The sequence below is a fragment of the Ascidiella aspersa genome, chromosome 5 (assembly GCF_963924565.1).
Source record: "Ascidiella aspersa chromosome 5, kaAscAspe10.2, whole genome shotgun sequence".
Classification (NCBI taxonomy): Eukaryota; Metazoa; Chordata; class Ascidiacea; order Phlebobranchia; family Ascidiidae; genus Ascidiella; species Ascidiella aspersa.
The window spans coordinates 31,156,708-31,228,796 of NC_139451.1; the positions used below are offsets into that span (position 1 = coordinate 31,156,708).

General features: G+C 35.2%; 4 protein-coding genes across 4 annotated transcripts; all 4 read left to right on the plus strand.

Annotated features, from left to right (window-relative positions):
* Positions 1–988: 988 nt before the first annotated feature.
* On the plus strand, positions 989–2,778 carry LOC146146330 (myosin light chain 3, skeletal muscle isoform-like). Its single transcript, XM_083390722.1, has 5 exons — positions 989–1,022; positions 1,405–1,548; positions 1,822–1,995; positions 2,507–2,584; positions 2,735–2,778. The coding sequence occupies exons 1-5, from the start codon at positions 989–991 to the stop codon at positions 2,776–2,778; spliced, it is 474 nt and encodes a 157-aa protein (XP_083246848.1).
* Positions 2,779–4,644: 1,866 nt separating this feature from the next.
* LOC146146331 (uncharacterized) lies at positions 4,645–7,981 on the plus strand. Its single transcript, XM_083390292.1, has 2 exons — positions 4,645–5,090; positions 7,181–7,981. The coding sequence occupies exons 1-2, from the start codon at positions 4,667–4,669 to the stop codon at positions 7,366–7,368; spliced, it is 612 nt and encodes a 203-aa protein (XP_083246418.1). The 5' UTR covers positions 4,645–4,666; the 3' UTR covers positions 7,369–7,981.
* A 16,646-nt stretch (positions 7,982–24,627) lies between these two features.
* Positions 24,628–44,631, plus strand: LOC146146332 (cathepsin L-like). The gene is made up of 11 exons (XM_083390414.1): positions 24,628–24,871; positions 25,953–26,006; positions 27,098–27,170; positions 28,556–28,724; positions 29,347–29,477; positions 30,269–30,417; positions 36,293–36,470; positions 39,157–39,341; positions 40,493–40,583; positions 42,133–42,191; positions 43,735–44,631. Exons 1-11 carry the CDS (start codon positions 24,635–24,637, stop codon positions 43,807–43,809), a joined length of 1,401 nt encoding a protein of 466 aa, XP_083246540.1. The 5' UTR covers positions 24,628–24,634; the 3' UTR covers positions 43,810–44,631.
* Positions 44,632–46,385: 1,754 nt separating this feature from the next.
* On the plus strand, positions 46,386–68,845 carry LOC146146333 (kelch-like protein 24). The gene is made up of 15 exons (XM_083390723.1): positions 46,386–46,514; positions 48,724–48,847; positions 51,179–51,329; positions 51,547–51,764; positions 51,972–52,118; positions 52,607–52,709; positions 53,230–53,324; positions 54,143–54,323; positions 56,080–56,217; positions 57,221–57,385; positions 59,176–59,305; positions 60,141–60,192; positions 67,168–67,258; positions 68,008–68,098; positions 68,764–68,845. Exons 1-15 carry the CDS (start codon positions 46,438–46,440, stop codon positions 68,843–68,845), a joined length of 1,845 nt encoding a protein of 614 aa, XP_083246849.1. The 5' UTR covers positions 46,386–46,437.
* Positions 68,846–72,089: the final 3,244 nt, after the last annotated feature.

Here is a 72,089-nt window from a genome sequence, read left to right on the forward strand (position 1 = left end):
GATCCGATATTATAGGACAACTGTATGAACGATACGGATGTACGTGCGGGGTTTACCAACGTGCGTATAATGCAAACAATCGCGTTAACACGACTGATACATTATTTTTTTAACAAACTCTTTAAAATCAGGCCAAAGGTGGACTCAGGCAGACACTGCTCAACATTCTGTTTGCGTTCATTTTATTACTTTTCATTAGACGAGTTTTTTTTATTTGAAAAATCTGTATCGAACAGCAATCTTTGCAGTTAAGTGAAAATATTAACCCCTCTTATTTTCGTAAAACAAAAAACAAAGAGGACAATAAAATAGAGCGGTAGTTAACGCAATACAAGTTTTCGAAACAACGGACCACCAGCTGTCCAGATGTCCAGTTCAGTTGTCAGCACTTCACAGCTGGCCACAGTAATATCACACCTCTACCTGAAGCGTTGACATGTGACCTTCGAGGGATACTATAAAAGCTGCTTTGCCTTCCCACCAAACCATCATTCACCAGTCAATCGTCTTCCTAACAACCAATAGTTTCAGCTTTGCTATCGCCAGCTCCATCACCAACAAGAAAAATGGTAAGTTCTTGATTTACTTCAGTAATAGAATTATTTGATGAAAAATATATATACATATATTACTAAAAATTTTTTGATTTTTTTACGCACTGAAAAGTATTTTTAAAGTTTGCGGAAAGATATCGAAAAGGCAATTTTTAACTCTTAAAGAATACACACTTTCGATTTTTAACTATATAGAAGGTAAATCGTGGAAAGAAAAAAATAACTTTATTCTTATCAATTGTTTTAAGATACAGAACTAGGAACAAATACCTCAGACTGAAATTTAAACAGACGATTAAGCTTTTTTGTGAAAAAATACCGTGATCAAATGGATTTTAATGCTTTGGCTGAGCAAGAATAGGTTAATATACAAACGCCACGATTACTATTGTAGATGAAATATATTCCCACTAACGATTTTCGTGTTTATTTTAATGCAGACTGAACTCAACGACCAACAAATTGAAGGTGAGAATAACTGCTTTTATTTTGTTAAATGTGACTCCCATTGACACCCATCCATGTGTACTGATATTTGTTTTACTTGGTTACGTGTATTTTCTGTGACTAGTTAGTCGAGTCTAAACTATTTTGATTGTGCATAAACAGTTAAAACTTTTGCTAACTTTCATTGCTTTTTAATGTGTTGGACCCGCTACAACAACGAATGCATCCATTGCTGTTAAACCAACAGCAAAAATTAAAATCAGCTGGTAAAATGACCACTTATAAAATACCCCGGAATCCTAAATATAATTTTCTAAAAATTTATTCTGAAAGCAATCTTCACACCTAAACTCCTTATTGGGCATTTCTAACACATTATCTTACAAACTGCTCAATTCTTCAGACGTGAAGGAAGCTTTCGAGGTTTTCAGCCAGACCCCGGAACTTGAGATATCTTATGACCAAGTGGGAGATATGCTCCGAGCTTTGAAGCTCAACCCAACCATGAGTGACGTGGCCACTTTGCTCGGTGAACCAACCAAGGAAGGTAAGTTTCAAGAATTTTATTAATCTGCTGTTCTAATGATAATTGTAGAAAGTATATTGTACAAAGTAAAGGAACAGTTTAAAAACCTGTACTGAAAGATATATTTTCCTGCATCTAAGGCTACTTAAAGCAATTTAACAATTCACTTTATCTAAACTAAAGTGTACTGTAGGTTTACAGCAATAATAATCTTTAAAAAAAACTGTTTAAGGCCGTAAACGTCACAATGCTTTTTGCGTACACGTCACAATGACTACCTTTCGCGTCTTGCAGAAATGCCGAGCAAGAAATTCAAGATGGACGAGTTTCTTGTCTTCTACGCGAAAGTGCTCAAGGAACTGGTCGAGGGAACTTACGACGACTTGCTGGAAGGGCTCAGGGTTTTCGACAAGGAGGGAAACGGAACCGTGATGGGAGCCGAGGTCAGGCACGTGCTCAGGACACTCGGTGAGAAAAAAAAATACAAGTTTCCATGTTTTCTATGGTCTGTAATAATTGAAAAATGGCGGGTAATTTGAAACACAAAAGGAAAATTAAGAAATTGCATTTTAAGAAATTGCATTTAAAAATCGTCATTTATAATAATCATTTGGGTTAGGGTCGACTTTATTTAATTATCAGTAAAAGAGAAATGCGTTAGTCAATCCATGTTTTCAATTCCTTGCTTTGCAACTGTGTTTGTGCAACAAACAAATTCGAAACCAAGCCACAGAATTGAACAAAACAAATAGAGCCTCAGAGTAGGTGCTGCAGAGTCGGATCCGGGTAGGGTTTATTTTGATGGAGACTGACTCCGGGACTCGAGTAAATTTACCAACATTATTGAGTTCAGCGTATGCACACACAGTAACCCAGGTGTAAAAACAAAAGAGAAATGTGGTTTAGACTAGTTACACAATTTTACACACCTTAAGATGCGATTCTTAACAATTAATTTCAACAAACTTTGGTTGATTAGGTGAAAAAATGCTGGCCACTAATATCAGCTTAGTTATGGACGGAACTGAAGATCTGAACGGTATCATCAACATCGAGAGTAAGTATTGTTTTCCTCCTTTCTTACAATTTGAATTTAAAAATTCGAACAATAAGCATATGATTTTTAGACTTCTTTATGAAACCGAATTTTTGCCTAGAAATGTTAAAAAAATCTTAGCGAAATATCAAAGTAAAGATTACTTTTCAGCCTTCTGCAAATACCTCGTCGACGAAAAGAAAGAAGAGAAGTAGAAAAGATGGAAACGATATACTTGTTCTTTTCATTGCAATCTTTTCATCTTGATTGTATTTTCGAATTTAGTAAATAAAACTAACTATCCCAGCTACCAGTTTGTTTTGTATTAGTTCAGTAAATTAATGACAAACTAGATTTTAATAGATTTTTTTCATATTTTAGGAACATGATTAATTGGTTGGAAGAACATTTTTATTAGGCGAATAGTTTTTACCCCTTCAACATAGATTGACAATGACACTGAATAGTCTAGTATCATATTTCGGAGTTACCCAATTTTATTCAAATTGTTAAAAAAACGTCAGGTGTTTATAAATTAATCGTTAACAAATTAAAGTTACAAAACTAATAATTTAAAATAAATTATTATTTAGTCAGCGAAAAGTCATATACATCTGAAACTTTCTAATATTGTCAAATCATAAAACTGTATCAATTGTAAGAAATCCATAATTTTAAATGTCCTCGGTGCTGCGCGTAATATTCTGTAGCTGCAAAACCGGCTTTGCAGTTTTTCAAAGTCGAATGAAAAAACTAAAAAAACTGTGATTCTAAAAAAAGAACAAGCTATAAAAAAGAATTTAGAGACGGCATAAGTTAAAGGAAGAGGCTATTTAGCCGGATCGAAAAGTAATTCAAATCGACAAATAATCACGCATTGGTGCAAGCGTAAAAGATCGATACGGTCAAATAGCCACCTCGAAAGTAAGAATTGTGGGCGCTCTTTCACTTATGTACGTGAAATTTAATAAAAAAAAAAAAAACTTTCTTTAAATGCCGCATACCACAACGCATATTGTTTGGGTTAGGGTGCGGGTTAGCGTTTGGTTGAGGGTGGGTCAAGTTATTATTAATAATAAACATAATATTACTTGACCCACCCTCACCCAAACGCTAACCCTAACCCAAACAATATGCGTTGTGGTATGCGGTTTTGTTTTGTTTTTTGCATAACTTTTCTCGTACATAAGTGAAAGAGCGCCGAATTGTTATTCAGGTTGTTCTATAATTTTAACGTTTTTTAGTTGTTAATGCGCACTGATTTCTCCGTGATCATAAGTCGCAAATCAGTGTATGCCTTGGTGTCACTTTTTTATGTTATTTTCAACCCTGTAGCGACTCCCAAAACTTGCAATTTACTGTAAACGGTTCTGAAAAGTTACAATACAATTTTTTGCACTGAACTAGAATCCTACCACATTTTTGTCTGGAAATTTGTATAGCTAACATTATTTGGGTTAGGATGCTAGTTTGGTTTTGGATGGGTCATGTACTGATATTATATTTATTCTCCCATATATTTCTTGCCGGCAATTTCACTGAATTGACAAATTGTTTTGTTACTGTAAAAAAGTGGCAGGATTTTAGACAAGCGCCAAGCACACACTTTTTTGCATAGCAAATTTCAAAGAGAAATTACATCAAATCAAAACTATGAGAAGCTTGTAGAAGCACATGAAACACGTCCTTTCAGCAGCACGCAGGTTCTTTGAGTGGCCTTATATCCCTACACAACGAGACACAGGGAGGCACAAGAGACGCATGTCGCGTGTCGCGAATGCAATAATAAAAAGACTCGCTACAAGCTCTAACAAAAAGAGATTCACAACATTAAATAAAGTGAGAGGGATTCAGATAATTTGAATTAAAATCTTTGTACATAATATAATTCAATAATTTTGAACTCCGATACATTGGCAAGCCATTAAAATATCCTCTTGTTAACTGAACAGATCTAGACAGGCCAATAGGCATATCTTGAGGCTGTTTAAAATTTGAAAGTTATGTGTGTATTTGTTAAAATAATAAAAATATAATTTCTATTTTATTAATCTCGATTAAAAATTATATTAATCAGGAGACAGAAAACCTATGGTTTGATTAATGTCGGGCAAAAAGATTTACCAAATAATCAAAAATAGGGTCGCAGAAAGTGGTGAACTTGCATTGAGAGAAAGGCAAATTTTAGAAAGGCGCAATGTATCTGCTCCAGAAAGCGGTTACTTTTGGCGAAAAAAAATTGGGCCGCTTGCAACTACGATAGCAATTTGGTGTTGCTGTATTCCGGTTACCTATTACATCTGGAAAAGAGAAAAAGCAAAGAGGGACTTAATTGGGCCCACTACGGAGGAATTAAGTGTTGAAACTGAAACTGAGGAAAAGCAGTCTGATGGTTTTGAGTTAAGCAAAGCGAAGAAAGGCTTTTTCGGGTCAAGGGTCGCACAAGAAGAATACAAGTATTTTAAAGATGGCAAGCCGGACTTAGAAGAAAATCCTGGAAGACATTGCACGATAAACTATGAAAAAGGTGAGTAAATTAAAACACTAAAGAAGGGCGTATCTTTATGGAATACAATCGAGTGTCACGTCATGTTGCCTTGTCTGTTCGGTGCTGCTTTGCATTAGTTTTCAAATTAGTCAAGATCGAAACTATTGCATGTTAAATGCTACTGTATATGTATTTTACTTTACTATAGGAACTGACGATGCCAGTACAGGCGGAATAAATATTCCTTTCAAAAAAATTCTGATCCTGATTTTACTTAAAAAAATTCTGATCCTGATTTTTAAACTTTGAGTTTTATTCTAAATTTAAACACAGTACAAATGCAAGTATATAATGTCAATATTTCATAACGCCACTTAGTTTTAAGCCACTTTAATTATGCCTTTCTTTATGTAAGCCTCATGCGCTCACTCCTAATATTTATTAGATATATATCATTTTTCAAAAATTTAGGCTTACAAGACAAGATCTTTAAACGTTTATCCTGTCTCAGACTTTTCAGGCCCAAATTAGACAAATCTGTCATTAAAAGCAGTGCTGGGTAGCTCAAGCTAAGCACCAAGCATTTTGCTGGTGCTCGACGTTTTTATTCGGTTTGAGCCAGAGCCCGTTTTTTAAACTGGTAGAGTTGAAGCTATGAAATTTTTATCTGCTCTTACTGACAAGAATTTTAAATTGCTCAAATTAATCATCAATAGGTGGCAATGTAATAACCCTAGTATATAATCCAGTGGTTCCCAAACTTTTTTGGCTCGTGGCACACTAAAAATATCTTAAATATTTCGCGGCACATTTTAAAAGAACAACAATAGGGTAATTTACAATCGGTCTTAACACACGACAAACTATATGTAAATGTCTCAATATGATTACTTTATAATGTATAGTGCGTATTTAAGTCTAAAATGCTTACGTGTATGCCTATTGGTAATACAAATATATTATTTTCCAAAACTACAAAAAGTTTCGCGGCACACTTGAGAATCACTTGAGGCACACTAGTGTGCCGCGGCACACAGTTTGGGAATCACTGATTTAATCAGTGGACAATATTTTACAATGTGGTATCGTTTTGTCACTATGCTATTTTAATATGTGGCCCAACTTAGTTACAGGATATGCAATTAAAGGTATCCTCCTATGCAATTGTTTTTTTATTAACTTTGCAGTATCCCAATATAATTAGTTACCTTAAAGTTAGAATTCAGCCTCCAAAAGCCCTTTGCCATTTTGGTTTGTGGTGCAGGGGGGTTTTCCTAAAAAAATGGATGTTTTTCCCAGGGCTGGGGAGCCGGAGCTGGAGCCCGGAGCCCGGAGCTAAGCATTTTCTCTGGAGCCGGAGCCATTGTTATTTTTTTTTGTGGAGCCGGAGCCGGAGCCATTTTTATTATTTTTGTGGAGCTGGAGCCGGAGCCATTTTTATTATTTTTGTGGAGCTGAAGCCATTTTACAATTTGTGGTGCTAAAGCTAAGAAATTATATTTTGTTCCATCTCCAACGTTATTTAGCCAAAAGCAATTTTTAAAACTTGCCATTGAATAAGTGGCTGGTGGCACCGGAGCTGGAGCCGGAGTCATTGGGTGTGTGTTTGATGGCTCCGGAGCTGGAGCCGGAGCCAAAGGATTGAGTTTTACGACTCAGGAACTGGAGCCGGAGCCATTTAATAATTGCCTGATGGCTCCGGAGCTGGAGCCGGAGCTAATGCTATTTTACGGTGGCTCCCCAGCCCTGGTTTTTCCCTAACACAAACTTTGACCACACAGTATTTTTTTCATACAGTAGAAAATATATCAATAATTTGTAATTGTATTTCTTATTATGTCTGTTTTTTCTTGACTCGCTCCTCTCTGAGCTCAGTTGGTAGAGCGATGGTCCCGACTTGACCGGAGGTCGTGAGTTCGAACCTCACTGCAGGCCAGTTGTTTTTCTAGTCTGCTCTGCTTGCGTCATAGATCAGCAGATTCAGTGAGTCTGCAATGGCTTTCGGTGTACGAATCATATGTAAGCCATAGTCATTGGTCAAAAAGCAGCTTCAGAAGGGCTAGATCTCAGTTGTTAACACACATATGCGTATGCATGTTTCATATGTCTTTTTTTACTTTTTTGCGCAGAGCGAGTTGAGATTCTTCAATGCAACTCCTTGACTTGGTACATACGAGTTGTTCCCTTCTCGCAAATCCAGCGAGACTGCAATGGCGAACTAAAATTCGACGAAGAAGGAAATCCTGTCAGAATACCTTGGTCCTTTAGAAACTTTTTCTCTGAACTTCACGAGGCCCTTAAAGTTAAGCGAGTTTGATTTTGTGATTTTTTGTATTTTTTGGATGTTCTGGTTTGTGAGTGACTGTTTTAAAATACAAACATCTGACAAAAATCGTTATATATCAACTAACTTTTTTGGTTTCCGCGTTAATGGAGGGCTGGTATTTTAGACTAAGTCAGTTTTTGTTTGCTTCTATACATCAGGCTGACAGAATCTTGCCAGCTTTCTGGTGCCAAGCGTTTGTGGCCTAAATTCTTCTTTTTTTGGTCACGCTTTTTTAAGTTATGTGTTCGCATAAGAAATGTCCCAACCTTTCCATGTTTAGGCTATGAACAAGGCTATTACGAATTAAATTAGTTAACAAAGAGTAAAATTTTTTGTGACATAAACAAATACATAAATATGGGGCATGCTAAAGTAGAACTTCAAAATTAAAAAAAGAATTTACCAATTTCTTAGGTTTTTTGTCTGATTCTTAAGTCGCCAGCATTCAGCCATGCTGCTATAAATATGCTGTTGCTACCAGGCGTAGTATAATAAAAAAAAACTATTCCGATAGGCGATACTTATTTATTTTCTTCAACTCTTGGCTACCTATGTAGGAAGCCTTCATTAGGGAATTCTTTTTTTGTGTCCTTTTACTTAGCGTGATGTTGTTGTATTCCTTGATAAAAAAATAAGTATGTACCAGAAGAAATAGTATTTTGATTGAGCCACGGTAAACACCATAAGCTAGGACAAATTTTGTTAGTTTCTTAGAATGTTAAACCAACTGCTCATTAAAGCACATAGATGGGAAAGAAATGCTATTTTTTATCCAATCTGATAACTGTGTATAGCAAGTAAACCTTTCATTTGAAGTCAATTTAGTTAATTAGTTGAAAAAAATTATGACAGTTTTAAATGTTCTTCTGGGACCTTTAAGTACCCACCAAAATCAGCTGATTATTAAAGGTTAAAATAAATTTCTCCCTGTGGCGAGGTTCGTATTAATGCCTTTTCTTGTCTATTTTGCTTTAAACGAACTCTTTAACCGAAAGCTGTAAAATTGCAAGAATAGTTTGAGTAATTCCTTGTACCATTTTGTTGTGGACGAAAAAAAATGTCTCACGCCACCCGATCCGTTAGAAATCAGTGCATTTCTAAGCAAAAAGGTCTACGACAATCAGGGCATCCAATGGCAAAAAAGTCTAGACTTTTAGACCTTGAGGTCCTGGCAATGCACTGATTTGGACCTTTAGGTAAACTCCCGGCGAAGATAAATTAAAAATATTCATTAGAAGTTCAGAAAAGATAACAAAAAATATGAGATAGGATTAATAACACTTGACCCACCTAAACCCTAACGCTAACCCGAATCCTAACCCAAATAATGTGCGTTATTTTAATAATTCTTTAAATGCTGGGGAAAAATCCCAAACTCGGATGGTTTCTCGTCCATTGTATTTAGGATTATTACGTCACAAATTGAGGTATTGGGGCCTGAAGCGTAATAATTATTAAATTATCGCACATTAGTTGGGTTAGGGCGCTGGTTAGCGTTTGGGTTTAGGTTGGGTCAAGTATTATTAAACTTAATCTTTTGAAGCACATTGTTCAAGACCTCAAAGTCTAAAAGTCGGACTTTTTGATCCTTTGAATGCACTGATTGTCGTAGACCGTTTTGCTTAGAACTGCACTGATTTCTGACGGATGGGGTGCTCACGCAGACGAGAACGTTAATTTGCTAAAACCCTTCGGTCGTTTTTCCGTTGTTTGATTGAAGTCTTATACCTCTTATTTCTTTTCGTAGACAAGGTATTTGCAAAAGGCTAAAGACAAATAAGGTGTATTTAGGCCACTAATGCGGCCGGTATACTTAAATCATGATAGAAATATAAGCTACAAAAAATGAATTAAGGAAACTGACGATGCCATTAGGCGAAATATATTTTTCTTCTAGACAAAACATTTGATCCTGTTTTTCTTATGTTTTTAACTATGAGTTTTACTTGTTAATATACGCGTCAGCGGAGCAGTGATCGACTGGCTAAAACCTGCCGCCGATGGTTTTCGATTCTATAAAGATACACCCTAAAAGTGATAGCAGGGTAGTTTGGTTTTATTTACTAAGTTCGAAAATACAATCAAGGTGAAAAGATTACGAAAGACCAAGTAGATTGTTTCCATCTGTTCTACTTCTCTTCTTTCTTTTCGTCGACGAGGTATTTGCAGAAGGCTGAAAAGTAATCTTCAGTTTAATAATTCGCTGAGATTTTTTTAACACTTTTAGGCAAAAATTCGGTTTCATAAAGTAGTCTTAAAATCCTATGCTTTGTTGTGTGAATTTTTAAATTCAAATTGTAAGAAAGAAAAACAACACTTACTCTCGATGTTGATGATACCGTTCAAATCTTCAGTCCCGTCCATAACTAAGCTGATATTAGTGGCCAGCATTTTTTCACCTGAATGAAAATGTTAAAAGAACAGTTAACTACAAAGGAAGATAACATTTGATTGCTCATAGTTATCAACATACAGGTTGCAACGGTACTATATAAATTGTTTTTGCACTGCACCTAGATATGTTCTATAGTTCAAAACTGAGTTTTGTGCCATAGTGCAGTGTTTTTCAACCTTTACTAGCGGCGGCCCAAATACTAAGCGTCAATATAACAACTTACTCGACTTTTATAAGTAAGCAATACATAAGACTCCAAGCATAAATATAACCGAATTTAATTAATATGAGTCATGTGTATGGGAGCCTACTTCTTCCACATTTTTTTTCGAATTTTAAAGAAGACTTGCTGGGCTGATCTCATTAAATCCAACCGCGTGAAGAGTCGGCGACCAAACAAAATTAAACTTCCCCCAATTTTGTGCCGCGACCCATGCGCCGAGAAACGCTGATAAATTGCAATTTATTGTACTTAACACCTAAAACCTTTTGGTTTCAGTATTTATGTTTTAAAAGAACTAAAGGTGGTGTCACCCCGTTTCGGTCCACCAAAACACCTTAAAAAAACACTGTTGTCACCTATTTGAAACAATCTAACTCTTGAATAGTTTTTAGAGGGTTTTGTTAATATTTGAGAATTCCCGTAATTTATTTATTCAGTTTTAATTTGTTCTTAATGTACAGTAGCTAAACCAATGTTTCCCACCAAAATGCCGTTTTCGAGGTTAGAGATTGCAAGGCTAAAAATACTACAAGTTATCTTCGAAAACAACCTTAACTCTTTAAAAAGATGACTGACCCCATCCAAATTAAAAAAAACTACTTGGACTTCTATGAATTTTCAATTTGTTTTTCAAATTACCCGCCATTTAAAAAAATCATAAATACAGATCATAGAAAATATAAAAACTTGTTTTTTTGTTTCTCACCGAGTGTCCTGAGCACGTGCCTGACCTCGGCTCCCATCACGGTTCCGTTTCCCTCCTTGTCGAAAACCCTGAGCCCTTCCAGCAAGTCGTCGTAAGTTCCCTCGACCAGTTCCTTGAGCACTTTCGCGTAGAAGTCAAGAAACTCGTCCATCTTGAATTTCTTGCTCGACATTTCTGCAAGACGCGAAAGGTAGTCATTGTGACGTGTGCGCAAAAGGCATTGTGACGTTCAGGGACAAAAATATCGTTTTTTTAGTGAAGTCGTCATGTTTGCTGACCCGGTATCTTCTTTTTGGTAATGCAACATAGGATTAAAACTTTTGAGGATCGTTACCGTCAAAAATATCTCGCCAAAAGCGGTAAGGGAAGTTTGGAATGTTTTCTGATATTTCAGTTATGCCAAAATAACATGTGTATAAAGGCTTGTTTAAAACTGCGAGGTTTTTCATATATTTTGGAAAGTATTTTTACCTAACTTCAAACAGAACAAAATAATAGAATTTTCTCCACAAAGCAAAATATCAATAGACAGAAATCGCTCTTCTGGTGCCACCTCGTTAATACCAGGAGAGCGTTTTCTATTTATTGACCAAAATAATGTTTAAACGCACATGTCGCCTTTGAACGTTTAGGCCGAGAACCTTCATTTTCGTATTAAGAATTACGATGGTCGGCATACCTACTATTATAGTCAATTCTATTTGAGAACACTGTAGATAAAGCGAATTGTTAAATTGCTTTAAGTACGGTAGCCTTAGATGCAGGAAAAGATATCTGCCAGCACAGGTTAACCCATTAGCCCTTTCTATTGTGGCCATAGTTTAACAGATTAATAAAATTCTTTAAACTTACCTTCTTTGGTTGGTTCACCGAGCAAAGTGGCCACGTCACTCATGGTTGGGTTGAGCTTCAAAGCCCGGAGCATATCTCCCACTTGCTCATAAGAGATCTCAAGTTCCGGGGTCTGGCTGAAAACCTCGAAAGCTTCCTTCACGTCTGAAGAATTAAGGAGTTTGTAAGATAATGTGTTAGAAATGCGGTATTAGGTAGGCTAATTATGTGAGTGCTATTTTTTATTCAATTTCATTTCATAAACGTACCTTCGATTTGTTGTTCATTCAAATCCTCCTGAAAAAGGTATATAAAGATTTAATATAAATCATTACGCATCGCTTGCATAATAACAACTTCTCCCATTAGCAATTGTGTTTTAATCGAATAGCACAAAAATGGCGCCGCGGTAATTTGAATTTAAATATCCACAAGAAGGTTAAACAAAATAAAAAAAGCTTTTTTGTTATCAAACAGCCAAAATATACACACAAATTCTACTGTAACGAACTTTAATTGGTGAAATACAAATAGCAAATTTGTTTTCGAGTTATTTGCTTTTACGAATAAAAGTAAACATTCCTACTTCGGACCCAAAACATGGTTGAAATGACGGTGCTGGTCTAGAATCCTACCTTTTTTATGGTAACGAAACGAGTTGTCAAAACCGAAATTGCAAGAAAGAAACAAATACAGGAGAATAAATATAATAATAATAATACTTGACCCACCCGAACTCAAACTCTCACCTTAACCCAAACGATGTTAGCAATATAATGGCCCTAGCGAGATGTGGCTGGATTCTAGACCAGCGCCAAAATAACCACATCAATTTAGTATCAATCGGCAGCAATACTGTGCTAAAGTATCAGACTACGCTAAACAATATAACTAAACTGCCCTTTTAAACACCACTTACACTGGACGAGCAGTGCAATCAAAAAGTTAAAAATAATTTCAGTAAAGCCTCTTAATCGAATCCTTAACAGGGAATAAAGCAAACAGAGATATCAAACTCACTTACCATTGTTTTGTCTTTCGATCGGGCTTGGTTTAGGAACAGTTGAAGGTACTTAGTTGTCAATCTTGACTGCTGTATTGACTCTGCTGCGTGCTTGCGTTATATACCCCTAGCAGGGCCCATTTAGGTGTCACAATGCCACATGTCGTCACTTTCGCGCGACGACAGGCGACAAACCGCTGTTATGACTTCACAGTTGCCAAGCGAGCCAAGAGCTGTAAAGGCTACTGTTCACAGCAGTACGTTATTGTAAGAGGTAAATGTGTTTAAAAAATACAACCAAAATGGGGAACTCGGTTTTGTCAACTGTCATTATTTTCTCATTAGATTTCTAGATTAAATTAGGACAAGTTGTGCCTCTAAAACGTATTCTTGGCCCAATGATTCAAGTTGGCGCTGTTCAGTTTTCTTAAAATTGATTTGCCTATATTAGTCAAATACAGACCTGGACAAAGCCCGGCAAACTGTCACTGTTATAATTACTTGGCTTGGCTTAAGTCTTTTGGATAAAGCCAGGGCCCGCCAAACAATTTTATCCGGTCCGCGGATCATTTTTAATAAACTTTTAAAGGTAAAAAAAAGACTTGTTTTGTTGCTTAATTTCAGGATATTTTATTGAATAATTCATTTTGTAAGACTTCCTTACATTTTCGTAGTCAAATGTGATTTGGCAACCAACGTGTGTCCCTAGGGTTGCAGCCCCATCGACTCCCCGCCATAACCCCTTCAACCCCCGTCCGTTACTTAGCTTACTGCGATAATGACTGGCCAGGTGTGTAATGTTTTTGGCGCAACTCACTAAAAATCCCCGACTTCTCGCAATCCTTATGAGGAAACTCAACAATCATAATTATGATGTTACAAAATTAAACCAAAATGTGACATCTTAGTTAACACAAGAATGTTAAAGAACCCTGCTTTGTTTAGCCCAGGGATGGCGAACCTTTTCATCGCGCGGGTCACAAACACGACCTTGATGCTAACAAAATTCTCAAGTGGGTCATATATCTAACAGTACGCTAATTTCATGCGAAACTTTGCTGTTGCATCGTTTTATGTGTTATTGTCTGGGTTGGTAATTTTGGTATGTTTTCCAAATTCAGATACCCACAAATATTAAGAAGCTAAATAGTTAACAAATACTGCAGCATTTTTTATGGAATTACAGGAGTTTAGCAGAAAGCTTTCCAACATGGTTAATGGCCTGCGCACTCTTAATTTTCCAGGATCCCCACTCTTTACGTTTTACATCGATAAACAAAAGGCTTTTAGTTGTCTGCTTTTCTGCACGCATTTGTGGACGTGTAGTTAACGTGGGCCTAATCATCAACCCCTAAAACACTTTTGCACGACCCACAGATGGGCAGCCCTGATTTGAACAGATAACGAAGCTAACGAAGAACTTTTTTTACATTTATTATTTTATGAAAATGATGGATAACATTTTCGGTATCATTGATGCAAGCAGGGCAGACTAGAAAAACAACTAGCCTGCAGTGAGGTTCGAACTCACGACCTCCGGTCAAGCCGGGATCGTCGCTCTACCAACTGAGCAATGCAGGCTAGTTGTTACGAGCTGACCTTTTCCACAAAACGAATAAAGTTCCAGATATATCTTTCGGTCACAACAACAACAACAAAGACCGTGTATTTCTAAACTTACTTAACACAAATAGGTATAAAAATATTTACAAAAATGCAGGAAACAACGCAAAAAGAAGCAAAAACAAGACAGAAACTAAACAGCGCGGTCATAAATGTGTTGTAGCAATAAAAGTGAATAAAGATGCACCAAAACAATGTGTCTCATGGTAAAAAAAAATATTGAAGAAAAAATTAAAGATTCATCAAACTGGTTTCTGAGGCATTTGTGAACATACAATACACGGTATGGTGTTTGATGCCTACGCTTATTAATTAAATATAATGGATGTCCGATAACATCGGATCGGTTCCGATACTCAATATCGTAGTAGTATCGGCACACCTTCGATACTTAAGTAATTGTCTCTGTGACGATTCATTTTTAGGGATTTTAGTTAGATTGTTTAGGGTTTTTAGTTAGATTTGCAATCAAGCACTTTCATATAAGTAAGCTCGTATCGAAACGTCTTAATCAAGACGCTGTCGATCTACTCGACCTTTTTGGCTTTGCAATTTATCATCAAGCTACATTATAGATCCGTGCATAGTGTGCCCAGGAAAAAAAAAAGTGGTTCTGAATTTTACTTACACCTCCCTTACCAGGAAATTCCTTAGAATCAAGTTTTTTTTTGTTTTTTTTTAGTGTACCCAAGCACTGTAATAGTTATCTTAAAAGGCAAATTGAGTAAAAATAGTAGATTAATAACTTAAAGTAATTACATTTGTTAATACTTACTATAATAACCTTGAACAAATGACTTAAATTTTATCTATTTTTGCTCGGCTGACCATGGTAATGACGTCATATGATGTCAGATCGGATCACGCTAATTTTTGTCTAAAATATCGGGTTTAGAAATCGGACCAAAATGTCGAGTATTGGACATTCCTATTACATTATTTGGATCAAGCAACGAATCACTGATACATTTTCGTTTGAAATAATAACTCGATTTTAGAGATAGGCTCTATAGTAGGGGTTCTTAAACTGGGGTACATGGACGCCTTAGGGGTCAGTGAACTAATTTTAAGGGGTCCATGAAGGCCAAATTGAAATATTAGTGTATATTTAAGAAGTAGACTAATCAATTTTTCAAAGAAAAAAGTTTAATTAAAAATAAAACGTTTTACCACTGAATGTATTTAGACTCCATTTCACCATATTTCTGAAAGTGTATTTGTATTGTGACGTAAATTTATGGAAAAAGTCATCATTTTCCCGAAGTTTATTTGATTGTGACGTCATTTTTTTTAATTTCTTGCCTACCGTGGTCCATGCAATGTAAAAAAAATAGAGTTCCGTGGTGAAAAAAGTTTAGGAACCCCTGCAAGTTTTCACATTACGTTTTTCATGTTTACATTTTTGTCAAATTTTGCCTATTTGACTGCAGGAAAGACACCATTTAGCGTTTGATCAAACTGGTCTAGTTTTTGATCAAACGGTAGGTTTCTGCAACGGAATAAAATACACCAAATGGACATCTAATCGAATCGCTGTAATTTCCAACATCGTTTATACAGCAGAGTCCGGTCAATTACATCAATTCCGTTCATTTACAATTACAAATACTCTCTTTAATGTTTTAATTACATTACAATTATAATTACACTAAAAACTGTAATTAAGTACATCAATTACCATTTTCGGCATTGAAACTTCAATTCTTAATATTAATGTTTTGAGCCAAAATTTAAGCAAATTACAATTACAATTAGGATTACACAGAAAGAAAATGCCTCAATTACATTAAAAACTGCAATGAATTACATCAATTACAATTACAAATACGATTGATCCAACTCTGTTATACAGGTCAGTGATTTGGGAATCCTGGTTTGTCTGCCGCTCATTTAAGTCTCATTACTCGTCGATCAAACCTTACAACTGCAGACTGGACAACTAGATTATTTTAGCTTTTAAAGATAGATTAGAATTAAAATTAGAGCATTTTATTTTTTGGAATTATATTACAATTAGAATTAGATCATTTTGTTTTGTTTTATTAAATAAGAATATAATTAGAATTGTCGAGTTCTTGAAAAATCAAATTTTAACAAGAAATTGAACTACAATTACATTTAATTATTCACAATCAAATGAATTGAAAATTATTCTAATAAGAAAATGAATGGTCAAAATGCGTGAGCTAATTTTTATGTCTTTTTTGCTTTTTAGACTGCAAAAATCACATGCAAGTCGATACAACCAAAGAGTTTTAATTAAAATTATTTGTTTTAACTGGGAGACTAAAAATGCCGTTGGACATGGAAGCTGAATTAGATTACAACTATAATTAGAGCCCACAAGCAATTTACAAATTAGATTAGAATTAGAATTAGCCGCATTTTGCTCCAATTCATTGAATTAGAAAACTAGAGAATTATCTAGTTGTCCAAGGGTGAACTGGCCTGGAGAACTCCGTCTCTTTGCAGTTGGTTGGCATTTTTAATGCAAGACAGAGTTAGAAGCTGTTTCTCATCTTTCCCAGCATCCCAGTCAGCATTTCTGGCCTCCCAAAGCAAAGAGCGACCTACATTCGCTCTAGGGGGTAGCGGGGTGTCGTTCCTAAGGTGGAACCGGGCCTTTTCCGGCGCCGCATTGACGCTGCTATCTTTGATGCCATCCGAATCCCCTGAAATCGGGGTCACCAGCCAATCCCGACCATTCGCGCCGTTTTCGCCGGGATTTTGGGAACCATTTCCCCGCGGAAGAACTATCTCCGCTTGGGGTTCGTTGTGCTCATCACGTTCCGCCGGAAAACTAACCTCGTTTTCCCTCAGACCCTTCACGATATGATTGGCGCCCGCCTTTGGTCTGTGGTCGACGGCTTGGTTTTCAACATTGGTAGCGCCGCCTGCTAAAGTCGATTTGGCGAGACATTTCGCCGAGTTGTTCATGCTCACTTTGGTCTGAAGAACGTGTTAAATTGATAGGTTAGGCTTTTTCTGGCTCGCGGCACACTAAAAAAATCTTAAGTATTTTGCGGCACTCTTTAATTAAAGATTTATTCGAAACGTTTAAAATGATACCTACTTCTTTATGATCTTTGATATTCTTATTACACCAGTCATTTGAGCAAGGTTTGGAGCACTTAGGAACCGGGTGCAAAACCTCGACCCACCTGTTCAGGGTTGTTTCGGTTCCATCGGGTCACCGGGGGCGTGACGACTCTTCCATACATGCTGCGTCGCGTGACGTAGTTTGATGACGTGCCGGTCGTGGACGCGACGTTGTTTATTTCGCTCACAAGCATCGAACCGCTTCGTTTAGTACCTAGAGACGTGCTGCTTCCGTCGAATCTGTGTTTGTTCTGGCGAGCCACCAGCCAGCCCGTTAACGCAGTGACCAGGCAGCCAGCGATAAAGCCAGCGAGAACCAAGGTAACGTTGTAAGGCACCTGGTTGATAATTGTTTCGCACATGAGGGCGCAATCTGCTTCCATTTCTATGCTTGTTTTGTTCAGTTTTCTTTACGGTTCGAGTGTTTTTATTAGCCTGTTAAAACTTTAGAATTTTTCACGTGAGTGGGTAATATTTCTTAACTAATATATGGTGGAATAAGCCAGTGCTTCTTAAACTTTTTTAGTTTTATTTACCCCTAGCATCTATCTCCAGATGTAATTCACCCTTGTCTCATGATATGACAAAACTATCTCTTTTATATATAACAGCTCAAAATGACTTGGTTGTTTCGCAAGCTTTCATCCATTTCTCACGGTTCACCCTTATTCACCCCTTTTGGTTGGTTTACCCCTGCAAAAATTTTATTCACCCTGGGGTGAACCATTCACCTGTTTAAGAAACACTGGAATAAGATATTGCTGCCAGGAATAATGTGTAACGGAGTGTTGCACATCTAGCAGTTTTATTAAAAGATAACATGTTTATTTACTTTTTAATAATAAAAATGGAAAATTCCAGGTTATTAAAATAGACCTTGACATAGACTTCAACCAAAACGACCGCCTGAAAAAAAAAAGCCGGTCGCTTTTTACAAAGGGTTGAGTTTTGGGATGACCGATACTTGGCGATTAATTTCGATACCCGATATTTTGGACACAAAGTATCGCGATCTGATACCTTATGACGTCATTACCACGATCAGCAGATCAGGGGCTGACCAACACTTAATTTTGGGTTTCCTAGCTTTAGATCCGACACTAAATTACGTTTGGTTTTTAAAATAGGTTCGTCTGGCATATATTTCTTCAACCAACGTTTCGGCTTACTATACGGCAAGCCTTCGTCAGGGACTGACACAAGCAGCCAACAGGACGCAAAATAAAATGACACAAAGAAAAATAAAATATTTGTGTGATTTTATTTTGCGTCCTGTTGGCTGCTTGTGTCAGTCCCTGACGAAGGCTTGCCGTATAGTAAGCCGAAACGTTGGTTGAAGAAATATATGCCAGACGCCCCTTTTTTAAATATACTATGCCTGGTAGCAACCGCATATTTATTTACAAACTACGTTTGGTTTTTTCATTGCCATGCTCGAACAAACAGAATAATTCGATTAAAACTACAAGTATTAAATACTTTTTTTTCCGAAAACTAAGATAACTCACATTATGAACAAGAATTACATTATCTCAAGTGTTTTTTAATTATGTTCACCTGAAACACTTAACACTTTGCTACAACAAGGAGACTAAAATACGCCGTTAAATAGCATCTTCGGATAACCCCAAAACTACATTAAAACCAAAGTTTGAAATCGTCTAAACGCCTCCTAGAAATTGCAGCCTGAACAAAAAAGCCAAAATGTGGCACGTTCAGAAATTAAAAAAATCGTCTGGGCGACTTTAAACTTTGCAACAACATAGAAACTAAAATACGCCGTTCGCCAAACAGTATTATGCTTGCTAAAGTCAAAAACCACCTTAAAACGTAAGTCTGAAATTATTTAAATGCCTTCTTAGAAATTCAACCCTGAAATGCATAAGCGAGACGCTTTAGAAGTGAACCTCGCCCTGGAAAAACCGTCATCGAATAAAAAAACAAAAAAATAAAGCTATTTATTCCAGCCGAACAACACCCACCTGCCCACCTGCCCACCTGCCCACCTGCCCACCTACCGTGGGCTAATAACAAGCATTCTAATAACAACCAAAGCAATTATTATTCACCTGCCGGGTTTAGCCTTCAATCACGTTCAAAAATGCTCCTGTCAATGTGCTGAATACATTTTTAGGCCGCGCGATAAGATTTCTTAAGTTTGCCAGCTATCGGTTTCGCTTTTCCATTATCGATTTGCACCTGCAGATTATGTTTTGTACGCAATTTACCAGGCACCTTTGCATGCAGGCGAAATTTCTATCGATTCTGCATAAACCAATTGGACTGTTTTCGTATTTATTGCGATTCCCGTCAACAAATGTGTTTTTCCTGTTGCAAATCATGTTTTCTCCGTTCTTATTTGTGTGCTATGTTTGCGGGAGGTTTTTTTTTCATTGTGTTGATCAATACATTTAAACTGTTATTTTTTCCAATTATATTTAAAACATGTATACTAGGTTTTAAAAATTCTTGTGCATTCTTAAAATGTGTGTCATGTATGACGTAGGTTCGTACCACTGCTCGTGCGTAAACGGCTGGACGGGGTCTGACTGCAGCAGCAGTACGTTAACGATTGTGCGTCAACGAGTTGTTTCCATGGAGCTACTTGTGTGCATCTTGTTGGAGATTTTCAAGCGGATATAGCGCAGGGGTTCTTAAACTGGGGTCCATGGACCCCTTGGGGGTACGTGAACTAGTTTCAGGGGGCTTATGAAGGCCTATTAAACATTAGTGATTAGTGTATATTTATAAAGTAATCAATTTAAAAACAAATGTTAAATTTAGTACCGTATAAAACGTTTTTGCACTTGAATGTATTTAGACGCCATTTCACCTTCACATTTTTTGGACCGAAATCAGTAGAGTTCTGGAGTCTATTTGGATTGTGACGTAAACTTATGACATGATCTCTCAAAATATCTTGCCTAGCCTGATCCATGCGGAGCAACAAGAAAAACGGGATCAGTGGTAAAAAAGGGTAAAGAACCTCTGCCTTAGCGGTATTGGGCCTGGCATCTAACAATCCTAAGATCCTATGACACCCCTAACAAAACCTCGTAAAAAATCGAAATTTTTAGACTTTAAAATAATACTACGACTGAGATTAAACTAGCACTTTTTGTTTGCGAGAAAGACTTGACTTTAAATTGACTTACACTAATTATGACTTGACTGAGACTTGGCTGGTCATTTTTCAAAATGGCTTGACTTGGACTTAAGTTTTTTTGCAAATGACTTGTTTATAATACTGCAAACTAGCACTTCAATTCAGTGGGTGTGGTTGGGCGTATTTTGTGCGTTTTATGGTTGCATCTTTATAGAATACCAAATACTTGACAGCAGACACGATAGCTGCTTCTCCAACGCGTAACAAGTAAAAGTTTATAAACTCAAATTAATTGCGAGTGGATTTCTATAAAAAGAATAATATTTTAATCCCGCACACCACAAATAATAAATTATTTGATTACGTGTTTCATCAGATGCAGTCCACTACAATTCAATAGGGCATCCATACCCAGCGCCTCCCCTTCCATTATGGATTCCGTTCCTCTCCTGCACAGGAGATACGGTTGTCCGGGGGTGGAAGCTTTCCCATAATCACTTTAGCAAATAAACGGTAGCTTAGCCTTAAAGCATTCACATGGGTATAAACTTTGGTTATTTAAAAAATTAAGAAAAAAAAATGCTATAGGTGGTACAATCCGAGTTCGGAACACTGAACTCTGTAGAAACCACAAAATCTCATAATTCATTTAATAATTAGGCGAATGACAGTTCTACCCTGTTCAAGAAAACGAAAAAAGATTCTCTGGCAGCTGTAATTAACCCTATGCAACGCAGCTGGTTGCATATTGGAATTTTAACAAATGCGGACTGTTTTTTTGAATATGATTTGATCTTGGTGTTTGTAAGTAAAATAATTTTCTTGTCGGAACGATGAAAAATTACCCTACCGAAATGCATGACGATTTTGAGAGATGACGTCACAAAGTTGAAAATGGAGCGTTTAAAATAAGTATTTTTGAAAATAACGTTATCGTTCGAAGTAGTGCACAAATATGCAATAAAATGGCTGACTACCCAGGTTAAAAAGGGACATGTTTAGCAAAAAAAAAATACATTTTTTTCTCGGAATATTTATACACATCGTTATACCAATGGTTAGTTCTATCCTACAGTATTGCTTTTAGAAAAAGACAGTAGCAACGTCCCCCTTAACTAAAAGAAACATCGGCGACCAATTGCTGTCGAACCGCCACACAATGACCTATTGATCATTGACTAGTAAACAGGATTGCGGAGTCGAAGTCCGCTCCGGGCTCAGAACTCGACGGGGTCGGTTTATTTGGCTGAAGTCCGACATTTGCTTGCGACATAGCAGGTTCGGGACCGACATGGCCTCTCACTGTGAATCTTCAAGGTGTAATGGAATTGTGTGAAACATTTTCCACCTATATACGGTATGTTGGTAGTGGGTGAGCTAACCCATTTTCTAGAACGTATACTAAACATGTTTTAATAGACGTTTATTGCCGTTTGGTTTTAGACGAGTTTAAAAGTAAGCCATCAAAAAGACATCTTATCTAAACCGTTTTCTAAACGCGTTTTACCTTAACGATTTTCTAAAGACGTAAACAAGAACAAGGCGAAAATAAGTTTTAAACAATTAAAATGTGTTTAAAAGACGTTTATGTCGCTGCTTAAATGCGTTTTTTCAAATACGTTTATAAAACGTCTTTCAGCGCACGTTTATTACCGTTACGATTTTAGACCTTCTTGAGACCAAAATAAGACCAAGACGAGTGCGAGTTTACGACGATTTGAAGATATATTGAAAACGTTTTGTGTTCAATGGGAAATGCCAGCCTTATGAGTTTATTGATGTATATCTATACCCTAACCTATTTAGTTAAGTGGGTAGGAGAACACATAGAGTGAGAGTCATCGCGGAACTCGACTGGTTTAGTTAACTTTACTGGTTTCCAACTCGGTACTCGGGATTCGTGCTCGCCTTTTTCGGTCGGTGTTGGACTCAATAGGTTTAATATAACGACTATAAGCAGTCTGTAAGTATACAAAGTATACAATCCGACATAGCAACGATTTCAGCAGATTTCGTCATTTAGGCAAACAAAAAACAAATTAAGGCATTTCCTTTTTGAATTTTAAAGTCAAAATGTCTTTTTGAAAGCGCGTAAATGTGAGACGTGTTGTCATACGGTCAGAAACTATGGTGACCAATACAAAGCTACGATTATGCCTTTAAAATTCACAGAGTTAATAAGCGAAAGAAATAGTATTGGGAATGTCTATGTCAAATTTTAAACAAAGTGCAATTAGGGAATGGTCAACAATATCAACAACCACAGACACAGATGTTTGCACTCGGGATTTAAATTTCTTATTATAAAGAGTTTAAAAACTACTTTTCGGCAACTAAAATCAATCGTCTCCTCAAAGGCCATTGAAGTATTTTCTCGAATTGTAATTAAAAAAACGATTTTATTAAAAGCAGTCCAAAAAAATTGCATCTAACATAGAATACTTACGCCGCTTAATCAATCAACCTTGTCGTTTCTAGTTTTTTTCTCTTCGTTTTGTTTTTGTGGTGAAATCTCGTGATGTTGTTGTTCTGCTTTCAGTTCAGCCCAGGGTTGGCTTTCATAAAGATAAAATTATTACTTTTAAAAAAAAAAGTTTGATTCCTGGCTAAGTTATGTTGCTTTGAGTGATGTGTAAAAATTGTGACTAAAAATCTTGTTTATTTCTCGAGTTATGGGACTTTTGCTTTTTTGTCCGATTTGAAATTATCACGTTTATGAATTTTTGAAGGAATATTAATAACTTATCCCCGAATAATTGGCGGTCGAGTCATATCTCATTTTGAAAAGTAGACTCGTAGCTGTCACCCCATGTAAGTCACTTAGGGCACATTTTAATTTAAGGGCCGAATATTACTGAATATGAATATTAATATTTTTATGTTTTTAAAAAAAAAAGTCTGATTGTTGGCTAGCTTAGGTTGCTTTGAGTAATGTGTAAAAATTCTAATCGATATCTTGTTTACTTCCGGAGATATTACGCAAAGAATTTCGAGCTGCCAACTTCCCTTTGGTCTTTAAACACACGTCAGAAATGATATTGCCCAAAACCTATTCCAGCGCGCCAAGTTCGCGCAGGTAGTTTTAGGGGCTAATGCTGGTTTAAGCTAAAATTGATTCCAACTTGATTTATTTTTTTGCATAAATTTCTACGTGCAGAAATTAAAGAGCGCCCAATGTTTTCAACACTCTGTGTTTATTAAAATACAACTGTGTTTATTGAATAACAATAGAACGGTAATCAACTTGGAACAGCGAAAAGGTCAATGGTTGCGTACTAACTGTCCAGCATAGCATCTGTCTGTTAATGTTAGTTGTGTGGGTTGAACCATTTGTCCAGTTTAGTAAAATTACTTTAACTTTTGCCAACCATTTGTTAACCATAGAATCGCTTACAAGAGGAGATATTAGGCGACGAAATTTCGAGCTGCATGCTTTCCTTTGGTTTCCCGGAGAGGTCTAGAATCCTACCACTTTTTTGATGTTTTCTACAATCTTCCAATTTTTTTTTTTAAGTAACAAAACGAGTTGTCAAGATTGAAATTGTAAGAAATAAATAGATATGAAATAATTAATATACTTATATTAATAATACTTGACCCACCTGAACCCAAACCTTAACTCTCAACCAAAGCCAAATAATATCCAAACCCATGGATGAAAATGTTGTAGTATTCTAGACCAGCGCCCAGCATTGTAATGATTAACGTCCATGAAGTGCACTTAACTGTTTCATATAACTTGACTTGGACTTATGTCATAATTGTGTAGAATGACTCGAAACAAAAAAGATTTGTATATCTCAATTTTTGCACAGAAAACACTATATGTTGCGTTGTTGTTATTTTTCAGTTTTCATCAGAAGAGGTTAACAATTTTCATGGTTTACTGTTTTATTTTGATGTCAATAACTTTACTTGAAGTTGACTTTGTTTAAAAATGACTTGACTAGGGCAATTGGTTACTTGACTGTATTTTTCGCAAAACTTTACTTGGACTTAGGTTATTCCGCAAATTAATTAAACTTAAGTCATTTTCAAAATAATTTTAAGAGTTTAGTTACCACAAGTTGGTATCCTAATATATTTATATTTTGATAAATTTACATTTCAAAAACGAATCATTATTTTGGATTGCAAAACATTAACAAAATTTTTTTTTTAATTTGATACCGGATTAGCACAAATACACCCATGGTGTCAAAAGATTATCGATACCATCACTTGGTATCCAAATCAAAGTTATCTGACATTGCTACATCTACACACCATAAATGGATTTATGCTTGATTTTCTTGTTAGACATTTCCAAGATGTTAGGTATAAAACTTGTGCTTTTGTTGGAATGTTCTCTCCAAGCTTTTGGCCTTATAGTCGGTGGTTACAGTTTTATCTTACCATCAGGCCAAGGAGTGCCTGAAACAGTTATTAACGCCATTATTGAGAAAGATAATGTGGTTAACTCCCGCAACGAAAACAATGAGATAGAAATTGTTTGTGCAGAACAACAGGTAGGTTTATGTTTGATAAGTTTTGTAAGTGTTATTTGTTACTTGTATATACTTAGCTATCCATGTCATTTTTAAACTGCATGGGTCATTTTTTAATTTACAATGTCTTAAAATAAAGTGTTGTTTGAATGTATTCTTAACTAATTGGGTGCCACCCAAAAAATTGTTAGGTTAGATTTTCCTACAAATCATTTGAACACCCCTGCTTCAGAGTGTGAGAAAACTGGGGTTGAAGTCCAAATGCATCTAGCATATTATTTCAATTAAAATCATCTTTTTTTGTCTGATGTTTTGTTCAATAAAATTCCAGTAATTATAATTGGTCGCCAAGTTCGCTGTTACATATACTTAGTAAGTTAATTGTTGTTAAAAAAGTTCATAAACGCTGAATTTTAGCCAAGGTTCAAATGTTAGTTCATACTAAAATAGTGCTAAAAGATTTTTTAAAACAAACGATCCTGTTTATATCAAAATTATGCCAAATCTGGTAATTGTTTTCAATGCAGCTCGCCGATAATAAAAAAAATGATAAATATCTTAAACTTTTAAAACCTGTTTAGTTTTTTTTTATTGGGGAAAAGGACTTCTGTAATCTTTAAGGCGACTATAATTGTTAATCTGAATATAAGAATAATAACAGGAATTTTACTCTGAAGGCATTACTTTTTTAGGGGTGTGCAGTGTGCACTGTGCAGTCTTGATTACTAAACATGAAGTTTTGTAGAATTTTGACTGTTTGGCGTATAACATCTTTTTTTATTTAAAACTTCAGGTTTTGTAAAGTTATAACCATTACACATTCTTAACAACTACAGGGTTGCAACAAATTATTTTTTCTTTTTAAAGATTAAAAAAAAGGTTTTTGTTGAATTTATTCTGTGTTTCTTCAATCTTTGTTATTGTGATTGTTTTGACCATCGCATTTATACAATTTCAGTTTCAACTTTGGCAAATTCTGTCTAAAGATCTGATTTAAGGTTTTTAAAACCTATAAATTTTCATTAAAAACTTTTTTATGTGCTTTGAGATCGCACTACGCTGCAGTCGTATTTTATTAATGTTCGTTTTAATGTTTTTCAAGTTGGTCGAAGGCATGAATTATAAGGTGTACTTCAAACCAAATGAACAAGATCTTGTGAGTATATTTTGTGTCCAATGCTTTTTATTTTGTTCCTATGCTAACACCAGATATATTGGGTAAACAGTTTGTCTAACCCACAGGTTCTTTAAACTGTGCATTGGAATAGGGGCGTATCCAGAAAAACAAAAAAAGGGGAAGGTAAATTTTCACGTTGGGGATTCCGCTATTTTTCACCTGATGTTAATCAATAATGACGGCATCAATCAAAAAACTATTTAAAAACTGCGATAAAATGCGCAAACAAATTTAAATTAAAAGCAATCGCTATAAATATTGCCATGTTGTGATAAGCCCTTAATTAAACTTGCCACTGGTCTATGTTACAATTAGGCGCAATATTTTAGGTAAAAATAAAATAAGTTATAACGGTTTGAACTACCCTAAATAAACAGCAGAAACTAGTAAAGATATATTTCAGTATGAAATAAATAGGATTTATTCAAAAAACCTATAAGTTACCTTTTTCATTTTTAGAATTTGTCAGTATTATAATATCTTATTATCATGACAGACTAATTTAGCATAGAGCTTGATTTCAGATTAGGGCCATTTTTATCTTAACCTAAAAATAAATTTTTAACTTTATTTTAACTTAATGAAATTGCTTATTTGTAGAGGCCTTAAATTGATGCCAGTTACTCAAAACATAATATTTTGTCGATTTTAGACCCAAATGTAATATTTTGTCGAAAAGTCAAGGTGTTTTATCGATTCAAAAAGTGCGTCGTGTTTTCTGGCGATAAATTTAGCTTGCTTAGGCATTTTTGTAATACAGAATGTCAGTAGGCTATTCCTAAGATCCAAACTGTTAATCTTCGAAAAGACTACGATTATGAAGAAGAAGTGTATTTTAAGACTTATTTTAATGTGTAACTATTAATAAAAAATGATTATAAATATTAGGTCGGTTGGCAAAAACATAAAAAATCAGTTAGGTAGATCCAAAAAGTGATATTGGTCGATCTCTAGTTTGAATGCTAATATAAAATTTGATATTAGATTGGCAGAATCAAATTTATAATTTAAAGGTTATTTTGTGCAATTCTAGCAGCAGCCTTAAAAATACTGTTTTTGGTTTGTTGCAGTGCTACACCAAAGTATATTATATATCCTGGCTAAACTATCTGGATGTTCAAGAGTTGTCGTGTAATGCTGAACGTAAGTCATTCTTAATTTGTTATCATTAGGGTGGTCATTTATCTAAAACATCTAATTTTGAAGCAGAACAGCTAAATTTTTGACATGGTATAACAAAATTTTTGCATGTTAAGAATACATTAGGTTAAATAATTCGTTGTTGTGTAAAGGTGTGTATTTGAGTGTCATAGGTTTGTCATTCTTTGTTCTTTAGATTTAAAGCATCGTTTGATGTTTGCTGAACATGACTCTGACGGTGTGATGTTATGCTTGGTTAATATTTTGTCGTACAAAACGGTACCATAATAACATTGTATTGTACCTTTTTAAGATTTGAAACTTCACGTTTTGTAAAGTGATAACTAGGGCGAATAAAAAAAAAATTTTGACCTACAAAAAATTATTTTGAAAAAATTTTGACCAGTTAGAAATACATTGATTTAAACAAAATATTGTTGTTTGAAGTACTGCATTAGTGTCTTGGAGTCCTCTATTACATGTTTTTAATGTATTACTGACTACAGGTCAAACACAATAATCAGTTTTTTTTTTTTTTCGGGTTAATGCGAAACAATTTTGTAAACAAAGTGCATTTTTATTCGATTCGGACTTAAAATAATTTTGACAATTTTTGACCAAACCTGAAAATTTTGACAAATTTTTTTCTTTTTTTGAAAACTCAAAAAATAATTGCCCTATTACACATTCTTTCCAAAAATCTAAATTTTATTTCAATTTTTTTCCTACAGGGTTGCAACAAATTATTCCTTCTGTCTTTGAAAAAAAAGTTTTTTGTTGAATTTATCTTTGTTATTGTTTTGAGTTTTGACCATCGCATTTATACAATATTGTACCTTTAGACCAGTGGTTCTTAACCTGTGGTACGTAAAGTCGTTTTGGGTGGTACGCTGTACGCAGTATGTTTTTAAGTAAAATTACAGTTTTACCAAAAGATTAAGCATGTTTTTATTGTAACAAACTATACATTCATTATAATGATTGTAGTTAAATATTTTATGCTTCTTTAATGATAGGAATTATTATCTTTCCGGAACATATATGCAAATTTATTAAAGTTAAGTTTTTTGATATTTTGTTGGTATGCAACAAGATCATAGAAGCTCGAGGTGGTACGCAGTGAAAAAAAGGTTCAGAACCACTGCTTTAGACCAATAGATTTAATTAAACCCTAAAATGTTGGCACAACAGAGCCTGAATAAATATTCTTAGCCATTTTTAAATACAGTGCAATAAGTGTAGGTTTATTACGCGGCCCACAACTACATGATAAGGGTGAAATATTAAAAATTAGTCCATGGTCCATAAAAAGTGGCACAAGAGCCCACAGTTTGCCAGCCCCTACTTTGGGCGTTTAGATGTACAAAAATATGTTTTCCATTTTGTAGTTTCGCTTCCGTTGGGCTGTAAAAACCTAGGAAGATTTTCCAATCGACCCAAAAGGAGCGTAAGGAGTGTGGATGTGGTTTCTATGAGCAAAGTTAGATTTTACAATTACGACAAGCAAGTCAAAGCCTTATTCGATGAATTCATTCGCAACCACCAAAGAGAATACAGGTTCTATTAAGCTTCTCAACCTACTAAATTAAATAGCCTATCTATACAATTAGTTTAAATATAAGATTTATATAATTAGGTTAAATGTGATATTTATATAGTAAGTTTAAATAGCTTATTTGTATTTAATTAGGTTAGACCTGGGTATTTTTTACCAACAAAAAAATAACTTGCTTTTAGTAAAATTGTAGTAATTTCTGTATTTTATGTGGTGCTGAACGAAAATGTGTTTCGTTTAAAATCCTACGTAACTTTCAACTTAATTATTTAAATATTTCTCTGCTTGAGTAAATAGGAAATTATTGCTTGACATTGCTTACGAGGGACTCTTATAGTTTTACTTTAAAGTGTGTGTTTTATATAGCTCCATGGTATGCCTAGCCTGATTGCGTTATTGTGCCTTACTGCCAAAGATATTTGCTGCCCAAAACCACACCATGTGAATTTACGATGAAAAATAGTTGTTTTGGGTTTATTTTTGTCCAATTTTGGTGTAGGATTTCATTTATAAAGTTATTTTAAGGGAATTTGTGGTGGCCACAAATGATGGAATTCAGTTGGCCTGCCCAGGCCAGTTACAAAACGTTACAGTTAGCTAAACAACAATTTTTTCCTGTTTTAGCGAGAGTGCTGATTCGGACACCTACCAGAAAAGATATGAAATCTTCGCACAGAATTACGAAACTGCCAAAATGCTGAATCGCACAGACAAGACTGCCCATTATGGCATCACAAAGTTTATGGATTATTCTTGTAAGTTTTTTTTTCAAATTGAATACCATTTTGTTCATTTTATTTTAGTTTTATTCAGTTGAATCAGTCTCTGCAACATACAGAGATGGACCCAACCCTACTGAATAAACTGATAAATACATTAAATGAATATACTGTTGCTGCCAGGCATAATATTAATTATAAAGAGGGTTCTTCCGGCAATTATTTATTCTGTGCCGACGTTTTGATAACCTATCCAGGTAATCTTCTTCAGGGCATATTGATATGTTCATATTCATATTGTCAAAATGCCCTGAAGAAGATTACCTGGATAGGTTATCGAAACGTCGGCACAGAATAAATAATTGTCGGAAGAAACCTCTTTATAATTAAATACATTAAAATAAAGTTTTTATTGAATCACTGATTAGACCACTTGTTATGTATACCTAATAAAGTAAAAATCACTGTTAAAATAGCTTTTGGCTGAACCACTTTGTAGTTAGAATTTAAAAAATGAATAAATAAAAATTAGAAATGTTCAAAACAAATTAATAAATTTTGAAATCAGAATTAAAAAAACGGTAATCTAAATATCTTCAAAATATCTGTAAATATTTAAAATATCTTGACAAAATGGAATTGTGATAAAATTTAAATTGTATTTGCCAAATTGGAACAGTTAAGAATAAGGTGAACATTTTAGAAAATGTATTACAATAAATCAAACCTAAAAGTATTTTAAATTGGAGCTGAATATAATTAAAACATAAACATGAGTTAAAAATGCCAAAAAAATATCTACAAAAACCTCTTCGTTTACACAACAGACGATGAGTTCCATATGTACTCGGCACCCGGCTTCACAAAACCCCTGGTCGACATCCGCACCCTGGATCTGTCGGGCCTGGACGCCTCGGCCATTCCAGACTCAGTCGACTGGCGTGACCAGGGTGCCGTCACTGAGGTCAAAAACCAGGTAAAAAATTTGACAAATTTTTAGGTTTATATCAGGGCTGCGGAGTCGGTTAAAAATAACCTGAGTCCAACTTTGGCCAACTGTGCGAATTTGAGTTTTGACTCCGCTACAGTCCGCATTTCACCCATTTTGCAAAATGACTTCACCAAATATGTTGATCAATGATGCAAGCAGGGCAGGCTGGAAAAACAACTAGCCTGCATTGAGGTTCGAACTCACGACCTCCGGTCAAGCCGGGACCGTAACCGAAAGTCGTGAGTTCGAAGCTAACTGCAGGCTAGTTGTTTTTCTAGTCTGCCCTGCTTGCATCATTGATAAACACATTTGGTGAGTCTGCAATGGCTTTCAGTGTACCAATTATACATACGCCGTAATCGTTGGTCAAAAATCAGCTTCAGAAGGGCTAGATCTCAGTTGTTAACACACATATGTGTAGGGATGTTCAAAGTAGAATCCCAAGGTATTCTAGAATAATAGGTTTCGAATTTAGAATAACGAATCCAGAATAGCGAATCCTAGTATATTTTTATTAAATTATTTAGCCTCGATTTTGTTTGGGGAAGGGATTAATCTTAATCTACCCTACAAGACCCACAATCACAGCAATAAATCGCCCAAACAATTTGCTAACATGTGTATATTATAATAAAAAAATCTCCCATATGTTTAACATTCTTAACAACTGTCATTTGAAACACTTGAAACAGTTCTGTAAACTGTATGATGTCAACTGTCCAGGTTGTTGCCAAAACTTATATTTTTGCCAATAGTGAGTACAATGAAACACTGCACACAGAAGTCTTAAGCAATTCGGTCCTGTTTTTTAAAGCATTGTTGGGTTTTAGTGATTCTTTTTTGACTAACATGATCTGTTATGCAGTCAAATAATGTACTGCAAAGAATGTAAAGTTACTATTGACATAACGAATTCTTGACAATTACGCTGTGCATAACTGCATAACCTCTCTGAATATTGACCTAAAGTTGACCTTAAGTAACCCTATAGCGCATTTTCTGGACGGCCAGCAAGTTTTACAACGTAATGTTACTTTTGCAACTTAAAGCATTTCGGGCAATTGTGAACTCCACACCAGACATTACACGTTAGTCGCTCGCCCAATAATGCTTGATTGACACTTAATTATTAGACGAACGTTATCGCGAGACGCGGTAATTGGTCGCCCGAAAAAACGCTGACACTGCACTACCAGGTTACATTTAAAGCAAGCACTATACATTGGTCGCCGCGGCGACAGGCCAACTTACCACGCGCGTTTGTACAATTAGGCGCAACAATCGGCGGTAAAACATTAAATTATATCGGTTCCAATTACCCGAAATAAACGGCAGAATTGGATTCGAATCCAGATGGGACAAGGATTCGATATTCTACTTTGAACATCCCTACATATGTGTGCGCATGTTTTATTCTTTGGTTTATATCAAACTACGTAGTCACGTGTTTATATCAGGGCTGCGAAATAACCGATGTGCTAACCCGGCAAAAAAAGAAAGAAATTACATGGCAAAATTTTCGATTTTGTCAGAGGCCCGGGTCCGACTACGCAGCCCTGCTCAGTATGACTCTGGTTGGGTCTCTAAACTACAGTTTGATATTCAGCAAAGTTAACGAAAGAAAGTCCATTTTCTTGCTGACTCCCTTTAAATAACTTAAGATGTTCCACTAAATCAGCGTTTTTTTTAATTTTTTTTTTATTTTCTATCCCATTGGGCCTTCTGTACTTTAAATACAATGAAACTGTGAGGTCTGTGGAATAAAACCTTACAAACAAAATAAATACCGGTATACCCACATTATTAGGGCTAAGAAAAAACGGTTAGGAAAGATTGTATGAAAGAGTACACTTGCAACATCATTTGTTTTTTTGAAATACAATCAAAACTACTATTCCGTACATGGTTGTTTCAAACATTAATATTTAATTTTTGTTATTTATTTTATATTGAAGTTTTCATTATTTTGCCAAAAAAAGCGCCATTTTCCCATTTTTTTCCTTCTTAAAAGTTATGTAGAAAGTTCTTGACCCAAGTAAAGTAACCAGAGCGGGCCGAAACAACATAATTATGGCGAATCAAGATAAATCCTTGATGTTTTTTTGTTAGTTGTACTTTGTACCAAGGTTTTAAATTGTACTGACTTTTCGTTTTTTATTGCTGTTGTTGGCAAATCACTCCCTTGCCACTTGCCACGTACACGTGGATATTTAGGTGGATATTCAGCAAATTTAACGGAAAAAAGTCCATTTTCTTTCTGACTCCCTCTAAATAACTTAGGTGTTTCACTAAATCGTTTTCTGAAATGTATCTAAATTTTTTTTCGGCTTATTTCATTAAACCTACAGAGTACTATAATGCAACTATGAGGTCTTTTTATTAAAAACTTGCAAGCAAGAAAACGCCCGTATAACCAAACAATTTTAGGGCTAAGGAAAAAAAGGCTAAGAAACATTGTATTAAAGAGTTAATAAACGAAATCGTTATTTTTTTGTTAGCTATGATCGTATATGCCATGTCTATTGAAGTTTCACATTTTTTTTCTCCAAAAAAAAAACGTTTTCTTTTCTGTCAAAAGTTATGTACAAAGTTCATCACTGAAGAGAAGTAATCAAAACGGACAAACACGACATATGGCGAAACAAGATAAACCCTTGATGCTTTTTGTTGCTGTACTTTGACCAAGGCTTTTAAATTGCGCTGATGTTTCGTTTTTTGTTGCTGTTGTTGGCAAATCACTCACCTTACCACGTACACTGGCTTTTTACAAGGTCGTTCTCATGTATGTCTAGTTCGTTCCGCCTATTGGGTTTTGCAATGCAAACACATTTACAAGGTCGGTGGGGGCGTTCGCTCGTTTGTTTTGTACAGCTGAAACACTTACAGGGCCGTCGAGGTTCGAATGACGAAACTCCGCCAACAGCTTGGTATTGGAAAACATGCGCTACGTAGTTAAAATCACGTTACATATAAAAAATGTCAGGCTTAGCGCGTTTAACCAATCTTTTTAAGCTGACTTTGCCGTAAAGCCACACAAGTTTGAAAAAATAAAAAAAAACAGTTTTGATTTTTAACCAAATAAAAAGAAGAAAAAGGTTGGTCGCCGTCGCCCTATTTTTACCCTTTTTCGTAGTTTTTTGCGATCACAAAAAAACAAAACTTTAGGTTTTGTCACAGTTTGGGTTTATTGGTGCAAAACCAACATGTTAAGGAATATTTGTACATGTATTTTTTTTTATTTAATTAGTGAATTTCTGTAAAGTGAAACGTCTACTTTGCAAACAGCTAAAACAAAAATGCCCTGCCGCCAAAATTAATAAATTTCTATAACAGAATTGTGCAAAATATTAGAACCGAAAAATGATTGTGACACAGATTCGGAGATTCCAATACTTTTGTTAATATGGTTCAAAATATTTACTCAATAGAGGTCAAAAGGCCGTAAATCGCCTACAATGGGTCCCATTTATAGCTGGCGGTTTATAAAGTGCGCTTACAAAGAAGAACAAATGGTAAACGCCGTGTTAAACCTTTAAAATTGACTGCAGTAACTATCCGTCGTAACAGTGAAGAACTTATTGCGTTTTGACCGTGTTTCCTGCTTTTAACTAATCTGAAAAAAGGCCGCGAAATGTGTTGTTTTTCATGAGAGAAACGATAACTTTGGAGCACAATGACTGTGGGTTGTAGTAAGACGTGAAATGAAACACAAATGGAAATTAAAAAGGAATAAAGAGTTATTCAAAACGTGTAAAACATGCTACCTACAAGTCTTACTTGTGTACGGGATTTAATATTCATTCGACAAGAAACGATTAACTTTGAAGCATAATTACTGTAGGTTGTACTTAGACGTTAAAAAACATTAGAAGGGATTTCAAAACTATTAGAAATTCAAAATGTGCTACCATACTTGTATACGGGGGATTTAATATTCATTTTACCAGAAACGATAAAAAACTCCGTTTCTTGTTTGAGGAAATAATACCGAAACAAACGTATTAAGCCAACTGACGCCCGTTTGCATTCAAAATACATTACCACATGCTGATAAGCTGTAACGATAAAACAGTTGAAATCGTTCCAACTAACGCAACGCCATAACAAAGCAACAGCAATACTTCCTGCTGCCAATCGCTATTGTGACGTCACAGTGATTTGCACGCGACGGGCGAGTGGGGGGTCAATTATGATTGCTGACTAACATGGCTGCGTCAGGTAAACAGTCTCACACGTTGCAAACTAACATATGCTGAATAAGCCTTCCTGGTGTTAGGTGTTGAACTTTGCACCAAATTTTCGCTGAGCTAACGTTATCTTAGCAAAATCACGCTCTCTTTATCAATATTTTGATGGTTTCCCAAGGTCATTTATTGTCTTTCTGGTACTTTCGCCTGCTGGCTTGTAATGCCAATGAATTTTAGGGCTAAAGAAAACAGATTAAGAGACTGTATTACAGGGTAAAATAGCAAATCGTTGTTTTTTTTAAAACAACCAAAACTACAAATCTATGTATGGTTGTTTTAATGGGGTAAAATTTAGGTCTTGTTACTTAGCTTCGTATCGAAGGTTCACATTTTATAGTGATTTTCCATTTTTTTACCTTGTCAAAAGGTATGTACAAAGTTCATATCTGAAAGAAATATTCAAAAGCGGGCATAAACGACATATGCCGAAGCTAAGCACCAAAATTCCGCCGAGGTGTTGTTGCAAAACCACTCTTAGTCTCGCACGTTGCAAACTAACAAATGCTGATTAAGCCTTTTTGCTGTGGGGTTTTGCACCAAATTTTGTGGGGTTTTGAACTTTGCCCAAATTTCCGCTGAGCTAACATTATCTCAGCTGGTGTTGTTGCACAAACGCTCTACTTAGCAATAATTTGATGGTTTCGCAAGGTCATTTAATGTATTTCTGGTACTTTCGCCTGCTGGCTTGTATTGCAAATGAATTGTACTGTACGGCTAAGGAAAAAAGTTTAAGACACTGTGGCTGTATTAAAAGGTAAATTTGCAAATCGTTGTTTTTTTGAAATACAACCGAAACTACAAATCTGTGCATGGCTGTTTTAAACGGGGTAAAATTTGGGTGTTGTTACTTAGCTTCGTATCGAAGATCCGCATTTTATATTTTGCCAAATTAGCGCCATTTTTTACCTTGTCAAAAGCTGTGTACAAAGTTCATATCTGGTGAGTTTTATATTGCGCTCACGTTTTATTTATTGTCGGTTTGCAAAATCGTTGACGTACTTACACGGACGTCAGATTTCTTTCTGATACTTTCTCCTGTTACAGTGTAATGCGAACAAATTTACAAGGTTGACTGGGTACGCCCGCCTGTTTGTTATGTAATGCTAATAGATTTACAGGGTCGGCGTGGTGCAAATGGCGAAACTCCCCAAAAGCACGGCATTGGAAAACACGAGCGCGTTACATCGTTCAAAACAAGTTTAAAACACGTTTTATTCAGAGCGGATTTGATTCTTTTTTAACTAGTCACGTTGGGCCGTAATAGCACAAAACCTAACAGGCCAAACTTTTTATTTTTTTACATGTTACCGTTATTTTACCGAGGATATTTCTAATGCTGTTGTCAATTTTATTTATTGTTTTACATTCCTTCAAAGTTGTTTTTAAGGGTATTATTTTTTTGCCATTTATGTGAGTATTTTTACATTTTTGTTTCACTAATTTTTTTTTATATATATATATATTTTTTTTTATATTTTAACCAACCTATTTTTCATTGGGCTTTTTTCGTCCCTGCTTTTATAGGTCTCGTTCATTTTGACATTCAAAAATCAGTTTTGTGGTATTTTTGGGTTACTTTAGCATTTTTTATATTTTTTCCGATACTTTTACAGGGCCAGTGTGGTTCGTGTTGGGCTTTTTCGACCACCGGTAACATCGAGGGCCAGTGGTTCCTGAAACACAAGAAGCTCTACTCACTCTCCGAGCAGGAACTGGTCGACTGTGACACCCTGGACTCAGGATGCAATGGCGGTTTACCATCCAACGCGTACAAAAGCATCGAAAAGCTGGGTGTGATTTTGTTTTAGTTATTTTGAGGGGCTAGGGCAGGGGTGGGCAAACTTTTTGGCTCGAGAGCCGCATTCAGAATCTGCATTTGTTCGAGGGCCGCACCAGAGTATAATTGAGATTATAATATAAGCCAAGTGTAAAATCTAAAATTGTAAAACCACTGAAAATGAGTAATTGCTGTTGATAGCTGTTCTTAACATTTACCGCAATCGAGTCTATGCGGCAAACAATTGTTCACCGAGACATCCTTCTATTTTCGACTTAACTTCAGGACACACAACGCTGACAGCATTAACCATACAATCTTTAGTAATTCCGTCTCTGCAAAGAGCTTGATGTGTTTTGCATTTTAATGGCTTATATAAAACGTGCCTATTTATAAGGACGAACTTTTGGTAAACATCATTTGCTGTTGTCTCAAACATTTTTTTATTCACTTGCTTTATTTTGCAACTGAAAAATTGTGACAAAATTAGGATGCTTGGTTTCAAAATAACGTTTCATATAGTAATCTTTAAATACAGCCACGCTTTTATGACAAATCAAACATATTGCTTTACCACCAACATCAGTAAAGAAATACTATTCTGTCCACTCTTTGTTGAATGCACGACGTTCATCTTTAACTTTTCGCTTTTATTTTGTTTTGAGCAGCTTATTATGGGTGAGTTTTACCTAACCACACATATAGTGAACGAATTCACACAGCACACGCACAAAACAGTTTTAAACTAAGAACATCACTCATAAATTAACAACTTTCTAAACAACTAGCTGCTAATCTAAGATACCACTTGTAATGCAACAGGCCGAACTTAGAAATTTCCATTGTGACATAACAGGCTGTTTAGCAATCTAAAGCCTGGTGCGCACCTGTATCGTACGGCAGCTACGACACTGCGGGCGAGAAATTGAAAATTGTTTTACTTGACCGCGAAGCCGGCAGGGCTGTAATGAATGTAATTAAACTATTTAGGCAATTTTATTATTATTTTTTTTAATCATTGCTTCAGATTTCCGCGGGACGCACAGAAAATTGTCGCGGGCCGTAATTTGCCCACCTCTGGGTTAGGGGAATTAAAATTAGAAAAATGAAGACCACCCCTTAGTTCCGGGGCACAAGTTTTTTTATGAGAAACAACTATGGAAGGTCTCTAACAGTTGTGAAAATTTCATGTTCCAACTCTGTTTTTTTCCTTGTCAAAAGTGAGCCACAAAAAAATTGCCGGTAAAACACAACAAAAAAATTTTTTTCGGGCCTCTACAGTTACCAAATTAAAGTCAATTTCAAGTTAGAAAGTCATTAGCATAGCAGATCAAACACAAGTCGGTCCATTAACCTAAAAAATCGAGAAAAAAAATTTAATAAAGCCTAGGGATCTTTGGAAAATCATAAATGTATCAACAATACCTTATGTATGTTTTGCTCTTACATCACGTTTAAAGCATTTCTTCCAACCAGACCTGCTGTTTGCGTACATTAAATCGAACACGAAATATTCGCAATTACAGTGGTATGAAGTTGCGTGTTTAATATATGTTTCCATTGTTTCCCGCTGCGCATTAAGAAGTTGCATTACAAAACAAAATAGCGCTAGCTTCGCAGGAAATACGCAATGGGGTTACTCGAGGTCAAATATATTTCGCCTAATGTGCTGTGTCTTCTATGACGCAACAATAGGGCATCAACAGCGCGGTAATGCCAACAGCAATTATTAAAGATTAGTTTAGAGTGAATTGCAATACATTTTGCAAGCATTACAAATACTTAACACTGTGTCATTTTTTTATTAAACTACAAATTTCAAAAACTTTTTCCCGAAAAATACATATTTTAACTTTATTTGACTTATTTTTTAGAATTTCATACTTGCTTCTTTGTAGAAAGTACATTATGTCCTACATCATCAATTTCGATGTATTTTACATTTAGTGCATATTTGTAAATATAGTTAATATATTATATAATAGTTTAATTATAAAAAAATAAAAATAAATTAGCGCTAAATCTTCCGGCACTTCTGGTGAAGATTATCAAACGTCAAACAAAATTGAAAAATCAAGTTCTTCAGTTTAGGGCGGAGTTTTTTTCCAATACTTAAAACCAACGAGTCACCCCAAAAGTTAAAACACGTCAAGTCGTTGTTTAAACTTCTAAATGACTTAAGTCCAGTTAATATGCCCCAAAAACCTAAATTAAGTCAAGGTAATTTTTCCCGAAACTTGAATGAAATCCAGGTATTTCGCCCCAAAATCACTCAGGTAAAAGTCGTTCACATTACAATACTGTCGTAAATCCAAATTCTAATCCTAAAAATGCATAACCTATTATCAAATCTTGCCAGAAAAAATCACTTTTTTGTAAATATTAACAAAAAACTTTATAAGTTACTATAAATATTTCATTTCATAAAATGCATTTTTCTGTTTTTTTACGCATTTAAATAACTTAGAAATATTAAATAGTCCCAACTCTAGTAAAATAAGCCGACTCAGTAGCCACATATATAAGAAAACGTTTGCCGCCGCCATTAAATCACATTCAAAATGCACAACAAATGTTTAGCCGGTAATTCAAGCGTTCGCCACTAGCCTTTTCTTAAATTTTTTGAGGTGGTTACTTTGTCGTAAATCCAAAATCTTTAAAATTCAAAATTTAAATGTAAACAAAATAAAAATCCGCTAGGTGGCCTCGAAACCGAGTCGGATTATCCGTACGAGGGCGCTGGAGAGAAGTGCAGCATTAACAAGTCCGAGTTCAAGGTCACCGTCAACGATTCAGTCGCTCTTCCCAAGGACGAAAATCAGCTTGCGGCCTGGCTCGCTAAGAACGGACCAATATCGATTGGAATCAACGCCAATATGATGCAGGTTGGTACTTTCAGGCATTGGACAACTAGATAATTGTTATATTCTTTGTAAATGGCCGTATTTGTCTAATTCTGAAGGTGGCACTAAAAAAAATCTTTAAAAAATTAAAGGCAAATTGTGTGAAAATCTCGACAAAAAAACAGAAAAAAAAATTTGCCTTGACCTGATGAAGCACGGTTATGCGAAAGCCTGTCGTGAATTCTTTATCAGCAGGTGAAAGTTGTTTTTCTAACATTTTTTCTACTTTAACCGGATGAAGCACGGTTTTTCGAAAGCTTGTATACATTGAAATACAATTTGACTTTATATACAACCACCTGATTAATAATTACCCTATTTAAATACCTGTTTGATTTTTGGAAATCATAAAAGACCCACCCAATTTATGACAAGTAAAATCTTAATGGCCGTATTTGTCTGATTCTAATTAGAGTAATCAGGTGGCGCTATATAAAGAAAAAATGTTTAGGTTTTTTAAATTTGATTAGAATTAAAATTAGATTTTAGCAGTTTTTTCAAACTAAATTAGAATTAGAACTAACGAATTCTCGAAAAACAGATTTTAAACTTGAATTCCATTTATTTATTTACAATCCAATTTATCCCAATAAAAATCCAAATATCGTACGCCAATGCTTGCTACATTCTGTAAGTACAACCAGCCATGGCTTAGATCAGTGGTTCCCAACCTTTTTGTTGTCGCGACCCCCTGCCAGTTTTAAAAAACCTATGCCACCCCATTTATTTTTCCATTGATTGAAAATAAGAGTAAAGTTGACTTAAAAACACGACTGGTCACCAAAGTAAACGTCGCTAACATAATTTTTACACACCGGCACCTTCTTTTACTTCTTACACTGTTAATTTGTTTGTATTATTTTGTTTCTTGCTAATTTTCGTTCGATAAATAGTACGAGGCGACCCCCTGACAACTTCTTGCGGCCCCCAGCTTAAGAACCACTGTCTTAGATGTTGAGTGGAATCTATCAAATAAAAGCAATAATAAAAAAGCCAATATAAAAAACAATAAAATTAAAACAAAGTAAATATAAAATAAGTAAAGAATGCAACTTGGTAAAAAGTTTTAAACTGGTGAAACGACTCTGTGAATCGTTTATTTTATTTTATTTTATTTTATGTTTTTTTTTTAGTTCTACTTCGGCGGAATTGCCCACCCGTGGAAGATTTTCTGCAACCCGAAAAGCCTCGATCACGGAGTTTTGATTGTCGGATACGGAACCGGTAATTTTAGCTTTTCTGTTTGGGTTATTTGTTTACTAAATTATGCTACTCGTTAATGCTTTTATAGCTCATTGGAATTAGCATTATGTTATTATTATTTTATTATTTATGATGGGATTTAGGGATGTTCAAAGTAGAATATCGAATCCTTGGATTCGTATCCAGATGGGATTCGAATCCAATTCTGCCGTTTATTTCGGGTAATTGGAACCGATATAATTTTGATGTTTTACCGATGGTTGCGCCAGATTGTACACACGCGAGTGGCAAGTTTCGATAAAGGCCTGTCGCTGCGGCGACACGAGCTTGCTCAGCGTTTTTTCGGGCGACCAATTAGCCTACGCGTCTCGCGATAACCTTCGTCTAATAATTAAGTGTCAATCAAGCGTTATTGGGCGAGCGACTAACGTGTAATGGCAGGAGCGGAGTTCGCAATTTCCCTCAATGCGTTAAGTTGGAAAAGAAATATTACGTTGTAAAACGTGCTGGCCGTCAACAAAATGCGCTATAGGGTTACTTAAGGTCAACTTTAGGCCAATATTCAGCGAGATTATGCAGTTATGCACAGTGTAATTGTCAAGTATTCGTTATGTCAATAGTAACTTTGTATTCTTTGCAGTAGCCTACATTATTTAACTGCATAACAGATGATGTTAGTCAAAAAAGAAGCTCCAGGACCCAACAATGTTTTAAAAAACAGGACCGAATTGCTAAATAGTTCATTGTGCAGTGACAGTTTTGCATTGTACTTATTGGCATTTGGCATAATATAAAGTTTTTAACAACCTGGACATGTATTACAGTTTACACAACTGCTTCAAGTAGGGTATATTAAGATTAATCCCTCCCCCCAAGGAAAATCGAGGTTAAATAATTTAATAAAATATACTAGGATTTGCTATTCTGGATTCGTTATTCTAGATTCGAAACCTATTATTCTAGAATACCTTGGGATTCTACTTTGAACATCCCTAATGGGATTTAAGTTTAAGCATGCGAAATATTCGCAGTCCAGCGTTAAATTGGTTATAACACTGACGAAAAATTGGCATACCAAATAAATTATGTATTTTGTTTAAATCTAAGTGCGTTTTAGGCAATATTTTGCATTGCAAACCCCCAAATCTAACAATTTTTAAGAAATATTTTAGTTTTGCTATAAAGAACAAAGTCAATTTAGAAAAACAGTCATAAGTGTGCTTTATTTAAGCCTACTGTTACCTTTAAATCCGTTTCCTGTCGATACTGAAATTAGCTTACCTTTTAGTGTAAATTGATTTAAAATAATGTCCCATTTTGTAAACGATATACAAACAAATGAATGGGATTATTTTCAAAATTGTCGAAACAACAGATAAAAAGTAGATATTTTTACCATTTTGTAATTATAGTTTTACTGTTTATATGGGAACGCAATACAGTCCCACAAAAAGCTTTTTGTAGAGCAACGTCATTTTAACATTAATTTTGGCAACCAAAGGGCTGTGATTAATTAAGCCCTAACCTTCCTTAATTCAATCTTAACTTATTTATATTTTATTTCTTGCAGAGAAGGGAACACCATATTGGATTATCAAGAACAGCTGGGGCCCACAGTGGGGTGAAAAGGTGGGTAAACAGAACTAAACCTTGATTAAACTCTACTTGATCAGGGGTCACTAAACGAAGTCCCGTTGATTTAATCAACCATTTCCTTGTGCAAAGTAAAGTCCACCGAAAGCCATTACAAACTCACTGAATCAGTCGAGCAATAATGGCTAAAAAAACAACTAGCCTGCAGTGAGGTTCGAACCCACAACCTCATACCGGGACCGTCGCTCTACCAATTGAGATACGCATGCTCAGAGAGGAGCGAGTTGAGAAACAACCATAGCGCTATTGCTTTCTGCACCCTGTTCGTAACAACTAGCCTGAAGTGAGGTTCGAACTCACGACCTGCGGTCAAACCAGGACCTTCGCTCTACAAACTGAGCTATGGATTATTATTGTTTGAATCCATATGTGTGTATATCTTTCATCAAGATAAAGTTAATTGAAATATTGGCGGATGCAATTCCAATTTATATTTTGATGAACTTTTAAACTTACCGACAAATAAGTTTAAAAGTTTGTTAGTAAGTTTAAAAGTTTCAAGCTCACTACAGTTTTGATGCATTTTCGTCATTTAACGATATAATCAAGTTAATGAAGGTAGGCAATAAGTTGTATACCCGGCCCGCGACCGTCAGGCATTACGGTATCCGGACCTTTATGCAAAACGTTTGGTGACCGCTGCTTTAGATGAAAAATGTCATTTAACATTTTCTGAACTTCAATTGCTTTTAATAAACGGTGTTGCCTGTTTAACACAAGCAAAATGTAATTATGTCATAAAAAATCCACCAGTCTGGCACCGGCCGTTGTGGTATCGACGTTTGGGCGCCCTAGTTTGAACGGAGCCGCTGTTTTGATACCAGACTGTTTGGATTTGTTTGGAGTCAAGGATGTGGTCAGAATTTGAATTTTGGTTGTATATATCAGGGAACTTAAGGGTGGGGTTTAACTTAAGGGTGGGGTTTAGGTTTCGGTAAAAGGTTGTATAGGCCTGATTCTGTCCCTTTATTCCTAAGGGTTTAAGAGTTATTCAGATTTGGCATTATGACAACTATTAGTGTATTAGTTCTATTTTGGGCTCATTCCGAACTGTGTTTTATTCCGACGTTGATGTTACTATAATTATGCGGAAATCCGTAATAAGTTGCCGTTAAGTTATCATAAGTACGATTTCATAAGGGCTAGGGACTCCGTGTGGACACTTGGGTTTAATAATTATATGTTAAGAAACAATCAAAGATGCACACACACATATGTGTGTTAACAACTGTGATCTGTCTGATGCTTCTTTTTGACAAACCATTACGGCTTACATATCATCAGTACACTGAAAGCCATCCAGACTCGCCGAATCTGTCGATCTATGATGCAACCAGAGCAGACTAGAAAAACAACTAGCCTGCAGTGGGGTTCGAACTCACGACCTCCGGTCAAGCCGGGACCGTCGCTCTACCAACTGAGCTACACAGGCTCAGAGAGGAGCGAGTCGAGAAACAACCATACGCCCATGCTTGTCACATTCTTTGCATTATGATCAGAAACATTATGTTTTGTGCAGGGTTACTACCGCATTTACAGAGGGGATGGATCATGTGGCCTCAACCAGATGGCTACATCTGCAATCGTCAACTGAGCAGCCTAGAACTTATTTTCTTTCATTGGCCTCATTCACTCTTCTACTAATTACTCCCCTTGATTTTACATTTACTTGTAACTGTAGTTGATTTCATTTCTATTTCCCCATTTTTTTGTGATTTTGGCTTCACTCGCTTTTAACTAAAATTTTTATCTCGAAATTTTTTTTTTGGATAGGTGCACTTTTTTTCTCACTATGAAAAATTTTAAATTGTGAAAACGAGGCTCAGTTTTTTTAAACAAGTTTATTTTTAGCCTGTACATTTGTGTTATTTTACAACGATCTGATAATAACAAACACATTTTAGTTCATTTCTATGTTGTGAAAAAAATTATAAAAAAACATTCTTGTAAGTTAATAAAAGCTTGAGAAGCGCACCGCTCCGAACAAAAATCAGTCAGCAAGGTCTAAAACTTTAATACAAATATGCATTTCGCCTATAAATGGCATCATCAGTTTGTCTGTACAAATAAATAGCAAAAAATTATACACATATAAAGCGCATTCTTGTAAGTTGTTCTTCATCAGCGAAAATAACAGTTGTAAAAATGATGTTCTGTTCCAAAGATTTCCAAACAAACACATTAAACTAGATTTTGAAACTTTAACGCGTACAATTGTAAATATCGAAGTGCGTTATTTTAAGCAATTGACTTTCCCCTTTAAAATAATCACCACCCTTTTAAACTCGGCTGTTTCTAAACTTCTATAAAATGCTTTGAAACCGATTTTTGGTTTTACCGATTTCCTTCTAATCTTTCACTGCACTCACATTTGCGTCTTCCATTATCTCCATGCAATACAACGAATCTATGTACAGTTAAGACTATTTTTTTTAGAAAAGATATAACTTTTTATCTTTGCTTTTGTTCCAATATATTCTTAGTGAAAACAGCTCATTTTACAGCCACTTCACACGACCAAAGAGATTTAAACCAAAGAGTAGAAAGTCGAAATTTTTTTGTGCATAGCTGTACATGTAAAGTTGGTATATATGCTTGCTATGAAATATATTTGTGAAAATGTATTTAATTAGGTACCGTATTTGAACCGAGTGCAATACTCTACAATCAAATCTGGAACAGTACTATTTGTTTTTACTAGAAAGTTAAAAACAAAGTACAGTGAAGGCGTTTTTTATAGAAGCCAGTTTACAACTTACATGCTATTATTTGTAAAAACTTTGCAAAATGTTAACAAATACATGTTTATTCTGTAGTTGTGCACGCTCTGATGCATATGAAGAAACAAAAGTTTCAGGGTCCTAGAGTAGACGCGTAGTTCCGTTTGTGCCATAAACAGCCTCTGGTTGGTACAGGGTAAAGCACCTTTTTGCCTAGGATCGCCAAAACAAGTGTTGAACTGATTGGTATGGCAAACACGTTCGATAGAAGTGCGTATCGAAACTGCTTTATCAAGATGATGTAAATTTATTAGAACTTTTTGGCTTGGAGGTGTGTCACCATCCAGCTACGTTTTAGTTTCGTTTACACTACTACGAACCAATTTGTGGACCCTTCAATTATATCGGAGTGGAACGCAAGTTAAGAAAGATTGCTAAAAGAGGGCCTGGACGTAAAAAAGATGGCAAATAACTTGTCCTGTCGTTTATCAAGCACCACCCATTAACTACAGAAGGACGGCCGTGGCCTAAACTGGATACGTTCCAACAAATTAACCCGAACACAAGTTTTGTTAAGGTTGACTAAAAACACTGCGGGAACTTGAAAAAAAAAGGAAAAAAGTTAAGTCACTACGCTAAACTTTTAGACGTCCTAATTTATTTATATAAAATGAATAAAAAAACAGGACTTTGTATACAATACACTAACACAGCAACAATGAAGGTTAAAATCCCAGTCAAATAGAAAGTTAAACAAAATACATTTCCTTGTTGTTATTATTTGTCACGGATGGATGGTTACAACCGTCACGGTCTAATGCATATGTACCGCCAGTATAAACAACAAATACAAAAAATGCACTGAAGTTTAAAAAATTTATTTATCAACCACATTTGCAATTTTTCGGCAAAAATTCTGTGAAAAATGGTCGAAGAGATGCGGTTCGGTTAGTTTATTTTATAAACTTTCTGTGTCTCCATTGTATTCCCCAGAACGAAACTGCAAAGAGAACTAAACTTTTAAAATGGCCGCGTTTGTTTGTGTTTTGTCACTGCAAAGTTAATGAGTGACTGGCAATACTTTTGTTTCGCCGAGCAAGAAAGCCAACAGTTTGTGTCATATGATGTTTGGGCGTTGGCCTAGAATGCCACCACATTTCGTTCAAGGGTTTATATTGCTAACAATGTTTGGGTAGGGTGCGAGTTAGCGTTTGGGTGGTATTTTAAGTATTCTTATATTATTTATTCTTACATATTTATGCCTTCTTTGCAATTTCAACTTTGAAACTCGTTTTGTTAGTGTTAAAATAAATGTGGAACAATTCCAAACCAGAGCTGATGTTTGTTCATTTCACAAAGCTTTAAGTTGCTTGTAAGCTGTACTGTACTTTCAACGTTTCAAAATTTGATGAATAGAAAATATTATAACATTTTTTGTATTACAGCCAATGCTAGCCCATAATTAAAGTACTACTGTCCTGTTAAGTTTTCCACACTTGAACATGGCAACAGCAGATGTCTTGACAACATTTCAAGAAGATTTCACAGAAAAGCCTGATATATTGGAACTGCTCAATCAGTAAGTCAGTTGTTGTTCGAAAGATCATTTTACCCAGCTTGCCTGTTTGCCAAACGTTAGTTTTTCAAGTACTGTCCACGGCTTTTGCAATAAATTCTAGTGTAATCTTGGGAATTTGTGCTTACTAGTGCAAGTTTCAAAATGTATTACCGGGTTGAAAATTACTTGAAACAATCAACTCGTTTACTGATTTGAATATTTTTACCAAGTGTTTATAAATTTTAATAAATACAGAACAATATTTTAATTAGATTACAGGTTTGCAATAACCCGTTCAAAGACATTTAAGTTCAACTTCTATTATTGGATTTAATTTTCCAAGAAATAATATTCATTTAAATTTTCCCAGTTTAGCATTTTTCTTACAATTAAAAAAAAGTTTGTATTAACTAAAAAAATAACAAACAATGTTTGTTCTGGACCATTTTGCATATAACGACAAATGTATAATGAATCACCCCATATCATACTTCATTGAATCCTTATTTCACACTTTGCCGTGGATTATTTTTTTAGCTGTGGAAATGCACATGAAAATGTAAGATCACTATCCATGGCATTAAACATAGTGGCACATCACATAGTAATTGATTTTGCCCTAAATACTGGAACACTTTTTTGTCCTAAATACGTAATAAAAAAACTGGCACTGAACAGTAACATATTTAAGCACCGTAACTGTTTAACAAAAAGGCCAAGCAATTGTACCCACTTGCTATTTAAGCATATTATAGAGAGCACAGTAACCACCTCCTACTTAAACATGCATTATGACAACAACTCTGTCATTCTTGACTGAAAGAAAGAAAGGTTTAGGGTTCAAATATATTGGCATTTGTTTTTATGATCCAGTATTCCACTTTGAGCAACCCCAATATTTGCAGTCTAATATAACCGAGCTGAACATCTGAACATATTGGATCAAATGTTCAGTATTAGTTTTTTTTAACATAAACATAGTGGCACATCACATAGTAATTAATTTTGTCAATACTGTAACACTTTTTTGTCCTAATTACTGTAATCAGAAGAACCCCCACTGAACAGTAACATATTCAAGCACCGTAACCGTTTAACACAGTGGTTCTCAACCTTTTTTTTACCTCATACCACCTCGAGGATCTATGATCTTGTTGCGATAAATTTTTGAAAAACTCATCTTTACTCAAAATTGTTATAGGATTATTAACAGGGGCGAATTAGCTGATCAGTTAGCCCGCAAATTTCGAAAAAATTCAGCCACTACTCTCGAAAAAATTTCCCTTTTTTAACTTTGCAAGATAACGGTAGTCATGTTTTGTGATTCTTTGTTGCTTTGCTATGATGACATAAAATAAATTTGCATAGAAGTTCCAGAAAGATAATAATTCCTATCATTGATCAAGCATAAAATATTCAACTATACAATCATTACGATGAATGTATAGTTTCTTAGACCTACAATAGAAAAAATGCTTAACCTTTTGGTAAAACTGTAATTTTTATTAAAACATACTGGTTTAACAAAAAGGCCAAGCAATTGTACCCACTTGCTATTTAAGCATATTATAGAAAGCACAGTAACAACCTCCTACTGAAACATGCATTACGACAACAACTCTGTCATTCTTGACTGAAATATAGAAAGGTTTAGGGTTCAAATATGTCAAGGTTTGTTTTTATGATCCAGTATTCCACTTTGAGCAACCCCAATATTTGCAGTCTAATATAACCGAGCTGAACATCTGAACATATTGGATCAAATGTTCAGTACTATTTATTTTATTGGTTTATGGTTTCTAAGCTGCATAACTTATCACTGTAACCGTGTGAAATAACCACTAATGAATAAATCTATTTTGAACCCGGTGTATATTCTAAATTTAATGTCCAATCTATCCAAAAACTTCAAAAAACTTAACTTTTCAGCGATTTGACTCAATTTAAGTCAAATGTAAAAATAAACAGAACGGCTTATGTTTTATGAAAAGCTATTCCAGGTATTCAAAACATTTTCTGTCTAGAAGTCAACAACTGACTGTCTTAGCTATCATAAGGGGCTCGCTAAAGTGCAAAAATGTAGAATCATTTCTCTTGTTTGCTAGGTGCCTTAAATAAGAATTTCTATATATAAACAATTGCTAACAGAAATAATCACAATCTGCTCCTCTGGTAATTGTAAACGTTTCAAAAACCTATTCAAATCGCCTTCTTGAATCTCTATTTTTAGTGATCGCAAGTTTGAAAAGAAATTTTGTGATGTAAGGCTCAAGGCGGAAACCAAATGTTTTCCAGTTCATAGAGTTGTGCTGTGCCTTATGTCAGTGTACTTTTGCAAAATGTTTGCAACTGCGGTAAGTTATAATTAATATCGGGAAATAATTAATGTATAATTAATAAGGAAGTAATATTCACATTTTTTAAAGTATGTAAATAATTGTCTGTTAAGCGCCATTAATTCCTATCTTAAGAAATTAGTTCACACTTTTAAGATGGACCAATTTGATTCTGGTTTGTTAACACCATTACTTCATTCAGCAATATCAGATTAATTATTTTGCTACCTTCTATTTTTTTCCATTTTTTACTTTTCTAGTAATACATAAAATTTTATCTTTGTTATTTTATATACTAAATCAGGGTGGTCCAAGGTTGACAGCTTTCCGGGCCATAATATTTTTTAAATATAGTTTGCGAGCCACATACACTAGGCCAGTACTCTCTAACCGTTTTTTGTTCGGAGAACCCTTAAATTTGTTGTGACGTTGATGTCCACCTAAAAGGTAAACTGCCGTACAAGCGATATGAAAAATCGTATGCATATCAATATCATCATGTCAATTAAACCGAGCTGAGCTGCCGAAGTTTTACACACTGTCGGTGAGAGTTTGATTTTGGCTGCAGGCTGCTTGCGAGTACTATTGCATGTCATAAAACATCATTTAAACTTTACACAAAAATACGGAATGCAAGAGAAAGTTAGTTTGCAACGATTACAGCACCATTGTCTCATAGAAATTGGTAATTACTGGAAAATCTAACATTGATGGCTCCCTAAAAGTTTGTGATAAACTGTTGTATACCTTTTTGTAGTGGTGCGCCCCATGCATATTTCTGTGCACACTAGGGTGTAGCGTGCGCACAAATTAAAGAGCACTGCATTTGACTACAGGCATGCATTATATGGATTTTTGTTTGGCGGCCAAAAAATGTTTAAAGATGACAAATTTTTTCCAAATTCATGGTTGTAATGCACATAAGCTCAGGAGTCCTGATGCTATGCTTTTGCGGTTTTGTGCAAATGAAATCAAGTTTAGATAACACAGGAAAATTATGCATGATTTTTGTTATGCAAGGCACTGGACAATTATATAAAGCTGGTTAACACCACTGGCCTAAATCATAACAAAAGGTAGCATGCCTGTCTTGCCAAACCCCTCGATCCGAATATGATGAGTGATCGAAAACTGTTTTATTCAATAGTCTAACTTGAAACATGTAATCGTAACGAAACAATTAAAACATGCTTGCTTTTTGTTATCACTTACTTTTATTTCATTAAACCCTCGAATGCTATGCATTACAATAATTTAATAATGCTCCTCGGGCCACATACAATGATGTCGCTGGCCACCCGTTAACTAAATCAGGGTGGTCCAAGAATGACAACATCGAGGGCCACAAAATTTGTTGCGTGTTCTTCGCGGGCCACATAAAGTAGGCTACATGCATGTCAGGAGCGGATCGACGACTTTCGTTTGGTGGGGGCATGGAATGTGTAAATATGACAGTTTTTGACGTCACAAAGCATCGTCAAACACATATAACATCAAGAAACTTTGTGCTATCGTCAAAGTTGTGCGCAAATGAAGTCGACCGTTATGAGACTGTAAAAAAGGTGAAGCGCGAAGAGCAAAAAATTTGCGTATTTGACTATTTAACTTTCTAATTAGAAGACTGCATTTTCTAAGCATAGAATAATCGTGAAAAACCGTGTGTATTGTGTTTCTTACTACAATTTTAAGAGAGATGTCGCATACTAAACAATCGCCAAACTACAAAGAAGATATCGTTTTGCGCAAAAAGGAACAGATCGACCTGGCTGAAATTGCATCTTGGAAAGGGTCAGGGCGTTAGCCTAAAGTCACAGTGAAAACCTGTAAAACACTACTTTCTAACAACCCGATATATTTTATCGATTATTTACTTTAAAGTGGGGAAAAAAAGTAATTTATATAGGGTGTACTTTTTATGTAATGTTCATAACAAAATAACGGAAAACCAAACACAAATATAACTTATAGTTTCGTAAAACAGCTATTTCAGAAAGTTTTATTTATGACGCACTGCGGCCTTTCTTAAAACGATATAACAAATACCAAAATTAGGCATTCTTGCCACCCCCCTGGATCCCTTCGGTGAGCGATAGAAAACTGGTTTATTTTATTGTGCAACCGGAAAAATGTAATCGCAACCAAACAATTGCAGTTTGCTTGCTTTTTATTGGTCATTAAGCTTTCTTTGATTAAACATTTAACAGTAGACCTACACATTAAAATAATTCAACAATGTTTCGCAGGCCACAAGCAACATGTCGGGCCTGGGTTTGTACCACCCTTGTACTAAATAATAACGTTAGCCAGATAATATGAATTCACATTATGTGATCACATGTTACTGTTCAGATGAAAGAACAATTTGCTGCAGAGATCAAAATTAAAATGACAGATGAACAACTGGAGAGACTTTTGAATTGCATTTACACTAATGATGTGCAGATTACAAATGAGAATGCATTGGAATTGCATGAAGATGCTGACTACACACAGATCGGATGTATTTATATATATAGTAATCGTTTTTAAATTATTATTTCTTTACTTGAAAAAACAATTAAATTCACAGAATATTTTTAATTCCAGCATCTAATGTCCTATTTAACAATTTTAACTGTATAATTATTAACAATAGTCTCTGTTTTTAAGTTTCATACCAATATTGGGAATTTCAGTTATTTAATTAAATTTTCTAACACACTTTTTGTTTTTTATAGTTCTTAAATCCAAATGTGCCAAGTACATCTTGCAAATGGTGGGTGTTGATAATTGCTTGGAAATCCTGGCTCATGCCCAGCGATACCACCTCACCGAAATAGAGGAAAGAGCAAAACAAGTGATACATGAAAACTTTGAAGCTGTTGTGCAACAAGATGATTTTAAACAACTGGATTTTGACTCTATGTCTGCAATAATAAATCATGAAAATACCAAGGTAACTTAAGTATGACATTTTTTTATGCTGGAAATAATAAAGATATGATTTAAAAACGGGTATTGCTGACTTAGGATTGTGGTGCATTTTAACATCAGATTGTCTATTCTAAATGCCAGTTTGTGTTTAACAGATATGTATACTTAGACAACCTTGTATAAGCATTTCTAACTTTTTCACCATTTGTGTTTTTTTCTTATCATTTAGAAACAAGGAGAATCTGTTTTCACTGGAATTATTCAATGGGTTCACTTCAAACTTTCCAGTCGTAGGGAACATTTTGTGAACCTCTTCTCTCAACTTGACCTTTCAACTCTTTCTGGTGAATTCTTGCAGACCACTGTTATTGACGAGGTTGGTTTAGTTATTTCAATTGCCCAAACTCACTAGGTTTGCATAAAATTACTGCTACAGTAACTTTAAAATATTCCATTCGTTTTCTACTTTTTTAAATTTCAATTTGTTTATTAATATACGATACAGTAGTTTTTAGTGTCTTATATGATGTGTAATTCTTTTACAGGTGGCATTTTTTTACTATAAACAAATTCCACAATATCCTGAATCCAGCATTGATTTCGTTTTTACGTAGTGAGCCTTTAATAGCTCTGAGAACAGTACTTTGGGGTGCGACAAAAAAGTTTTCTGACTCTAAACTAGTTCCACAATTGATCATGTTTTATTAATCTGGTTCTGACTACTAATTCACCAGTACTAAGTTTTTGCCTATAATTAAATTAATGCATTGATTTTGTCATATAAATTAGCAGACATCTTTAAAGCTGAATTCTTTTAGTATAAATAATTGTTAACTTACAACTATGTTGTTATTTGCTTTCAAGATTCTTGTCCGAGAGAATGTTGCTTGTTGTCATTCTGTGATGAACGCGATGAGAAAATTTCTCCCAAAACCCAAACTTCAAGGTCACCAACCCCAAGCTCAAGGTCACTATTAGTTTATCAGCAGTTATTTTAAGTGTATATCAAAATATATTTAAGTGTATATCTGATATCTAACAATATATGTTTAGCATATAACAGTATTTGCACATATGCATTTTTTATAGCTTTAGGTTTGTTAACCTGATTCATTTATTTTCGTTTTTTAGTCGCTATTAAAGAAGGTAAATGAGAAAGCTACTCGAATAATTAATCAATTGTGAAACAAAATATTGACACAATTTTAGCGGTAATGCATTTGAAATGTAGTCATTAAAAAATATATCTAAAATTGTACATATTTGAATATAGAATTCAAAAGGTGTTTTGTTGCTTATATTGACTTCATAAAGTAAAAATAATTAATTATATATTTTTCGAATCTAGCGAAATATATTAAAAATTCTTTAAATATTGTTTTTGTTTATTCTCTAATTTAGATGTGTAATCTACTGCTACGAATCTCTCTCTGTCTCTTAATTTGTGCTTTTTTTCAATTTATAATTTGTATTGTGTTACTCTCAAGCAGAATCAACAAATATTCTGATGGTTGGAGGTTTAAATTCAACGAAACAATGTGTTCTAATTGATGTAGTGACTAAGCAAAAAGAAGTATTGCCGGTAAATAATGGTGTATAATTACTGTGTATATATAAACATGTATAATATTAAAAATGCAAAGTTCACTTTCCACTAAAACAACAAACAACCAAAGTGAAGTGAGCAGTCTAAAACTATTTTTAAAAACTTCACATAATAATAGATTTATTAAATTTTGACGGAAACAAAACGATTTGCAGATAACAAAACTTAATGGGAATTTGTTAAACAAGTTGCACATATTGTGAACATATGATTAACCGTAAAATTCTATGCCACTTTTGCCCAATCGCGTTTTTGCTCCGCTTACGCTGACAGCACAAACAAATGTTGAGTATTTTTCAACCGCTTCTATTTTAGGTGTCAGTAATACCATAAGGGCGCCACCAAACAGCATATCGTGGTGTAGCAATAATTGGGTGTTGTTGTAAAATTGCGTTAAGCAAAGCCCCTGTAAAGCAACCTGTATCATGACAACATAAAGTCGTATACCTTCCAGACTTCTCACGAGGCTTCTTTAATTAACTCATAGTAGCTTTATAATGTTGCAGGTAACGAAAGTTTGTGAGAAATAAAAAAAATAAAATGTGTTGGGTTAAACATCTACAACACGAAAAAATCTAACATAAATCTCAGTACTAAGCTTTTGATCGCCGCTAGTAGTTTGTTATCCAAAAACATTTAAGCCTGTTTTAACAAAGTTTGTGTTATTCGGCTTATTTCGTGCTTTCGTTATAGCCCTTGAAATTTGATATACATGATATTTCCTGATTGTGTGTTTGTTTTAATGCACGGTCTAACTGTGGCGTTTTACCCAACTTATGTTCGTATATTTCCAGCAACCGATCTTTCCAGTTTATCACGCGACCGCGGTGAAGTTTATGAACAAGGTTTTCATCTTTGGAGGATTTGGTAAAAACACGAAAAGTTGCCAAATGTTTGACCTCACTGATCGAACTTGGACAGTTTTGGCCGATATGCCAGAAGGTCGATATGATGCCGCTTGTGCTGTTTTAAATGGTGAGAAACACATTATTTATTTAAAAAAATAAGTGAACCTATGTTGAACATACGCACGTTCGCTTCGGCATTGAAAATTGACGGAAACGTTACAGACTTGTTTCACTATTTAGTCGAATCTTGGCTGTCTGCGCAATACGTCCGTATTAAAATGCACACGGCAAGTTTCGAAAATTATAAAAATCGCTTCACCGCAGACATTTTATTTGTACAACCTGTTGCGTAAACGAGCTTAATATGAACATTGTTTTCCCCAAGATTTAAATAGAATTTCTAGAAATTTACCGGAAACCTTTATGAAATTCTAACTTCACGTCGTCGTAAAAGTAAACTGTGGGTTCGAAGTTGAACTCAGAACCCCAGACATGCTGCTCGTGCCTATTTAAACATTTTTAAATGAGCCACTTAGACCAGCGGTTCCCAAACTTTTTGTTGGCAGCGACCTTTGAAAACTTATCTAAACTCGCGACGCCGTTATGAATGCAAAATGGTGCCCTACTATGTCCTTTTGATCTTGGATAGTTTGGCTAACTAGTATTTTAATTAACTTCCTATTGATACTATCCAAACAAAAATCCGCGCAACATTATCTACTTTTCTGCGAAAACTTATTGGCTTTGCACAACGGGCCTAAATAGAGCATCTGATTTTAATTGAGTAAGCCTACCATTGTGACATTGACAATACCATTATATTGAGCTTCTCTTACCCAACAGCCAAGAAAAAAAGAAAAGGTGTGTTCGTGTTGGTCGTTTGTCAGTTTATGCCCAATTACCAAAGTTATGCACTTCAAAACAACCTCAAATATCGCACTAAAATAAGTTAGAAAGCAGAAAAACTGTGATTGCTTGTAATTATTAGGCTGTGCCGTAACGTAACTTCAATACCGTTGCATCTCTTTTGGTGTTCCACAAGTTTTTTTAATTTGAAAAGTGTTTAAAAAGTTGAAAATCATTGCAATAGAACAACTTTCACCTGATTTTAAGGCGCCCCTGGCAAAGTCTCGCGGCGCCCAGTTTGGGAACCTCCGACTTAAAATGTAATTTATGTTTTTATATATTGTGGGAAGTCGCGTAAAGTATAACTTCATATTTTTATTGATAACCAGCAATGTCACCCTCCCACAAATCAAAGTGGCTGGGTTCATTTATTTACTGGACATGCATTAATTGTTGGGATTCATATTTAATTTACTTGCACGAAAAAAATTCCTCAAATAAAATACGAACATAAGCTCTGCGCAGGGGCAAACAAAAATATGTCGGTCACCGTGCTAAGTGGTTTCACAAAGTTCCAAACTCGAATACTCGGCACAGTGCATTACTCGGCCGGGTCGAGTACTTATCTTGGAAACGCATTTCCGCATCTAACATTCCTACCCTGTGATTTTGTTGCATATTAATTTTTTTTGTAAATATGTCACTTTCATAAATTGACCATGTTTTATTATAAACTGAGAAGACTGCTGATAAATGGAAATTTTAGGTTCTCCCGTTTCAATTGAACTAATAATTACAACTCGATATCTTATGAATGAACACTATTCTATAACGTCCGCCATTTTGGCAAATGTGTAGTTTTTGGTGCTCATTTTCGCGTATTAAAAAATGTATTCTGTTCAAAAACGTCAACATTTCGATCGGAATATGACGAAATATGAACAATTGCCCGAGTATAATATATGAGCTTGTTTTGTTGTTGCGCATGTTTTGTGTTTTAGAGCTCCGTTTATTATAAATATTTTGCTTTGACCCAGGTTTGATTTACGTCACCGGTGGTTTTAACGGCAGGCCTCTATCAACTTGTATCATCTACAACCCCGACAACAATTCCTGGAGCAAGGGCCTTGACTTGATGCAACCTAGATGTTGCCACGCAATGGTCGAATTCGAAGGTAAGGATGCAAGCTGACTTTACCTCGCATCGCTATCAGCTGTTTGCGAGTGTTGCCAACTTTCTATCGTATAAGCATTGTAACGTAAACATAAAAGTATGTGTTTGTTGCGGTCACGTATAGGAGCGGAATTATATTTTTGTCAAATCGGGTTTAACAGATTACTACTCTCGATATTATGATTATGAGGTTGGAATATTTGGTGAACTATTCAACTTAACCGTTTGATGAATTTTGAGCAATTTTAAGGCAACTGCGCTTGTTATGACATCACTGATTAACACAATATTTTGCTATACCTGCTACGCGGACCCTACTTAAGAACGATTGTTAATCTTATGTATTTACTTGACATCTGTTAGTTTAAAATAAGGCTACCGCAATTTCTACATTGCTAAAAACAATTAATATAGCTTTAAAAAAATAATAGAGTTTGAAACAGAAATCTAATAAAAATGGAATATGGTTTAAAATAAAAAATAAATTGTGAATGAATGTAAAATAGACAAGTACAAGGCATACCAGGCACCAAATTTCAAATATCTGGCTTTTTTCAACGTGGTTGATGTCAGAAAAATTATTAAGCTTTCTTTTTCTATCATTTTTTGAGGCTAAAATAAAATTATAGAGGTAAAACTATAGAGCAGTGGTTCTCAACCTTTCATTCCCTCAGAAATAATAAATATATTGCCGCGCCCCTACAAGATTTTTTCAGTTAAAAAACTAGAATTTCTGGGTAAAAATAAAAAAAAAATGAATGTTGGTTTAAAGCCTTTTAGAACGTTATTTTTTAAACATCCCTAATTTATTTATTTTTTTCACTTTTTGGAAAAAATCGATTTGAGACCGTTTGGTACTTGCAAAACTTACAGAATTTCTCTCCGTTTTCTCAACTGACATTTGGGAAATTTGTGCAGTAAAATATCTGTGAAACTTGTCGATAACAGTGAAGCTTTTTTAATATTAAACTTTTGTGTTAAGTTTTTATTTGTTGTTTTGCCAGGTTCGCTTTTTGTTATTGGTGGATGGAACGATTCATTAAGCCTCAACTCATGTGAGAAGTTCTCGGATAATCGGTGGTCAGCAATTCAACACATGAATGAAGCTAGAAGGGGTGTTTCAGTTGCTGCGTTTCAAGGAAACATTTACGCAACTTGCGGTTATAATGGTAATTGTATTGTTTACCTTGTTGATTAAACATTCAATAGGCTCGTAAATATTTATTTAGGCAAAACAAGCGTAAAACTAACTGCTTTTAATCATTTGTGTCTAAAATTTGCTAAGAAAATTTGTAAAACAGAAGAAAAGTTTTTGTTTAACTTACAGTTTACCCGAAATAGAGACGACGACACGACGTTATCTTGAACAGAACTTATTTAATATACCTAGAATGTTTTGAAACGAATCTAGTCTAAACTTACGCAAATTCCCCATAAACCACAATTAAAAGTATCCCAATATAAATATGGAAGGGCCCTGGAGCTTTTAACATTGTTGGTCCACTTGCAAAATAACTACACACTCAGTATTTACGAAGTTATGCGTGGGCCACTGGGTAATGGCGGTTGTTTACCCCCTCTCGGTAATCCTTAACGTTTCCTAATTAACAAAACGCACAAGAGGTAAAGATAAACTTAATGTTGCGCTACAAGTGTCCAGATATTTTTATTTTTTTTTATTATTAATAAATAAAATGCCGAAAAAAGCACAAGGAAAACAAATTATTATTGGAAAGCTTTCATGCATCTAACGACCATCTACTTTTGTGCATCGCCATATTTCCTCTTTTTTAGAAGGTAACATCGCGAAAAAGCGTAACATATAGTCGGGGCACTTTCGGCATATTTACACTGATAAATGGCGTTGCACATAAAAGGACACATTTCACAAATGTTTTGCACGGCTACAAAGAATAATTGATCGGGGGAAAAAAACACGATATTCGTTGTTTCATACTTAACCACGAGCTCACGTTTTCCCAGAATAAACACGTCACAGGACACAAATAAAACAGGTGATATACCGTTTCCGTAGCCATTTGCAGAAAGTACATTGGTTAGATTCGGTTTTACCAAACCAATAAAGGGAATCATTTGTTACAATTGCGCCCAAGTTAAACTTTATCTGGAAGCTTCTTAGTTTGCTTTCGATTGTTGAATGTATACAGGTTGCGATAAATGCTTTCCGTAACTTAAGTTCCAGCGCCATTCAAGTGCCCAGCTAACAACTGTTTAGTGTATAAAGTAGATATCACGACACATTAGGTCAACTTGTACTTCGAGCTGTGGATGTCCGATACTTGACATTATATTCCGATAGCGATAGACGATATTTTATAAATTAGAATATTAAACGTCATTACTAGGCTCAAACATTCAAATCGATGAAAAGGTATTTTTTCAGGTTAAAACAGTTGGCTCAATTTGGCTTAGCGTTAGAAGTTTTCATGTTGTTAACATATATAATGTTTTATTGTTTAAGGTTAGTTTTTTTGTCCAACGATCAAAGGCGTAAAATGCAATTAAATATCTAATAAACCACATATTTTGCCGATGTCGTCGCCATTACCTGTAAAAATAACCATTTTCATTTCCATAAACTTTATAAAAACATCTCTTCAGTACGAAATTTCACTGGGAAAATTTTTGGAATACAACGTTTTTTGTCGTATGAGTTTTTGAAAAGCGTGTTGTAGTCATCAAATAATTTCGAGCCCTGCAATAGTTTTGAACCGACAAAACAAATGATAAAACCAAATATGAAAAGCTGTCATACAGTAGGAGCGATAGATTGTAAAAAATGTTATTTAAGTTAAGCGACTCAGAAAACTTTTTATGTAATTTTTATGCGTTATATCGCCTCTTTCCCCGATTGCTTTTTGAGAATAAACCGACAAAACAAGTGTTGAAATAAAAGAAGAAGTTTGTCCATACTTTATCAATTGTGCTTTTCAACCAGGTGGGAAGCTAAGCACAGTAGAACGATACGACCCCAGAAGCAACTCGTGGACTCAAGTTCGACCCACCAACGTTGGACGGTGGTTGCATGCAACTTGTGTGTTGCAAGGAAAGCTACATGTTATTTGCGGGTGAGGATTCCGAAATAAATATAATTTAACCACCGTGAATAAAAAATATGTTAAAAACATAAAAATGGTACACTGTAGTGGGATTGATTGTTACTTATCCATAATTTTAAATTTTGTTTGATAAGATAAAAAAACGATGGCTTTATATTTAGCGAGTAAAGTTGCTATTCGCCCGAGACGCAGATATAATTACAACTAAAAAACAAAAAAATCTAAAGCTCCGACAATTTGCTAGTTGCTAATATTAAAATTAAAATACTGGGGTAAGGTTTGGTAATAATTAAATGGTTACTTGTTTGTATTTGGCCGCAATCGCGATTGGACATATGTTTTTTTCGTATTGTATGTTTTCCATATATATTTAAACAATTGTTCCTGCCATTAATACTTTTTTATTGTTGTTTTTATTTGTGATTTATTGTTGCGTTTCCACCATTTTATATATATTTTCTTAAAAAGCGAACAAAATGATGGGTTTGTTGCTATTCGCCCGAGACACAGATATAATTGCAATTAAAACAAACAAAAAAATGCTTTAAGAATTAACTTTTACCATTGTTGTCATAAAAAGCACAAGTAAGGTTAGAGTAATAATTAAATGGCTTCTTAATTGTATTTGGGCTCAGATTGGAGCTTACTTCAATTCTATTTTCCCGATGTGAAACTCATTTTTCTTGGCGTTTATGTTTTCTAGATATATTTAACCAATGGTTTTTGGCATTAATACTTGGCTAAACAATATTCGTCGGTTAAGAATGTAACTGATTGTTTCTAATAATAATACTTGCTAAAGTTTAACAAATTGTTTATATCGTTGTTGTACATCTTGTCACAGATTCGACGAGAAATCGGTGGAAGTTTACGACCCGCAAGAAAACAAGTGGACCGTTTGTTTTCACACTGATGATTTTGCCACCTCCGGTTGCATTGTTGCAGTTTAAATGCGCAAAGCCTAATATTTCGTTTATCCAATTCCACAAAGTTCTTTTAGCGTCCACTGTACAGTGCTCATTTGCTTTACAAAACCAAGAAGTTGCCAACATTAAGGCTTTTCCTATTTTTCCAATCATCCAATTATGTGAAAAACGTGAATATCAATTAGCATTCAATAATATCTTTTGTGAACGTACAAACCTATATTGCCTATTATCTCGTTTTAAACAAAGTTTTATTTCAAATGTTGTACCAAACTGATTTTTTCTTTACTTAACCTGTACAATTTTATAGCCTATAATGTGTACACCTTTATTCTGTTATTTTTCTTTTATTGATGAAATTAGTTGATGAAATATATTATTTTTACTAAAGTTCAGAAGCAAGCTTGTTTTTGTTTTTATTCCAAGTTGTTATTTTTATGATGCAACTTGTGAGCCCCACCCAGTGGTGGATTTTTTTTTGCATTTTTTGATATCATTTGTTTTGCAAAAATGCAATCTTCTGTAAATATTTACATTTTTTTCTTTTAGACGTTTAGATTTTTTGTTACTCATCGATGACATTTATACAACTCTTTTTTAACCGTTGTATTCTTCCTTCACTTTATTCGACTTGTTACATCGGGGTTTGCGCTTGACATTGCGGTGCAGGACGCTCGACAAACGCCGCCTTTCCATATCGGCTCCTCGGTCCCTGGACTCATGTATAGGCCTACCCACTCAACCAACGCTATACTGGCATCAATTAAAGAATTGTAACTTGCGAGTTAAACTAAAACACTTCAACCCCGCCATCTCCTTCCTTTAAAATTCTTCTTTGTTCTGTTTTAAAAGCGGCATTGGTTTTGTCTCACTGTTTCTTATGACATGTCAACAGTAATAGAAATGTGTACGAGTGGTCTATATCAGGGATCGGCAACCTTTTTTTGCTCTGCGGACCGGTTTAAAACTGAAATTTTGGTGCGAACCGGCCTTAAAAACTTTTTTTTAATGTGAGATGGTTCCATCTATGAATTATTGAACTTACTGAAACCCGCGGGAGGCATCTGGCAGCCAAGCAATTTAACCTAGCCCACGGCCCATTTCAATAAAACTTATAGGCCTTTACGTTTTTTCTTAAATTACACTAACTTGTATCATAGCCTACCATTAAATCTAACTTGTATCATAGCCTACCATTAAATTACACTAACTTGTATCATAGCCTACCATTAAATTACACTAACTTGTATCATAGCCTACCATTAAATTACACTTGAATATCGTTATTATATATTCCTACTCTTACCAGCTTGTCAAAAATAGGATATTTAAAACCTATTTAAAAAAGTCACACTTAATAATAATGTATTTTAGATTTGTTTTTTAACCAGGCCCTACACGACACTTTCTATAGTTACGTAATACCAAAACTTAAAAAAATATGAAAAAGTGCGAGCCAAAGACCGACAGCTGAAAAGTATAGAACAGACATCCAAGTATGCCGGATGGGCTTTTTTGACAACAAATTTCAACGCGGTTGATTTTAGAAAAATCTTTTAGGCTTGTTTTTTTCCGTCATTTTTATCGAGGCTTAAACTAAAAATATAGAGGTAAAGCGAGTGGGTAGATTATGAGTTCTCATTAGTGTCTTTGCCTGATAAATCCCCTACTTCTTCATTGGGGGAGATTGTACAAAATGTCTTATTCTGATATAAATTGACTCGATTTTCGTTGGCTTAAAGCAGTGATTCTCAAACTTTTTTGAGCGCGATCCAAATCTTAGTTTTATGAGCATCTCACGACCCAAGCCTCAAACATCAAAAAATGTACTTTTTCTGACATGCATGAAATAGAAAAAGACACACACAACCAGATGTAGTACACAGTTCTATGAAACGATGATTGATTACAAACAAATGATTAATTTATTTTAGTGTGATTGGTGAAACTGAACTTTTTTCTTTTATAATATCAGCGCGGCTTGTTGTGGTGACTAAAAGCTTTCTTACCAGCTACTGTAGCTGGCTGCCATCAAAACGTTCATAAAACCACTTATGATGCAATAATCCAGGTTACAGATTTGAAAACACTTGAAAAGCTTATGATGCAATAATACAGTTATAATTGAATTGAAAATATTTGAAAAATGAAATGAAAAAAGTTCGTTTGCGCAGGATTGAATCACCATAGAGCGACCCATTTTTTGACCCTACGCGACTCATGTTTGGGTCGCGACCCATACTTTGAGAACCACTGTCTTGAAGCCAGCAAGCAAAGCAACCAACGAGCCACACCGTTCTGTTTATTGACTGGCGACCAACTGAATAGAATGTTTACAGTACGAGAGTAAAATGGGTGGGATGTGATTAATATCTTACGGCCGGAAGTTTTTTGGGAAGCGGTCTCACGGCTCAAGCCAGGAGATTGCTAAGCGGTGTTTTTGCAATTTCTATCAGCGCCAAAAAGCGAGCAACAGCAAAACATTTGAAAATACGCAATACGATAAATTCCATTATATGTAATTATACATTAATTATGGCTTAAGATGCTACAGAACAAGTCAATTCCAATTCACTGTTTTAAAAAAAACATTAAAATGTGTCGAATTAAGCAATATTTCAACTAAAAAATAACAAGAAACAACGTGTAAAATCATTTCACGTGCGAATCTTAAAATAAATATCTTAATTTTACATCAAAATGTTAAATGAAAACGTCTAATTTTAACCGAAGTAATTTGACCAAACGACTTACGTCAAGCAAGTCTTTTGAAAACAGTGACTCGAATGCACTGAGTTCAAGTCATTTGACTTAAGTTATTACAACACTGGAAAACACCAGAAAGAACTTAATGATCGGCATGAAAGCGAAGCTGAATATCACAGGATCTTGATCATCCAATATATAGACACATGTGTATATCTGCGATATATATCATTTGATTACAATAATTCGTAGCGATTTTGCAAATTGCTCGAAATGATTTTACAACTCGATTCGTCAGTTGTTTTTATCGTTGACTCAAAATTTTGAACTAGCTATAGTAACTAACTGTTGCCAGCTTCTGCAGCAATTGTTCCATGGTTGTTTTAAAATAATAAGACAACAAAAGGCTATCTTGTAAGGCGGTTTTAATCCTGAAGGAATTAGAATTTGCTTTCCAGTAAAAATAAGCGTTAGTAAATTAAGGTAAATCGATTCCTTTCTCACAATGTGCTTATTCTAATAAACAAAAAATTGACATACTAAAAGGTGACCTAGACTTAGGAAAATTCAGGAAGTTTCAATATTCTAACAGTTACCAAAGCGGAGAAATAAACGATTAAAACTTTAAAAAACGTCAACCGCACCAGTTATTCTATCTATAGTGTTAAACGCAACCGTATTACCTGACACAAATCAAGGCTGTGGATAGGATGGCCATGATTGGCATGACATTAGAGACAAGATAAAGATTTGCTTGACTGATCGTGAAAATCGTGAGTGCTGTTACCACAAGGATCGTGGACGCAATGTTAACCTTTAACCCGCCGAATACTTTGATGAAGAATGTCTGTGGAGATACATTAAATATGCCGCGAGGATAGCTCCTCTGGTAATTTTAATTCTTTACCAACGTTTCGGCAACCTATGCTAGTCGCCTTCGTAAGGGTGAATGACACTGAACGCTTGTACAATATACGGAAAACAAACAAAGGAAAAAAGCAGAAATAAACGCGAGCAACGAAACGATAAGACACGTTTTGCCTCTCGTCTTTCATAAAGTGCTTGTAGCATGCCGATAGGCAGCCTAAACTTCGGTAAACAAACAAATACCAGAAGAAATTATTGTTAGTATTTGTTAAGTATGGACTGCGTTTTATGAACTACTAGTACTGTATACCTGTTTTTCTTTTTTTTTCACACCTTAACTTCTAAACTCTCTCTGTATATCCAAAATTGGCTAGCTCTTCTGAAAATCGGTCTTTTCGAGTAAAATAAACTCAGTTGTTTCCGATTAAATGGAACAACAGGCCAATAGCCAACTTGTCTGTTAATGAACCAGTCTCCTTGCCAATTAAGCAGAAATAACGTACTCTTTGCATCCAACGAATCGTTTCAACATCATTTTATATGTAGCTAAAAAGTAATACATGTTAGTAGAAAATCATTAATATATACATTACTTATCTGTGACTTTAAATGCGGATCGTTTTTTTTTGTTGACTATTTTTTTGTTTGAACTTTTCATTTTCTCAAAAAATGAATCATTATAATTTTTAAAATGTATTAAATTGTTTTATACTATTTTAAATACCACTTTCAATGCAAATTTGTATTTGCGCCTTCAACTGTACACCTATACATAGACATATGAACAAAAAAGACCTTAAAGCGAAAGTTGTTACGTTTATTCTGGTAATCAAGTCGAACTGTTTAACGAACTTTTGTAATAAAATCGTAACAAACTTTTGCACAACCTGATCATCGGTTACCTACAAATATTGTTATGCATACATTATTTATATATATCTGTAATTGTAACGGGAAACAATATTCCGGCCATTTTGTGTCACTTAATCCCGCTTTTGGATTACGCCAGTGTTTCTCAACCTATAAGTGGCGATATATATAAATAATGCAAAATTGGATCGTTGTAAAAATTAGTCGAGTGGCCATGCTAATACTTTTTCACCCAAAACCAACTGTCTTTTTCTAAACACTTTATTAACAATGTTATGAGATGAGATATTTTCTATAAGAATCACATTTTTCAAGTTTTATTCTGTCTAATCTCAAGTTAAGATTTAAATCTAATCAACACTTGATACTTGCAGAAGTACACCATAAACTACTCTGAAAAATAAAGGAGATCGTAAAGCTCAGCGCCAAGCCCACCCACAGTTAAACTAATTTAAAATCAACAAACCAAAGCTGTCTGGAGCGGAAGGTTAGCGACTTAGACGCCGCATTTATATTCATATTCGCGCATAAAGCATGGAGTGGTATTTGCTGAAACCGCGTTTATAAGAAAACAGCGATGTGAGCTTAATGTTGCGCTGTGTCGGTTGGTCCGACGCCCTGGTTCAGTAGGCAACATAATAAAACCTATACACAGCAATAATATAAACTAGAAGTAGTTTTATATGGTTAAATTTATTGAGATTGGTTCTCAGCAAGATTTGTCCAAAATTTACGAAAATTGCGGAAGCAATAGGAAGACATGTCCCATATTTAGTAAAATTAACCTTATTAATGCTGCAGTCATATTTCTCCTTGTTTCACTTTGAGCTTGCAAAAAGTTCAGTGAAGATAATTGGGCCGGTATACTTACGCCTAGTATTTGGGTCACCACGATAAGGTTGAGAAACACTGGATTAAGCAATCCAATTAGTGGACAACGCGGCAAGAAATTCCTCCCTTGATTGGGTGAGCGCGTTTCGCAAGTTTGTTTCGAGCTCGCACTTCAGTCGCGTGGTTGTTTCTCAAGTAACTGTTTCTGGGAAGGTTCACAAGGATAACACGAAACAGCGTTCCTAAAAAAAAGTTCTGAGGTACGTGGAGACTGTTGTTAAAACATTAGGTAATATAATAAACAACGTAATTACTTATACTGTATTCTTTATGTAATCTAAGCCGACATGTTTATTGTCTCAGTGTATATATTTAGTCGAAGAGTGAATGTTTGTTTCCAATTGAGGCTTGGTTTGTCGATGTGTTGTTTGGTCTGATGTGAAAGTGGGGCTAAGGGTTTGGTAGGAACCTCCAAGGGTGGTATTTGGGGCTCATTTCCGGGTGGATATTTCCGGGTGGCATCCTAGACTGGCCCCACTGTATAAATGGGAAGCGGTGTATTTTGTGTAAATGTACAGTGTAGTTATATAATGTCAGATTGTTATGTAGATATATGTAGATATTTACAGGAGTTGGCTTAACCGACATTCTTCTCTCATTAACACTGTTTTATTTATCTTAGGTTCTGGTTGATTCATCACGCAACATTTATTTTGCTTTTTAGTGCAATAGAGTTACGTCAATGAAATTATTAAACAGTTCTGCAAAAAGACAGCACCCGAAAGTGGAGGAAGTTTAGTGAAATAACAAAATATCTTTGCAGAAGCCTTCTCCCAAGCCTTATGATGCTAATACACTTTCAGGTATGTTTGACCATCTACTTGTAGAATTTTCAGCGTCGAATGTAGGCTTGGCAGCTAACCTATGACCGGTCCTCTTTTGTGTGTTTTTTGGGCGCTTGGCTGCTAACCTTTGTGGCCGGGTTTATAAAGTTTGCAGGCCATGCTGCTTGAATTGTGATAACAGCTTCTATTAAATTAGTAAGAAGTTAATTTTATTTTATTATCATAGAAAAAAAGTTTGAAAAGCTGTTTGTTTAAAAATGAATTTTGGCTCGATTTTGTTAACTTTACATTTTTTTAAGTATTTTTATCGATTATTCTTATTACGTAGTTTCACGTCCTGAATTATTCTTGTATTACCAATCATTTCAATATGTTTAAAAATGCTAGATTTTATTTTATAGATGATTGACAAACTATTTTATTAAGCGATATTTGTTTTTGTATGAAAACGCTGCTTGTAGCATGCAGATATTCTAGATTGAAAGTAACAGTGTAAACCCTTTTTAATTAGTCATAAAGTAACCGTTTTCAGAATAAACAGTATTTTTGTTATATATTTTAATCTAACGGCGTTTTACGAGTGTTTTTTGTTTGCATGCATTAACAAAACACAATATATATATGTTGGTATACGGCATAATGAAGCCAATTTTCTATGACATATATATTACTTTAAAATTTGGTAAATTAAACGTTAAAAAAGCCTGTTTCCATGCCAAGCAACAAGGTAGCCGATCAATGATATTCACATATTAATATTAATATGAAATCATACCACATAAAGCTACCGATTACAAATGTGTTTAAACTCCTGTTGTTTTTATAGATTGCCTTTCAAGCAACGGTAGGCAAAATCAAGACCAGTAGTGATGTTGCAATTGACGAAGTGAAACTGGCAAAAGGACCCTACTCGGCAGGTAAATTTAATTATTCAATATTTAGGACATTGTTATTCAATTTTTATTTCGCGGTGAACCAAATACTAAAGTGGCTTCGAAACACAATCTAAATTATGTTTAATTTACATTTATTTTCGGATTTATTTATGGTTAATAGAGTATCTTCTGTAGATGTTTGAACCGACAAAGACAGGGAATCGCCTCACAAACAAAACCAGCGGAACTCGCCAGCAAAGTTTCAACAACTCCTTCATCAATGGAAGAGGATATTATGTTGCAGAATGAGGTTTTCACTTTTGGCTATGCTAAATTTTTAACGTTTTAATTGTAAAATTTGATAATGAAAAGCCAAAAAGACAAATGGGTTGACATCACATTGATTAAAACGTTTCGATACGAACTTGTATCATCTTCAGTTTGTGTGACTAAAGTGTGACTTGGGAAGTAAATCAAAAGGTGGGACGCAATTTATACAATTTTTAAGTTTCTATAGTCGGAGAATTAATTGGCACCTTCAGCCGTTGAACAGGTACATGGGTGTGATAAGGTGTGAAGACGTCTTAAGATGTTGTCCATCTACTCGGCCTTTTTTGCTTTGAAATTCATTATTATCAAGCTACATTACAGATCCGTGAATAGTGTAACAAAGTTGTAAACCTTAAATTCGTATCAAGTTTATTTGGATTTAATTCGTACTTGCTTAAACACTTTTTCCAGGGGAGGTCAGCTTTGACCTATGGATAATTTTATGTTTCTCTATTCACTAGAACTTCGCTATGACGTCAAACTTGATCGTTTCTCGAATCGGCTGGATCCCCGTTATTGTTGCCCGAAGAACAGCGCTTCATCAATATCAAGGTGAGTTAGATTAGCATAATATAACTCTTTACCACTTCAAGTATAAAATAATAAACTCCTTGTGTTAAAATCCATGTTTTTATCGATTTGAAGATTTTTTGTAATCACCGTTCAGAAATATATTTCAAGTAAGGCGTAAAAAGAACATTAAAGCCCATACAGAAGTACGTATCATTTTGAACGTTTGGAATAACTCTTTATTCATTTTTAAATGTTTACATCGATTTGACGATTTTATGTAATTTTCCTTTAGAAATATATTTCAAGCATGACGAAATTCGAACAACACAATTGGGCTACTCGATAAGGGTAGGCAATCAGCACAAATGGTAAGGTTAGCACCTAAAATTTTCGTGACAAAATTACCCCGTAAAGATTTGTTAAAAAATGACCTTTACTTGTTATATATTTACCATAGAAGAGTGTACAGATTTACTTGGCATTCCAGAAACTTAGTTTTCATCCTTTAAGGACTCCAAGCTGAATTTGTCTTCGGCGACATTTCGGGGAACTGGCCCGACGAGTGAAGAAATAAACTGGACTGGACTTTACTCTTCACAAAGCCCTTCATCACATGTAAGGTTGGAATATGTCCTTAACAAGTGTAGTGATTAACATGGCAGTCCGGAAACTTAGTTTTTACTCAAAGCTGACTTTGTCTTTAGAATTCTTGGGAACCAGCTGACGAGCGAAGACACCAATGGAAACACGGGACTCCTACTCTCCACAAAGCCCTTCATCAGTTAATCACAAGCAAGGAACTACAACCACGATCTCGACAATTCAAGCATCATCTTATCTTCAACAATCACAAGATCTTCGCAAGCTTCGATTGTCCATTTCCTCGTCGTGCCAAATCTACACAAGTCCTACAGCTTGCAAAAGCAATCCAAGTGCTGTATACCATAGAGGCTGTCGCGCGAGTCGATCTTCGGCCGTGGGGTTCATTTATAGGCCTAACACCGCTATAACGTGCCTTGCTTTACAGGTAACCGTCTGCGCAAACCAAGGCTTGGCAGGAAGCCTTGCCTGCGCTGTGTACGGTACAACAAGCTGGTGCCGCGAGAAAGGTGTTATTTAGTTGAGAGGTTGGCCCTTTTAGGCGCGGCACCATTTTAAAAAGTTTTAGGATACTGCCTATTAGTTGATTCCAATAAACTATTAGCGGGATTCCGGGCAGCCGCCAAGCACCAAATAGGCTTCGTTTAGTATTGAGTGCGGAGCCCGTAAACATTCTCCCGTAAGGTTTGCGGTTTAGTTCAGTTCAGGTGTATTTTGTTTGCTTTGGGGATAGAATTAACTTAGAATGTTATATTGGGTTCGCGCATTGTTAAATTGCAACAGTGCCTACGATGCTAGATAGGGCCTTGCGCATGAAAGGCACATGTTCATACAACCCCGTGTTAGACACTTTTCCTTCCAAATATTAGATCTACGGCATTTATTTGACTTTTTTTGTGAGCCTTTGACCGACCCCCGTTGACACTGGTTTTTAACTGAGTTTTTAGTATCAGTCGTATTTTAGAATGTTGTTTACAGCGTGTCAGCTTAGCAATGCTACTACCTCAGTGGCTTATTCAGAACCAGTTCTCTTCTTGGCATTTTCACCCACACACACAATCACACAAGCCCAATCCATTCCCAGCCCGCCATCTAGCAATTGAAAATGCCGGAAGAGAAACAAAAAGCGTTTAAAACCAGTTTAATCTGATATGATAAATTGCAGCATTTGCTGATAACTGAGTAATTTTTCACCAACTAAACTTACCTCGCGTCCTTCCGACGTGTGACGAGTGTTTCACCCCTGCCAGTGCACTCGTCCGGTCATGGGCTCGCCCCTTTTTTTCACCTTGACTGTTTGTGTCAGATTCTGCAGAAATTATTTATATTATATGCTCGTTTACCCCACGGTCGTTGTCGGCGTCGTCCTACAACCCTTAAAACCACTTTCTAACATTAAATTGTTAGTTAACTGAATACTTTTGTTAAGCTTTGGCAGCTAAATGATTTGACGAAATCGCGCAACAGTCCTACATTTTCTGCACCTTGTTTGTCGTACGTTTAGCAAGAGTCAGGCGCATCCTGTGCGGTGAGTCGTTCCCACTTAAGTTTATTGCGTCTTTTGTTGACTCTGCCGCTCAGGATTGCGAGCAAATCAGCAGCAGCAAATTTCGTGTAATTTTTGGTACAACATCCAACGGAAAGGCGGAGTGTTCGAGCTACAGTGACGAGTCGATGATTCGAGTACGAGTGATCTTGACGAGTTCACACTGAACCTCCTTTCGAAGACACTCCCAACGGCTACCAACTTTTTATTTATTATCACTTACACAGAATAGGCTTTCCAACTCATAACTTAACCCTGTTGTATAGTTTGTCAGGATAGCTGCACTTTGCTGCTGCTGATATTAGGGCATATTTTGTTGCGTTGCGAGATATGACAGGAAGTTTATATGCCAGGATATAACGCGCCGCTTCGTACAATGTGTATAGCGATATTGGACTTCGTAAAACTTGTGCGTTTGTTATATTAAGCAAAACTCTTCGCTTGAAATGAGAGTTGGTTTTGTAAACTTATCTTCAAGCAACCACCAATGGGGAGAAGAATCTTGTTGCACACAAGTGCACAGAGTTATATATTTTAACAACAAGTAAATTAACATGAAGCATCCTTAATTCGAATGAATACATATAGTTAATGATGAGCTAAAAGAAATATAAGTAGGAACACAAACAAAGGCTAACACCTGATAACACAACTACAGCACCAACTAAATAACATTAGGACAGCACTAACATAAATGGCAAGCATGCTGGCACAATGCCACATGTACAAAATCACTCATGCATATAAAATTAGTCATGCATAAGAATCAGTCAAGCATGAAATAAAAGTAAATGACACATAAAATACAATTAAGGGAAATTACAGTTAACACTTACAATACCTTAAAAGAATAATATTGGAACAAACCAATGCTCGTTTAACGTTGTCCAGTCATTTGTGGTGCGAATCGCCGCACAAAACAACATTTTTGTTAAATATCCTAGGGAAAGCTACGGGTATTATAAAGAAGTTAAATGTAAAAGTTGCAGGCCCTTAATTTTGTTTCAAATGTGTTGTTATACGAGATAAATGAAACCCAATATTTTTCCTTCATAGTTTACGTTCCAGTAAAAACATCTCTTACAAGAAACATGGAGATTTTTTAGGAAATTGCGTAGAACTTACACAAGTTGCTTTTAATAACTAAACCTACTTATCCTTTTAGGTCAACCCTTGGGACATGATCACACACTTTAAAATTAACGATAAAAATCTAATCCCTAATTACCCCATCGATAAATGGACGACATCCTATTGGATTTTTATTCAGGCAAAAAGGTATGTGATTTGGTTGAATTATAAGAAAATTGTGAAGTTAACGCAAATCCACAAACCGTTTATTCTTGGTCCACAGAACACTATTACCTGTTCTACAGTAACTCTCGAGGAAAGACCAATATTTGATGGTTGATTACGGATATCAGTTCAAATCCTACATTCCTTCGTATGTTGCACTCTGGTATGTGTAATATCCTCGTATGTTCTTGATGCAACATAATATGTTAAACATCTTGCAACTTGTTTTATAGTATTTGTAATACCCTGTTCTTGTTGTACTATAATAATGTAACTTGTTTTTATTGACGCAGATATGAGCTACACTCCACAAAGAGTAATTTCAGTGGCTGAACCCAAGACACGACTGTTACTTTCTTTCCTCTATAGTTATTATGACCGTTTCATTAGATTAAGTTTTTAATTGAAGCAAACTAGGATATATTTATAACGTTCGTTGTTGAAGGTTTTTGTGCATTTGTCTTGGTTTGTCGATTTGTTGTTGTGTGGTCTGTTGTGTTGAAGTGGGGCCAAGGGTTGGGTAGGAACTTCCAAGGGTGGTATTTTGGGCTCGAGAAATTTCCGGGTGGCATCCTATAGACTGGCCCC

What these genes read in the sequence shown, in the direction of transcription:
- LOC146146332 (XM_083390414.1), top strand. Translation starts at nt 24,635, where the DNA reads ATGGATTTATGCTTGATTTTCTTGTTAGACATTTCCAAGATGTTAGGT. An exon ending in AACCAAATGAACAAGATCTT is followed by an intron (nt 26,007 to 27,097) that starts GTGAGTATATTT and finishes GGTTTGTTGCAG; the next exon opens with TGCTACACCAAAGTATATTA. An exon ending in GTTGTCGTGTAATGCTGAAC is followed by an intron (nt 27,171 to 28,555) that starts GTAAGTCATTCT and finishes TCCATTTTGTAG; the next exon opens with TTTCGCTTCCGTTGGGCTGT.
- LOC146146331 (XM_083390292.1), top strand. Translation starts at nt 4,667, where the DNA reads ATGTCGGGCAAAAAGATTTACCAAATAATCAAAAATAGGGTCGCAGAA. An exon ending in CACGATAAACTATGAAAAAG is followed by an intron (nt 5,091 to 7,180) that starts GTGAGTAAATTA and finishes TTTTTTGCGCAG; the next exon opens with AGCGAGTTGAGATTCTTCAA.
- LOC146146330 (XM_083390722.1), top strand. Translation starts at nt 989, where the DNA reads ATGCAGACTGAACTCAACGACCAACAAATTGAAG. An exon ending in CAACGACCAACAAATTGAAG is followed by an intron (nt 1,023 to 1,404) that starts GTGAGAATAACT and finishes TCAATTCTTCAG; the next exon opens with ACGTGAAGGAAGCTTTCGAG. An exon ending in GCACGTGCTCAGGACACTCG is followed by an intron (nt 1,996 to 2,506) that starts GTGAGAAAAAAA and finishes TTGGTTGATTAG; the next exon opens with GTGAAAAAATGCTGGCCACT.
- LOC146146333 (XM_083390723.1), top strand. Translation starts at nt 46,438, where the DNA reads ATGGCAACAGCAGATGTCTTGACAACATTTCAAGAAGATTTCACAGAA. An exon ending in AGACCACTGTTATTGACGAG is followed by an intron (nt 52,119 to 52,606) that starts GTTGGTTTAGTT and finishes TTTGCTTTCAAG; the next exon opens with ATTCTTGTCCGAGAGAATGT. An exon ending in AAAAGGACCCTACTCGGCAG is followed by an intron (nt 67,259 to 68,007) that starts GTAAATTTAATT and finishes TCTATTCACTAG; the next exon opens with AACTTCGCTATGACGTCAAA.